The sequence below is a fragment of the Cibotium barometz genome, chromosome 65 (genome assembly GCF_041138505.1).
Source record: "Cibotium barometz isolate CiBa-2024 chromosome 65, ASM4113850v1, whole genome shotgun sequence".
NCBI lineage: Eukaryota > Viridiplantae > Streptophyta > Polypodiopsida > Cyatheales > Cibotiaceae > Cibotium > Cibotium barometz.
This window is the reverse complement of record NC_141110.1, coordinates 10895082-10967170: the sequence shown is the minus strand read 5'-3', so window position 1 is coordinate 10967170 and position 72089 is coordinate 10895082. Positions and strand designations below refer to the sequence as shown.

The 72089-nt window shown below is 41.7% G+C and overlaps 1 protein-coding gene and 1 long non-coding RNA gene across 5 annotated transcripts; one reads left to right on the top strand and one right to left on the bottom strand.

Annotated features, from left to right (window-relative positions):
- Positions 1-39332: 39332 nt before the first annotated feature.
- Positions 39333-41589, top strand: LOC147602914 (uncharacterized). Of its 4 annotated transcripts, none has more exons than XR_015265705.1 (2): positions 39333-39473; positions 40936-41589. It is a non-coding gene; the product is annotated as an uncharacterized LOC147602914 (long non-coding RNA). The 4 variants fall into 4 exon arrangements; XR_015265704.1 differs by lacking the exon at positions 40936-41589 and adding an exon at positions 40618-40756; XR_015265703.1 differs by lacking the exon at positions 40936-41589 and adding an exon at positions 40600-40756.
- Positions 41590-42448: 859 nt separating this feature from the next.
- On the bottom strand, positions 42449-44957 carry LOC147602913 (uncharacterized). Its single transcript, XM_086797410.1, has 4 exons — positions 43498-44957; positions 43295-43367; positions 43060-43176; positions 42449-42952 (listed from the first exon to the last, which is right to left on the bottom strand). Exons 1-4 carry the CDS (start codon positions 44955-44957, stop codon positions 42494-42496), a joined length of 2109 nt encoding a protein of 702 aa, XP_086653536.1. The 3' UTR covers positions 42449-42493.
- Positions 44958-72089: the final 27132 nt, after the last annotated feature.

The following is a 72089-nucleotide window of genomic DNA, read 5'->3' as shown; positions in this document are numbered from 1 at the left end:
GTAATTGGCACCACAATCATGTGGTTCCTCTAGCATAGTTAATGAGCATCCTCTCTAGAAAAACAAATTAGTGCAGATTCTCCACGATTGAAGGAGAATCATTTCTCCTCCATTTTCTCACCTTTCCTCCTTATTTCTAGGAGGGATAGTTCAAAATTTTAAATTATCTTTGGTGATTAAGGTTTTATAAAACCTAAGGTGTAAAAAGGGATTTTACACAGGCTCTTTGTGAGCATCTTTCACACATTTCATTAAGCCTAACTACACTATCCTAAGTGGCATTGCACATCTTTGTGATAAACATTTTGTACCATGCTCTCACATTATAAAGAGCATATTCCATATTTCTGAGTGAAAGCACATCATGTCTAGGTATCTCCATAATCCAACAAAGGCACAACTAAAAGCATCCAAAATTTCTCATAAAATTAAAAAGGAAAGAACTCTACCACACTTCTATTACTTCGCCCAATCCCTCAACCTCTTAGAATTTATGTGTGTTTGACACATGCATCTATTTGGGGGGGAAGGACAATTTTGATTTTGTAGTGTGTAATTGTATCCAGATTGAGTCTATCTTGTTGCACCTCTCTGTGTGAGAAAACATACTCTTGTAAAAGGATCCTGTTACCAATAAAGGATTCCTCTTATCAGTCATTGTGAGTTGTGATAGTTATCTCACTAAGTGTGAGTTGTGATAGTGTGCACCATGTCCAGTTCATCCAGTCATCACTATGGGCACTTCTTAGAAAAGTCTAAGAAGTTTGATGGTTCAAAGTGCAAATGGGACCTTCCAGATATCTTGACGATATCAATAAGTGGGTAAGAAATGATTCAAAAGCTTTATCCTTCATTATTTGTGGGTTAGCAGATCCATCAAGTGATCTCCTCCAAGATCTCTCATGAGGCATGGTCTTGTATCGAATCTATATTTGGCGGCCAGGTTAATGCAATGGCACGAATGTTTCTCCGTAAGAAACTTTACCATCTTGAGATGGATGACAAAGAAATTGTAGCTAACCATATGACTAATGTTAGGATCTTGATTGATCAGCGGAGCTAATGTGTGACAATCGATGAAGAGGAAGTAGTTTTTATTTTACTTGCCAGCATGCCCGATGTATATGAGCAGTGTGTATCTACTTTAGCCATCAAACCAACATTACCCTGGCATAAGTAGCTTCATCCTCGATCCTTGAGAGGAACCAAAGTGGAACCAAAGTGGAACCAAAAAGACTTCTAAGGAGTCCACATCATCAATTCAGGTGGAATCGGCTCTCATCATGGATGAGAAGAAGAAGAAGAAGCTCCTCTGAACTTGCTATTATTGCAAGAAAAAGGGACATGAAGCCAAAGTGTGTTTCAAAAAGAAGCGGGACGAGGAGAACAAGAAGAAACAAGACAAGCAATCCATAAGTAGTCATCATGAGGCCAATGCGGCCACCAATGATAATGTTTTCTAAAGCTTTGTGCTCCTTACATTGTTAAAAGTTTGTGTGACATTCATTTTCTCTTAGTGATATCTTAGTGAATTGTTTTTTTCCTTAGTGGTAGATCTGACCCAAGCACGCCTTGCATGGTATGGATGCTTGATCAAGAGAGGGTGGTTAAGATTTGTGTGATCTAGCATCCATTAGCTTTAGTTATTAGTGGATAATTATTGTGTGTGCAACTTAGGGATAGACATCCCAAGGTCATTTGGTCTCTAATTACGATGGTTTACAGGTGTAGGCATGGTAGGTGGTCCCTTGATGTAGGAGTCACTTTATGGTGAGACTAGTGAGATAATTTGGGGATGGTGGAGCCAATCTAGGAAGCCCACACATTTTACTCTTAGTTATCTATATAAACAAGGTCCTACACTCTTTGGTTGTGAAGAGAGGAGCCTTTGTAAGTGCTTTGTGGTGCTAGCTACCATATATTGGTAATATACTTGGTGGATCCTTTGTGGGCATAAGCTTATCTCTACATTGCATTAAGGTAATCTTTGTGGTGTTCATGTTTATCATTTGATTCATGGTATTTATTGGTTAATCCATCACATGCTATGTGCATCTACATTGCTTATGTGCATTGATGAGTTTGGTTATGCTTCATTATCTTTGTGATTAGCCATTCTAGCATTCCACTCTCATGTCTTATTTCTTAACACGGAGCATGATTGGATTTCTTAATGATTGGTTTTAGAGTAATATAGATGACGGTGATACTCATGAAAAATATCTCTGAGAAGAAGCACTAATAAAGGTCTATGAGTGTTCTTCTATGATGAGATTATCTTATGACCTTCCTGATCTTGAACCTCCAAGCTTGCTACTCTTGGAGCAATGTACTAGTTTCAACATTACTGATGTAAGTGGATCATATACATAGATGGTAAGTGATAATGTATGTTTATTTTCCTACTAAATTGTTGTTGTCAGATTACTTTCTAGTAAGATTCTACTGCCTGATAACATCATCCCAAAAAGAAGTCCTGAACCAAGCATGAAAGATTCTACCGCCTGATAACACCATCCCGCCTGATAACACCATCCTAAAAAGAAGTCCTGAACGAAGCATGAAAGATGATGATGAGTCTTGGGACTTGACTACAAAACGATGCATGCATACAACAATGATTGCATTTTGTATTGTGGAGAGCATCAAAACTCCATTCTCTATCCCAAATGCGGTGCTTCATGTTTTAAGGAGGAAGGAACACTTGTTCCTCATAAGATTCAAAGACATTTTCCAGTATCTCCCAAAATAGAGTACCAATTTCAGAGCTTGGAGTTATCAAAGCTTATGGATTGTGCGGCAAAGAATGTGAGCACAGTCGGTATCCTTCGTATTCCATCTGACTGTGAAGCTTTCAAGCACATTGATAGAACATGGCCAGAGTTTAGTCAAGAACCCCATCACTTAAAAGTTAGTGTTGGTCTCGATGAAATCAATCTATTTTCACATAGATCAAGCAAGTGATCAACCTGGCCCCAGTAGTGTTGACCAATTACAACCTACCACCATTCATGTCTATAAAGAAGCAGCATCAGTTTACTGATTCCAATTACATGTACAAGCAACATGACATGAAATTGTATCCACCCAATATGTTTATACTTCTTGAAAACTCTGATTTGAGAGAACACTTTGATGTAGGAAAAGGACAAGTCAAAAACATTAGTGCTTGGTACCACTCATCAAAGATCTACACAAAAACTATGGAAAGGGATAAAGTGCTTGACATGTAGTACAAGCCTACATGCAAATGAAGCTTTAGGGTTCGCCGGGCATTCTAAAATGGACTATTCATGGCTATCCTGCCTACAACGGTTATTCTTCAGGTACATGATTAGAGTTACTTTGTTTAGATTTGAAAGTGACATGGAATAACAATTGCACTAAGACTTCGATTGTCCGTAGACAAAGGGTTACAAGGCATGTCCACCATGTGGAGATTGGCTATAATCAAAATATAGCAAGAATCTCCATAAGAATATATATCTCCAACATAGAAGATTTTTGCCTGAAGGATACATATTGCAATCAAAAGAACAAGCAAGACATTTCAATAGAAGAATTGAGAGTGGAGTGTTTCCTATATATGAATAACTCCTATGGAGGACCGGTACAAAAAATGGAGTACATATCTCATAAGCGACGAGGATGACAAGGATTGTCGCACAGAGATAGAAGTGAAAAAATAGTGACACCCAAGATTTCAATATGGTATAGTTTGGAATATTCGAAAGAATTGATGATGTTGTCAGAATCAAGGACATCCCCGGAGGTGTGGAAGCTTTTAAAGCTCTGTGCCAAGTTCTGTTATGGCATCCATATTATTTGACCCCATGCATATTTTTAAGAATGTTGGACACTCGCTTTGGAAACATCTTGTGGTGGGTATCAAAGATATGGAGGTTGTGAGGGCATATTTAAAGGAACAAAACTATAAACCATTTTTATGGCCTATATTTGTAAGTCATAAAATAGGAAAGATGATTTATTGTTGCACACCATGGGTACTGACAAAGGACGAGACGAACACAATCAATGATAGGATGAGATCGATACATACACCTACAGGCTATGGTGCATCATTATGAAACATGTTTGATGTATGGATGATAATAGTATTTCTGGGGATTAAAGACGCATGGCTAGCATAACTTCCTAAAGGTAGGCCATGGCTCTAAATATTATTCTTGACATTTGTTAATTTGTGTGGATACTAACATCAAAGGTAGACTATTTGTAGCATATCTTGCCACTTGTAATAATTGATGGGGCTGCTTAACTGCGAGGGCATTTGAGATATCGCATTCTATTTGGGGTTGCTTGTTGTGCTCCTTCAAAAAAGTGTCTAGGGTTCTTCTTTGCAATTGAATGTAGTTATGGATTGGTGTTTTGTCATTTGCTAGGTGGATCACATCAAAGAAAATAGACACTTAGGAGATTCCACCAAAAAAGTTGGACTACATAGAGCTAGTATGCTTGATGGAAAAAGAGTTTCATATGTTCTTTTTTGACATCCAAGTCCATGTGTTTGTGTGATGACACCCAATTTTGGTACCAAAATAGCATGACAGAGTGGTTCTACACTGTGGAAAAAATAATATTTTATCAATCTTTTATGGAAATTTTGCCATTGTAGAAATTTATTGCAATATTATATTTTATGAACACTTTGGAAGTGTCGGCATACATAGCGGGTCCGCAAGAACTTCGCTTCTTGGATCTCTCTCCCGCACATCACTGATTCCTTCTCTCCTCACTTCTTGCACAGGCAATAATCGTGTGTCTATCTTCCATGGCTTAGCATTCTTATGCCCTTCCACCAGGTCTCTCTCTCTTGGGTGTGGTTACCATTGTTTGTAAGTGTCCCCAACTAGGCTACATTCAGGTTCCGTTGTGCCCGGACAAGCTATAGAGGGTAATATTGCTGCTCAGACGGAGAGGGTGGAGATCTTGATGAACCTCCTGAGCATGTGGAGAGAGGGTTTCCAAGAGAATAAGATGGTTGGTGATGGCAGAAACCGACAGCGCAAATAGGGGCCAAGATGATGCGGATCAAGAAGAAACAAGGAGGTGGAGGCCCAGCGTGCAACATCCTGTACAACGTTGTTGCACCCTTCCGTGTCATAGCCTCTGTGCACCCTTCTGTTGTCCCTCCCTTGATGCCTTCACTGCTTGGAATCAAAACGTCAAGTTTAGGCTTTACATGATACCTCTATTGCTTCCTTGTTGTGAAGCCTTTCAAACCACACACACATGATTATGAAAATCATTAAGGTGGAGATGCCATAATAACCTTGAAGGCCATTAGAAGTAGTTTGTTTTTCTTTTCTTCTCAAAGTAAAATGTCAAAGAATGGGAGCCAAGTGGAGCTTTATCATAAAATCTTTTGATTGAGAGTTCCTTAATGATGGGCTTTCATTGGTGCTAAAAGGTGGGGTTTTCATCCAAGATGCAACAAGTTGGGTATTTGCAAGGGTGAAGTTTTGGAGTTTGTTTCTTCCTCATTTTTCTTGAGATTTTGAAAAACTAGAGTTTGTGGAGTGTGTAGGGATGGGTATCGATTGAGGTAGTCCCTTGAGAGTGTGTGGAGTTGAAGGAGTTGTGACGATGAAGATATGTGGTTTGTGTGGGTCATAATGGAAGTTTTACTTTGATCCTTTTGCTCATAGTAGGGGACACTTCACAAGCTAAGTGTGGGAGTAATGATAACACCCAATTTTGGTACCAAAATAGCATCAATATTTTTGCAGCAATCGTGTGTCTATCTTACATGGCATAGCATCCTTATGCCCTTCTATACCAGGTCTCTTGGGTGTGGTTGCCATTGTTTGTGAGTGTCCTCAACTAGGCTACATTTAGCAAAATGTACAGCTCTCACCCATCTCTCACAAATGACACACAACCATGGTTCAAAGCAGCAAAGTCTATGCTTAGGGCTTAGCCCCTCACCATAAAACCTACAAATTAAGCTCTCTTACCAAGAAAAACAGCCCACACACTCACAAAAAAACAAAGGCACACTAAAAATATCATCTACCCCACCATCCTCACTATCTCCTCCTTCTTCCATAATTCAAGAACAAGAAACACACACACACACACACAAAAAAAAGGAGATCAAGAGTTGCGCCAACCGAGAGAGAGAGAGAGAGAGAGAGAGAGAGAGAGAGAGAGAGAAAGAAAGAAGAAGCATGCACATAAAGGAGTCGTGCATAACTTCCACAACCAACTCCCCTCTTTTCCTTTTTTTGATATCATTAAAAATTGAGTACATCTTTTTACAACTAAAGAACTTTAAAAAGTATCCTCCAACCTTCCAAAAGTTGAGAAAACTCACGCATAAATATGATTTGACCATGGCTTTTCAATGTTATGTGAACCTTGATTTTGCCATGCCTTTTACAAATGGATTTGCAAAGCACATAAAGTAAGATTATTTAATAGCCCAAATCCTAAAAATTTAATAGCCCAAATGCTATAAATTTATCGTAAGATGATTTAATAGCCCAAATGCTAAAAATTTATCGTAAGATGATTTAATAGCCCAAATGCTAAAAATTTATCAATGTAGACCAATAAAATGTGCCAAATAATGCATAAAAATAGGGTTTGCCAGCTTATCCACAATGTTGAGGAGGTAGAGTTTGTTAGAGTTGTAAGCACACAATAAATGTTTTGGATTGAAATATTCATGGGAGACTTGAAGGGTTTTGTGCATGAGAGGGCAAGGCCCGAAGCAGCTATGACAGAGGGATGGTTGCATCATGAGTGCATGTACTATCTCTCTGAGTACTTGTAACTTATTGATGAATAGTCTCCCCCTGTTTGGATGACATAAGAATCAAGTCAATTATCCTAAACGTTTGATGTGGAAAGGGATCCCAGTACGTCTTGATCATGACGAGAAAGAGAATTTAAGTATTTTCACGATCTATAATTCAAAATGTAAGCAAAAATGGATCAAAGAGCATGACAAAGAACGGCAACAAAATATGCAAAGAACATCCAAGAGGCAACGGGTGATCCCCATGATAGGAGTTCGATCTTAGTCTCGGGCGTGACACAAGGAGGTAACGCATGGCATGGCCCACACTTCTAGTATTCTATGTACATGGTGTTAACATTCTCTATGCTTGTGATTTTAGGTTCGGGCATATAGAAACATGTGGGCCTTTGGACAACATCTTTGAGTCAAAAGGATTGATGATATGCATATTACTCAAGACTTGTGTATTGTTGCTACATTTTAACAATAATCTCATGCAAGTGCCCGTGACACAAACCTTGTTGATGAGATGAGCTAGGTTACATTGGGGATCTAGAGACAATATGTGAAGTTAGTTATTATTTTATAAAGCAAATACATGTCAATTTGAAGGTTCATTGTTCCATACACAATACAGAGGTAGAGATGCAACCATGAAAAGAGAGCACATGGGTTTTTGGTTTATCGACTCCTCCAGGTTGATATGAGCAAGCAAAGGACCTTGCCTTCTTCCAATGCATTGTGAACAAGCATTCTTTTATAAGAATCCAAATGACAGTCCATGGTGGCAAATTGTGCAAGCCAATCCTTGAGGTCGACGAATTTTTGGTAGTGTACTTGCCTCCTTGCTCGAAGATAGGAACAATATTGGTATCCAAGAAGATACATCAATGGCCGAGGAGGAGTGTACACATCCCGACTTCACCGTGATGGTGATTGCTCAAGGAGATATACCAAGACCATCTAATGTGAATGAGGAATGGGAGGAGGAAGACGAGGATGAGGGGGGTGAAGACCTCCCCCTAAGTTTTTCATTGAGCAGGTAACTAAGCCTGTAACATCAAATTTATGTATACCACATGGGATGGACCTAATAGAAGAGGAACCACAATGATGAACCGCTCTTTTACATTGATAATTTTCCTGACACTAGTCTCTTGAAACGTAGGTATAATCCTACTTCTACAATAATTCCCCTAGTTTTAATGTGTCACGTGATTTTGGAGCTTTCAAGTGCCTGTGACACAAACCTTGTCGATGAGACAAGCTAGGTTACGTTGGGTATCTAGAGAGAATATATGAAGTTAATTATTGTTTTATGAAACAATTACATGTCATTTTGAAGGTTCATTGTTCTGTACACAATACAGAGGCAGAGATGCTACCATGGAATGAGAGCACATGGGTTTTTGGTCTATCTACTCCTCCAAGTTGCTACAAGAAGCAAGAAACCTTACCTTCTTCCAATGCAATGTGAACAAGAATTATTTTACAAGAATCCAGATGGCAGTCTATGGTGGCAAATTGTGCAAGTCAATCCTTGAGGCCGAACCTTTTTTGATAGTGCACTTGCCTCCACTCGAGGATAGCAACCATATTGATATCTAGGAAGATACATCAATGGCTGAGGAGAAGTTTACACATCCTGACCTCACCATGATGGTGATTGCTCAAGGAGATAAACCAATACCATCTAATGTGAATAAGGAATGGGAGGAGGAAGACAAGGATGAGGGAGATGAAGAACTCCCTGAGTTTGGCATTGAGCAGGTAACTAAGCTTGTAAGGTCAACTTTACCTCTACCACATGGGTTGGACCTAAGAGAAGAGGAACCACAAGAAGCTAGCAAGGACAACGATGAGCCACTCTTTTACATTGACAATTTTCCTAAGACTAGTCCTTGAAATGTAGGTATAATCCTACTTCTACAATAATTCCCCTAGTTTTAATGTGTCACGTGATTTTGGGGCTTTCAAGTGCCCATGACACAAACCTTGTCTCGATGACGAGCTAGGTTACATCGGGGGTCTAGAGAGAATATATGATGTTAATTATTGTTTTATGAAACAATTATAGGTCATTTTGAAGGTTCGTTGTTCTGTACACAATAGAGAGGCAGAGATGCTACCACGGAATGAGAGCACATGGGTTTTTGGTCTATCTACTCCTCCAAGTTCCTACAAGCAAGAAACCTTACCTTCTTCCAATGCAATGTGAACAAGAATTATTTTACAAGAATCCAGATGGTAGTCTATAGTGGCAAATTGTGCAAGTCAATCCTTGAGGTCGAAATTTTTTTGATAGTACACTTGCCTCCACTCAAGGATAGCAACCATATTGATATCTAGGGAAATACATCAATGGTCGAGGAGAAGTGTACACATCATGACCTCACCATGATGGTGATTTCTCAAGGAGATAAACCAATACCATCTAATGTGAACAAGGAATGGGAGGAGGAAGACAAGGATGAGGGAGATGAAGAACTCCCTGAGTTTGGCATTGAGTAGGTAACTAATCTTGTAAGGTCAACTTTACCTATACCACATGGGTTGGACCAAACAGAAGAGGAACCACAAGAAGCTAGCAAGGACAACGATGAACCACTCTTTTACATTGACAATTTTCCTGAGACTAGTCCGTGAAATGTAGGTATAATCCTACTTCTACAATAATTCCCCTAGTTTTAATGTGTCACGTGATTTTGGAGCTTTCAAGTGCCCATGACAAAAAACTTATCTAGATGATGAGCTAGGTTACATTGGGGGTCTAGAGAGAATATATGATGTTAATTATTGTTTTATGAAACAATTATAGGTCATTTTGAAGGTTCGTTGTTCTGTACACAATAGAGAGGTGGAGATGCTACCATGGAAAGAGAGCACATGGGTTTTTGGTCTATCTACTCCTCTAAGTTCCTACAAGCAAGCAACCTTACCTTCTTCCAATGCACTGTGAACAAGAATTATTTTACAAGAATCCAGATGGCAGTCCATGGTGGCAAATTATGAAAGTCAATCCTTGAGGTCAACAAATTTTTGATAGTGCACTTGCCTCCCCTCGAGGATAGCAACCACATTGATATCCAGGAAGGTACATCAATGGCCGAGGAGGAGTGTACACATCCTAACCTCACCATGATGGTGATTTCTCAAGGAGATAGACCAAGACCATCTAATGTGAATAAGGAATGTGAGAAAGGCTTCAAAAGATACTTAGAGCATGAGAAAGGCTTCAAAAGATACTTAGAGCACTCAGTTAACATGATTTTTAAACCACTATACAAATGATTAGCCTTATTAATGACTCCTTAGTCACCTTTATGCCAAAATGTGGGTCTGTGTAGTGCACATGGATAGGGCGGCTTGTACATGCAACCATTCTTCAAACCGACACCACCACTGGCATGCTCAAAAATCCTCGGGGCTTGAAGGAATACCTCTAATTAGAAACACTTCGCATGCTAGATCATTTCTCCCAAAAATGAGAATGCACAGAGACTTGTGCTTGTGTGTTTATGGTGTAAATATTCATAAGATGCCATCTTATCTATATTTGTACCAATCCTATTTATAGTCTTGGTATAAAAGTAATTAAAAGGTGATTAGAGATAATCCCATTTACCTAAGCCAAAAGTGCATCAAAAAGATCACCCATTAACTAGAATGGAGTGTAATCTAAGACTCTTTCTACACATGCTATGGCTATCCTAGAGGTGTAGTCATGCCCAAAAACCTTGTACCAAATGAAGCCTTTAGACCATAGAACCATATTCCCATATCCCCAATGTCACTCATGTTTTGGTGTATTATTTCAACAGCCCAAGTAGTGCACCAGGCATAGGTGGACTAGGCTTGGGGCTAGGTGGGAGATAGCCCTAACCTTATCTTTTTGTATAAAAATAAACTTTGCAATGGAACGGTAATCACTTAGCTGGCCTTCACGTTTGTCTCTTCATGTTTAGCATTTGATTAATATTTTGTCTCTTGTTCAATCTTGATTAGCATTCTTTGTTAGTTATGAGTTAGGTTTTTTCATAGCTTGTATATCACGAATTAGCCATGGATTAGGGATATCATTAATTAGTAATGGATTAGGGAGATAATCATGTAATGAGATTTTATTTAAGCCTTGCTATACTTAATTAGTTGGGGATTAAGAGGAATATTAAGAAAGGCATATGTAAAGTTATTTGCAATCATGGTAGTTGGGGGGAATTCCATCTCCACCCCCTCACACCCACTTCTTCCCTTCATCTTCCTCATGAGGTCCCACTTCCTTCCTTCTCCTATTTTTAGTATTTTTAAAGAGTACCACACCTCTCCATAAGGTGTTTTTCAATTCCCCTTTTTTCTGGCCATGCACTCTAAGTTGGGTGTCACACTGCCCTACCACATAGCGATCACGCTATGCCCAATAGAGACTCTCTATCTCTTGTCACTAACTCTCAACTAATGCCCAAAAACCTTGTGCTAAATGAAGCCTCTAGACCATAGAACCGTATTCCCATATCCCCAATGTCACTCATGTTTTGGTGTATTATTTCAATAGCCCAACTAGTGTACCGGGAATAGGTGCACTAGGGTTGGGTCTAGGTGTGAGAGATAGCCCTAACCCTATCTTTTTATATAAAAGATACGGTTTGCAATAGAATGAGAATCACTTACCTGGCCTTCACATTTGGCTCTTCATGTTTAGCATTTGATTAATATTTTGTCTCTTATTCAATCTTGATTAGCATTATTAGTTTATGAATGAGCTTTTTTCATCGCTTGTTTATAATTGATTAGCCACCATGGACTAGGGAGATCATTGATTAGAGAGATCATCATGTAATTAGATGTTATTTAAGACTTGCTATCCTTAATTAGTTGAGGTTTAAGAGGAAGATTAAGGAAGTCATATGTAAAGTTTAGAATTTAGGGTTAGAAATATCATCATGTAATTAGATGTTATTTAAGCCTTTATATGCTTCATTAGTTGAGGAGTAAGAGGAAGATTAAGGAAGGCATATGTAAAGTTATCTCTAATCATGGTAGTTGGGGAAATTCCATCTCCCCCCCCACACCCACTTATTACCTTCGTCTTCCTCATGAAGACCCCACTTCCCTCCTCCTGTTTTTAGCATTTTACACAACAAATTGATGCACTCTGCTCAAGATAGAAACAAAAGTGTATTTCACAAAAAGTGCAGCACATTCATAAAAAGGAAAAACAAAGGGGACAATACAACAGTATGCTCATTTTGAGCCAGATCTGGTTTTGGGCAAGTGTACAGGGTCACAACCCTTACGAGTAGGAAGGCTACAAGCTTTCCTCTTCTTAAACCCCGTAGGGACTAAGCTTCTTAGTTTCAAATTGTCACCACTATCAATGTCAGACATATCCTCCTCATGCTCCTAGAGGCAATGACCTTGGTGGATGTACCACCCTCCTCATGGTCCTGGGCAGTGGCCTCCTCATGCTCCTGGTTGGGCAATGGCCTTGGTGGATGTAGCAACCTCCTCATGCTCATGGGCTTTGGCCTTAGTGGATGTAGCAGCCTCCTCATGCTCCTAGACAATGGCCTTGCTAGAGGTGCCACCCTCAAGGTCTTTGGCACCACTGTCCTTCTTTGGCCTTGGTGGATGTAGCAACCTCCTCATGCTCATGGGCTTTGGCCTTAGTGGATGTAGCAGCCTCCTCATGCTCCTACGCAATAGCCTTGCTCGAGGTGCCACCCTCAAGGTCTTTGGCACCACTGTCCTTCTTTGGCATGCTCTCATCTCACTAGCTTTACTTTCTTGTTCTCCCCCAACCATTGCCTTTTCTCGACTTCACTGTTGGCTTTCTCTTCCAGGTTCAGCTGACTTCTCGGCATCTTCAGAATCCAATATGTTCACCTTAGCTTTTTTCTCATCATTTGGATCACCCACAACATAGCCCCATCACAATTAGATCAGAGCTAATAATGTGACATATCAAAAATCAACACATAGAGACTAGCAGGTAATAATTATGACTACAAAGGAGACCAAACTTCAAGATTGTAACAACAATATAATATGTAAACAAATTGTGCCATACCTTGCTTACAGATGTTCTTTTTGCCTTTGTATAACACCTCAGCTTTTTACAACATAGCCCCATCACAATTAGATCAGAGCGAAAAATGTGAAATATCAAAAATCAACACATAGAGACTAGCAGGTAATAATTATGACTACAAAGGAGACCAAACTTCAAGATTGTAACAACAATATAATATGTAAACCAATTGTGCCATACCTTGCTTACAGATGTTCTTTCTGCCTTTATATAACACCCGTTGTGCATTTCTTTTTTTATAAATGGAAGTCACGCCCTCCACAATGTCAATGTTAGTTGGTGGACCTGAGTCACAATTAAAATGTATTATGTAAACCAGCATGCCAATTAAAATGCATTATGTAAACTAGCATGCCAATCTAAACCACATGCAATGTATTATGTAAACTAGCATGCCAATTAAAATGTATTATCTAAAATGCCTACCTTCACAATCTGCTATCCCCTTTAGAAGAGGAGCTCCATCACTTGAGTCCTCGTTTGGGAAGCCTTGATTATTTTGCTCAGAGCTTAGCTCTTTTCGGTGGAGGGCTTTCCTTTTGCATTCATCTTCATTGTATGAGTCTCTTGCATCCTCTGTGAATTCCAAGTGTAGGCTACTTTGACCTTCTTTCTCCTCCTCCCCACCATCTAGGTGGGGAGAAGGAGAAATAATTCCAAATGTAGGCTACTTTGACCTTCTTTCTCCTCCTCCCCACCATCTAGGTGTGGAGGGCTTTCCTTTTGCATTCATCTTCATTGTATGAGTCTCCTGCATCCTCTATGAATTCCAAGTGTAGGCTACTTTGACCTTCTTTCTCCTCCTCCCCACCATCTAGGTGGCTGGCGTCAAAGGGAGGTGGCACCATATGAATTGGCTTCTCCCTCATGATGGCTTCAATATGCCAGATGGGCTTTGTGTAGCTTGCCACATTAAGTAGCTTGTCAAATGAGCCTTGTGCAGACCCATGCACACCTATACTGGCATCTCCCTCATGCTACTTTGTGCGAATGCTTCCGAGCATTTTATATTTAGCACGTTTAGAAGTGGATGTTGCACCTGCAAGCAGTACAAACACAACAATGTGTTAGTACTAAACTAGCTCTTCAGGACAAGCTAAAAAACATAGTGCTAACACATTACAGTGCTAAGTAAGCACTATGATAGTACTGAATAGTATTAACATAGTGCTGACTTTGTGAGTACTTTTATTAGTACACTAACAACTACCAATTAACATTGTGTACACTAACAACTACCAATTAACATTGTGTACATTAACAACTACCAATTAACATTGTGTACAACCCTTTACCAGATACTACACAAAATAGTACTAAATATTGCTAACACAGTGGCAGCATAGTACTAAAGAGTAAAGATTTGTATAGTACTAACTTCTATTACTGTGCTAATTCAAAAGCAAATACTACTAGCATACTAGTATTAAAGAGTCCTAAGACAGTGGTAGTATAGTACTAAAGTATTGACATGTATAGTACTATTCTAGTACTATAGAACAATGACATATAGCACAATTGGAAACAAGGTCCAACCTAGTACTAAAAATTGGTAAAAGAGAGTGGCTAATAGTACCTCAAGAGTAGTCATGCAAACTAAAAAGCTTTAAAAATAGTACTAAAAGAGTAGTTGAATGCAGAGTGTATGAAACTCTACTAAAAAAGTTACAATATTAAGTACTAAATTAGTATTTTAAATGTAAAGAGTAATAAAAGTGTATGCAAAAAGTAATAAAAGTGTATGCAAAGAGTAATAAAAGTGTATGCAAAGAGTACTAAAAGTATATGAAACTCTACTAAAAGAGTTACAATATTAGTAAATTAGTATTTTAAATAGTACTAAAGAGTACTAAAACTGTGATGAAATACTAGTATATTAAATTGGACCTCTGAGTTTTAACAGAGTACTAAAATATATCTAAAATGGTACCTAAGGAGTACTAAATAGTTCTAGAAAGCAGTTCGTAGTACTAATAGGAACAACAAAGTACTAAATAGTAAACAATACTAATCACTTATGAAATTGTACCAAAAGAGTTACTACACAGTACTAAATTATACTAAGATAGTAGTATATTAAATTGAACCTCTGAGTTTAAAGAAAACACGTACCTGTAGGGGGTCTAAAACCCATTGCAGCCATCCAGTCACTGGATATGCTTTCATTGCATAACTGAGCCTTGCACTGTGTGGAGTTGGAGAAGTGATGTGATGCAGACAACATATGGTATGTGTGCATGTAAGGGGTAAACACAACATCCAATGCCTCCAAGTTGAAGCCCAGGCCACAAAACACACACTTGTATAGACAATGTACAAGAAGATCAATATAAGCTTTTTGGTACATAAGCACAAACAATATAAAACCCTAAACCTAATGCATATTACCATGAAATGTTAACAAGAAGGCTGGCAAGGGCTGAAGGATGCACAATTGGAGCAGGATGAACTGCATAAAACCCCTGAGCATAAAGAGCATCAGTCAGGCACATTATGTTTTGTACAAATTAATCGCTCCCCTTCATCTGCTCCTCCTCAATACCAATACGAGTGCGCTTTGCAGACTGTAACTCACTTCTAGCAGTATCTAGCTCTCCTTGCATCTTCTCTGCCTCTTTTTGCAACTCGGTTTTGAGTACCTTGCTCTGCGAATTTTGGATTTTGCTTAAAATCCAATCAGAAGTGGCTGTAAACGGAGTCGCACTTCTTCTCTGCTTCACTCTCCAAGATGGAGGCTTCTTGAAATTTGGCTTGCAAATGATTGGTTTCTAAGTTCTATATGAGACTTGCATATGAACAATGCACTCAGGTGTCGATAGGTCTATTCCTAAACCACCACCTAACTCGCTCTCAGCCTTGCATGGCGTTTCCTATTTGACCTTAACAAATTTCAAAGGGTCTGGGTCCTCTAATTTAATGCATGTGCTGCTAGAAGTACCTCCCCTTTGAAAAGCACACCTGTGTTCAGCAAAATCATCCCAATCAACCTCAATGCCTCCTTGCTGCTGTGAGGCAAAGGCTTGGGCAAGGACAGTGCCAACTTCATTATTGTGATGATGTTGTCAATTTGGTAAGTCCTCCTGTACAGCTTGTCAAACTCATCCTGTGAATCCTTGTTGAGGCCACTAATGTGGAAGCCTCTACGTGTGCCAGAATGCAAGGAGCCCCATGTACAACCACTTGTTCAACTCTGTGTAAGTTTCTAGCCTGTCTCGTTAGGAAGAAGTTCCACCCGACCTTCACTCCTCTAGGAATCTCGAGTGACCAACACTCAGTCTGACCACTCAAAATCCCGCACCTAAGCCATCGACTCTGGACAAAATGCTAGATAACGAAAAATCACAAAGTCGTGGCAAAACCATCTTTGATTGTTTGCCACCCCTCTAATGCTTCAATGCCAAGAGTGGAAACAGGCAGTGTGGTCTCCAAGGCTCCACGTACTATACCAAAGAGAGTACATACAAATGGGTCCCAAAAGCTTCGTTTAACAGCTACTTCCCCTGCTCAATCTCATTCAAACAAGAAGCCTCGTAGAAGGAAAGCAGCTACCCACCCGAGAAAGGGCAATGTAACATCATGATGGATTCCTAAAAAATTATTAGTAGCCCAAGGGTACTACGAAGGGAATGACCAGATTTGGGTCCCTAAGCATAAGCTGAATCCCTCTACATCACCTGTAAAACCTTACAAACCAAATGTTGCCACCCCAATGATAATTCAAGACTGTGGTAAGGGAAAGGTAACAGAGTGCTCCGCACTTCTTCCAGAGCTAGTTTGGATTCCCAAATGATATCGATCAATAACACCTAGCTCAGGAAGGGGGGAGCCACATGAAGCTTCTAGCTCCTGATGCCAGGCACACGTTGATATAGAAGTTTCTTCATGCTCTACACCTACTCTTGTCGACACCCAACAAGAGACCAATGAGTCTATGTCTCCCTTTGTAAAAGTATCATTGGAAACCATTTCCTCCATTCGTCAATGGGAGCGTACACTACCATCTCTGCAATTTGATGTGGCCACAAGGGTCATAAAAAGCTATCTGCCCACATCACCACCTATGACCCGCTGGACAAATTGGTTCCAAGAGGCTGCAACATCATTGCAAAAAATATGATCTACCCAAGGAAAGGGAGAGCATGTACTCACGCTCGACATTCTAATGCTCCCTCCCTAACCTTCTCCCCTGACCATGTAATTGCCAAATTCAAGGGGATGTATATATATATAGCTTCATACATAAAAAAGAAAAGAAAAGAAAAATAAAAAATAGTAAAAAGAGCAAGAGCACATTAAGAGCAGAAATATCCGTATACAATCAGGAACTAGATTGACCTGTCATAAACCTACTGATGCTATATCTGTGTTTGCAGATATGGCAAACACAAGAGCATCACACACTTCATCCACCTTTGGTGAGAGGTATCATCTGTACCTTTCTCAAATATTTCACATCTGCTATCCTGTAATTAAAACTGAATTGGATCATATAGATGTACTAGCCAGAGAGGAAAATGTTGAGGAATTAGAATGGATAATACGCCTATTGACCATGACTGACCCCTACTCCATAGAGGACATATCCCTGATAACCCAAAACTTTCATTTTCCACAAGATGACTATCCTCACATGGTTACATTCTTGATGGATGGGAAAACGAAAAAAAATATATCTGACGACGACGATGAATGGATGGATGAAACTCATGTGAAGTTAGTTATTATTTTATAAAGCAAATACATGTCAATTTGAAGGTTCATTGTTCCATACACAATACAGAGGTAGAGATGCAACCATGAAAAGAGAGCACATGGGTTTTTGGTTTATCGACTCCTCCAGATTGATATGAGCAAGCAAAGGACCTTACCTTCTTCCAATGCACTGTGAACAAGCATTCTTTTATAAGAATCCAAATGACAGTCCATGGTGGCAAATTGTGCAAGCCAATCCTTGAGGTCGACGAATTTTTGGTAGTGTACTTGCCTCCTTGCTCGAAGATAGGAACAATATTGGTATCCAAGAAGATACATCAATGGCCGAGGAGGAGTGTACACATCTCGACTTCACCGTGATGGTGATTGCTCAAGGAGATATACCAAGACCATCTAATGTGAATGAGGAATGGGAGGAGGAAGACAAGGATGAGGGGGGTGAAGATCTCCCCCTAAGTTTTTCATTGAGCAGGTAACTAAGCCTGTAACATCAAATTTATGTATACCACATGGGATGGACCTAATAGAAGAGGAACCACAATGATGAACCGCTCTTTTACATTGATAATTTTCCTGACACTAGTCTCCTTGAAACGTAGGTATAATCCTACTTCTACAATAATTCCCCTAGTTTTAATGTGTCACGTGATTTTGGAGCTTTCAAGTGCCCGTGACACAAACCTTGTCGATGAGACAAGCTAGGTTACGTTAGGTATCTAGAGAGAATATATGAAGTTAATTATTGTTTTATGAAACAATTACATGTCATTTTGAAGGTTCATTGTTCTGTACACAATACAGAGGCAGAGATGCTACCATGGAATGAGAGCACATGGGTTTTTGGTCTATCTACTCCTCCAAGTTGCTACAAGAAGCAAGAAACCATACCTTCTTCCAATGCAATGTGAACAAGAATTATTTTACAAGAATCCAGATGGCAGTCTATGGTGGCAAATTGTGCAAGTCAATCCTTGAGGCCGAACCTTTTTTGATAGTGCACTTGCCTCCACTCGAGGATAGCAACCATATTGATATCTAGGAAGATACATCAATGGCTGAGGAGAAGTTTACACATCCTGACCTCACCATGATGGTGATTGCTCAAGGAGATAAACCAATACCATCTAATGTGAATAAGGAATGGGAGGAGGAAGACAAGGATGAGGGAGATGAAGAACTCCCTGAGTTTGGCATTGAGCAGGTAACTAAGCTTGTAAGGTCAACTTTACCTATACCACATGGGTTGGACCTAAGAGAAGAGGAACCACAAGAAGCTAGCAAGGACAACGATGAGCCACTCTTTTACATTGACAATTTTCCTGAGACTAGTCCTTGAAATGTAGGTATAATCCTACTTCTACAATAATTCCCCTAGTTTTAATGTGTCACGTGATTTTGGGGCTTTCAAGTGCCCATGACACAAACCTTGTCTCGATGACGAGCTAGGTTACATCGGGGGTCTAAAGAGAATATATGATGTTAATTATTGTTTTATGAAACAATTATAGGTCATTTTGAAGGTTCGTTGTTCTGTACACAATAGAGAGGTGGAGATGCTACCATGGAAAGAGAGCACATGGGTTTTTGGTCTATCTACTCCTCTAAGTTCCTACAAGCAAGCAACCTTACCTTCTTCCAATGCACTGTGAACAAGAATTATTTTACAAGAATCCAGATGGCAGTCCATGGTGGCAAATTATGAAAATCAATCCTTGAGGTCAACAAATTTTTGATAGTGCACTTGCCTCCCCTTGAGGATAGCAACCACATTGATATCCAGGAAGGTACATCAATGGCCGAGGAGGAGTGTACACATCCTAACCTCACCATGATGGTGATTTCTCAAGGAGATAGACCAAGACCATCTAATGTGAATAAGGAATGTGAGAAAGGCTTCAAAAGATACTTAGAGCATGAGAAAGGCTTCAAAAGATACTTAGAGCACTCAGTTAACATGATTTTTAAACCACTATACAAATGATTAGCCTTATTAATGACTCCTTAGTCACCTTTATGCCAAAGTGTGGGTCTGTGTAGTGCACATGGATAGGGCGGCTTGTACATGCAACCATTCTTCAAACTGACACCACCACTGGCATGCTCAAAAATCCTCGGGGCTTGAAGGAATACCTCTAATTAGAAACACTTCGCATGCTAGATCATTTCTCCCAAAAATTTAGCTTCTTGTAAATTGTTTTTCTTTCAACAACTCCCATCATAATTTAAAGTGATTGATGCTAACTCTGCAAGGTGTGTCTTTGAGCTGTTGTGAAGCCCCAAGATGTGTTGGGATTTTGATGTCGTGGATAGAGATACAAACAAGCCTTCCACATGGACTGTGGGTAAAGAAGCCTAAAAAACTTTAAAAGGGATGAACAATTAATCTCCTATAATTATGATTAGTGTAGATGAAAAACTAGGATAATGTAAGTAGAAAAGCTCTAGATCTTAGCTTTGAAACCGTGCTGGATTTTATGGTGAATCAAGTATGATGATTAAAATCATGGTGAAGGTACCATTAGGTTAAGCAAGAGGAATTAAGATTAATCACATGATATTAGGATTAGTGATAACATTATGATAGCATAATGATAACGTGTGATAACATTATGATAGCATAACGATAACGTGTGAGAGAGAATGAGAATGCACAGAGACTTGTGCTTGTGTGTTTATGGTGTAAATATTCATAAGATGCCATCTTATCTATATTTGTACCAATCCTATTTATAGTCTTGGTATAAAAGTAATTAAAAGGTGATTAGAGATAATCCCATTTACCTAAGCCAAAAGTGCATCAAAAAGATCACCCATTAACTAGAATGGAGTGTAATCTAAGACTCTTTCTACACATGCTATGGCTATCCTAGAGGTGTAGTCATGCCCAAAAACCTTGTACCAAATGAAGCCTTTAGACCATAGAACCATATTCCCATATCCCCAATGTCACTCATGTTTTGGTGTATTATTTCAACAGCCCAAGTAGTGTACTAGGCATAGGTGGACTAGGGTTGGGGCTAGGTGGGAGATAGCCCTAACCTTATCTTTTTGTATAAAAATAAACTTTGCAATGGAACGACAATCACTTAGCTGGCCTTCACGTTTGTCTCTTCATGTTTAGCATTCGATTAATATTTTGTCTCTTGTTCAATCTTGATTAGCATTCTTTGTTAGTTATGAGTTAGGTTTTTTCATAGCTTGTATATCACAAATTAGCCATGGATTAGTGATATCATTAATTAGTAATGGATTAGGGAGATAATCATGTAGTGAGATTTTATTTAAGCCTTGCTATACTTAATTAGTTGGGGATTAAGAGAAATATTAAGGAAGGCATATGTAAAGTTATTTGTAAACAAATTGTGCCATACGTTGCTTACAGATGTTCTTTTTGCCTTTGTATAACACCTCAGCTTTTTACAACATAGCCCCATCACAATTAGATCAGAGCTAAAAATGTGACATATCAAAAATCAACACATAGAGACTAGCAGGTAATAATTATGACTACAAAGGAGACCAAACTTCAAGATTGTAACAACAATATAATATGTAAACCAATTGTGCCATACCTTGCTTACAGATGTTCTTTCTGCCTTTATATAACACCCGTTGTGCATTTCTTTTTTTATAAATGGAAGTCACGCCCTCCACAATGTCAATGTTAGTTGGTGGACCTAAGTCACAATTAAAATGTATTATGTAAACCAGCATGCCAATTAAAATGCATTATGTAAACTAGCATGCCAATATAAACCACATGCAATGTATTATGTAAACCAGCATGCCAATTAAAATGTATTATCTAAAGTGCCTACCTTCACAATCTGCTATCCCTTTTGGAAGAGGAGCTCCATCACTTGAGTCCTCGTTTGGGAAGCCTTGATTATTTTGCTCAGAGCTTAGCTCTTTTCGGTGGAGGGCTTTCCTTTTGCATTCATCTTCATTGTATGAGTCTCTTCCATCCTCTGTGAATTCCAAGTGTAGGCTACTTTGACCTTCTTTCTCCTCCTCCCCACCATCTAGGTGTGGAGGGCTTTCCTTTTGCATTCATCTTCATTGTATGAGTCTCCTGCATCCTCTGTGAATTCCAAGTGTAGGCTACTTTGACCTTCTTTCTCCTCCTCCCCACCATCTAGGTGGCTGGCATCAAAGGGAGGTGGCACCATATGAATTGGCTTCTCCCTCATGATGGCTTCAATATGCCAGATGGGCTTTGTGTAGCTTGCCACATTAAGTAGCTTGTCAAATGAGCCTTGTGCAGACCCATGCACACCTATACTGGCATCTCCCTCATGCTGCTTTGTGCGAATGCTTCCGAGCATTTTATATTTAGCACGTTTAGAAGTGGATGTTGCACCTGCAAGCAGTACAAACACAACAATGTGTTAGTACTAAACTAGCTCTTCAGGACAAGCTAAAAAACATAGTGCTAACACATTACAGTGCTAAGTAAGCACTATGATAGTACTGAATAGTACTAACATAGTGCTAACTTTGTGAGTACTTTTATTAGTACACTAACAACTACCAATTAACATTGTGTACACTAACAACTACCAATTAACATTGTGTACATTAACAACTACCAATTAACATTGTGTACAACCCTTTACCAGATACTACACAAAATAGTACTAAATATTGCTAACACAGTGGCAGCATAGTACTAAAGAGTAAAGATTTGTATAGTACTAACCTCTATTACTGTGCTAATTCAAAAGCAAATACTACTAGCATACTAGTATTAAAGAGTCCTAAGACAGTGGTAGTATAGTACTAAAGTATTGACATGTATAGTACTATTCTAGTACTATAGAACAATGACATATAGCACAATCGGAAACAAGGTCCAACCTAGTACTAAAAATTGGTAAAAGAGAGTGGCTAATAGTACCTCAAGAGTAGTCATGCAAACTAAAAAGCTTTAAAAATAGTACTAAAAGAGTAGTTGAATGCAGAGTGTATGAAACTCTACTAAAAGAGTTACAATATTAAGTACTAAATTAGTATTTTAAATGTAAAGAGTAATAAAAGTGTATGCAAAGAGTAATAAAAGTGTATGTAAAGAGTACTAACAGTGTATGCAAAGAGTAATAAAAGTGTATGCAAAGAGTACTAAAAGTATATGAAACTCTACTAAAAGAGTTACAATATTAGTAAATTAGTATTTTAAATAGTACTAAAGAGTACTAAAACTGTGATGAAATACTAGTATATTAAATTGGACCTCTGAGTTTTAACAGAGTACTAAAATATATCTAAAATGGTACCTAAGGAGTACTAAATAGTTCTAGAAAGCAGTTCGTAGTACTAATAGGAACAACAAAGTACTAAATAGTAAACAATACTAATCACTTATGATATTGTACCAAAAGAGTTACTACACAGTACTAAATTATACTAAGATAGTAGTATATTAAATTGAACCTCTGAGTTTTAAGAAAACACATACCTGTAGGGGGTCTAAAACCCATTGCAGCCATCCAGTCACTGGATATGCTTTCATTGCAGCCATCCAGTCACTGGATATGCTTTCATTGCATAACTGAGCCATGCACTGTGTGGAGTTGGAGAAGTGATGTGATGCAGACAACATATGGTATGTGTGCACGTAAGGGGTAAACACAACATCCAATGCCTCCAAGTTGAAGCCCAGGCCACAAAACACACACTTGTATAGACAATGTACAAGAAGATCAATATAAGCTTTTTGGTACATAAGCATAAACAATATAAAACCCTAAACCTAATGCATATTACCATGAAATGTTAACAAGAAGGCTGGCAAGGGCTGAAGGATGCACAATTGGAGCAGGATGAACTACATAAAACCCCTGAGCATAAAGAGCATCAGTCACGCACATTATGTTTTGTACAAATTAATCGCTCCCCTTCATCTGCTCTTCAATACCAATACGAGTGCGCTTTGCAGACTGTAACTCACTTCTAGCAGTATCTAGCTCTCCTTGCATCTTCTCTGCCTCTTTTTGCAACTCGGTTTTGAGTACCTTGCTCTGCGAATTTTGGATTTTGCTTAAAATCCAATCAGAAGTGGCTATAAACGGAGTCGCACTTCTACTCTGCTTCACTCTCCAAGATGGAGGCTTCTTGAAATTTGGCTTGCAAATGATTGGTTTCTAAGTTCTATATGAGACTTGCATATGAACAATGCACTCAGGTGTCAATAGGTCTATTCCTAAACCACCACCTAACTCGCTCTCAGCCTTGCATGGCGTTTCCTATTTGACCTTAACAAATTTCAAAGGGTCTGGGTCCTCTAATTTAATGCATGTGCTGCTAGAAGTACCTCCCCTTTGAAAAGCACACCTGTGTTCAGCAAAATCATCCCAATCAACCTCAATGCCTCCTTGCTGCTGTGAGGCAAAGGCATGGGCAAGGACAGTGCCAACTTCATTATTGTGATGATGTTGTCAATTTGGTAAATCCTCCTATACAGCTGGTCAAACTCATCCTGTGAATCCTTGTTGAGGCCACTAATGTGGTAGCCTCTACGTGTGCCAGAATGCAAGGAGCCCCATGTACAACCACTTGTTCAACTCTGTGTAAGTTTCTAGCCTGTCTCGTTAGGAAGAAGTTCCACCCGACCTTCACTCCTCTAGGAATCTCGAGTGACCAACACTCAGTCTGACCACTCAAAATCCCGCACCTAAGCCATCGACTCTGGACAAAATGCTAGATAACGAAAAATCACAAAGTCGTGGCAAAACCATCTTTGATTGTTTGCCACCCCTCTAATGCTTCAATGCCAAGAGTGGAAACAGGCAGTGTGGTCTCCAAGGCTCCACGTACTATACCAAAGAGAGTACATACAAATGGGTCCCAAAAGCTTCGTTTAACAGCTACTTCCCCTGCTCAATCTCATTCAAACAAGAAGCCTCGTAGAAGGAAAGCAGCTACCCACCCGAGAAAGGGCAATGTAACATCATGATGGATTCCTAAAAAATTATTAGTAGCCCAAGGGTACTACGAAGGGAATGACCAGATTTGGGTCCCTAAGCATAAGCTGAATCCCTCTACATCACCTGTAAAACCTTACAAACCAAATGTTGCCACCCCAATGATAATTCAAGACTGTGGTAAGGGAAAGGTAACAGAGTGCTCCGCACTTCTTCCAGAGCTAGTTTGGATTCCCAAATGATATCGATCAATAACACCTAGCTCAGGAAGGGGGGAGCCACATGAAGCTTCTAGCTCCTTATGCCAGGCACACGTTGATATAGAAGTTTCTTCATGCTCTACACCTACTCTTGTCGACACCCAACAAGAGACCAATGAGTCTATGTCTCCCTTTGTAAAAGTATCATTGGAAACCATTTCCTCCATTCGTCAATGGGAGCGTACACTACCATCTCTGCAATTTGATGTGGCCACAAGGGTCATAAAAAGCTATCTGCCCACATCACCACCTATGACCCGCTGGACAAATTGGTTCCAAGAGGCTGCAACATCATTGCAAAAAATATGATCTACCCAAGGAAAGGGAGAGCATGTACTCACGCTCGACATTCTAATGCTCCCTCCCTAACCTTCTCCCCTGACCATGTAATTGCCAAATTCAAGGGGATGTATATATATATAGCTTCATACATAAAAAAGAAAAGAAAAGAAAAATAAAAAATAGTAAAAAGAGCAAGAGCACATTAAGAGCAGAAATATCCGTATACAATCAGGAACTAGATTGACCTGTCATAAACCTACTGATGCTATATCTGTGTTTGCAGATATGGCAAACACAAGAGCATCACACACTTCATCCACCTTTGGTGAGAGGTATCATCTGTACCTTTCTCAAATATTTCACATCTGCTATCCTGTAATTAAAACTGAATTGGATCATATAGATGTACTAGCCAGAGAGGAAAATGTTGAGGAATTAGAATGGATAATACGCCTATTGACCATGACTGACCCCTACTCCGTAGAGGACATATCCCCGATAGCCCAAAACTTTCATTTTCCACAAGATGACTATCCTCACATGGTTACATTCTTGATGGATGGGAAAACGAAAAAAATATATCTGACGACGACGATGAATGGACGGAAGAAACTCATGGCACTACCGAGGCTGACTTTATTTATTTGGATGATGCGGATAGAGGCTTAGCCTTAGGGCTAGAGCCAGGACTCTACAACATCCTCTTACCATATCCTCAGTAGTAGTGTGGTGACTGGTAGGTAGGTTAGTGTTTTCAAGTTTTTTCTAGTTTGGAGTCCTTAAACGAGTCTTTAATTTTTCACACTGATGTGCCTCTCGAGGTATAGTGCTTGTTAGTTGGTTGTACAGGTTAAAAAGTTTGAGGTGGGTTCGCTTTCAAGTCTTGACATAGCCACTCATACATAAATATCTCATTCAATTGCGACATTTCTCTCATCGAATCAAGGAGATCTCCAAAATACAGGTGTAATTCTTCCATGCCCACTCTCTTTCGTTTTTACTATTCAATTAATTGCATAAACTGAAGGCATGACCACATGGAACTTGTCAAAGTACTACTTAGTTTTTGAAGTTGCCTGACATGCTAGTGTAAATCATTAATGAGCTTAACCTTATTGGATATATTCTTGAGAATGCATGAAGTCTTTAGTTAACCTGAGAATATGGTTGTCTTAAGTCTAGGGTTATAACCATCTTAATGTTTGAACAACCTGGCTGTGTGTGTGTTAACCTCTAGGACATAGCTTTTACCCCTTTGTCGAAAGGATATAAGAACACATTATAGTTCAGGAGCGAAGATCAAAATAAATAACTTTTTTTTTAAAAGCCTACAATGAATGGCAATGCAAGTCTATTATGTGCTCTAATGCTGGCCTATTGCCTTATTGCCACTTGGTAGGCGAGGAGTATTCTACTCCAGACTGATGCCCTGGGTTGGTAGGGGGTAAGGTGAACTAATAGATTCCTGGAGAATGCCTTGTGTTAAACATGGTACCAGGATCGATGTTAGTTTTGCCTTAGGGAGGTCGCCATTGTGTGTAAAAATGTCACGTACATAAAGAAATAAAGGCAAAAGGCTCCTGTAACTCTAATGTTTCTTATGTCCCTAGGCTCGTGGTATTAACTTGTTCCTAGAGTAGACACATTATGATCATCTGTTTATTTATTAAGCTGGGTAATTTTCCTTGACTTAGGCCAGTTATAGACCTTGATTAACCTTCGACACCTTACTAACTCTTGATTTACTTTCAATATTTTTAAACTCCTGTTAATTTGCTACGCTAGCTCATTCATGTGACCCCTTAAACTAAGTTCTCATGGCAACATCCATTGTGGTCTAGCATACATGAATTTATTACACTTTATATCTTTTGAATTCCAGCATACTTTCACTCTACTTCCCTGTTTTGCAGACGGTCTACCACAACAAACCCTATCGAGCTTACCATACTATAGATTCCGAGGATGGAATCTACATCAGGAAAGGGGGCATGTTAACCTATGAGACGGACATTGAGACGTACTATGTTTTACGTCATGTAATTAATTTAAGTATTCTGAGTCATGGGCCGGGCTTGTCGGCACCATATGTAAAGGATAAATGGATTGGGTGATCGCCGATGAGAGGCGCACCTTGAATATCAGTAGGATAAGGGTTAGGATCGGTCGGCCATGTATGGGCGCCCATGTGTGAACGGTTAAGTCACCTATAAGAGTGTAACCCTAAAACTCTCATTCTCATTGTGTTGAATACAGTGTGCTCTTGCCTTATCTTCTCGTTCCCCTTCTCCTGCGTATGTGAGAGAGAGAGAGAGAGAGAGAGAGAGAGAGAGAGAGAGAGTGATCGCGCACTGTGTGGCGGCGAGGCGGTAGAGCGGCGACGGCGGCTCCTTCTTCACTTGCGACGCGAGAATCCTTCACGGTGGCGGTTTGAGCGGTGAGTGACACGCCTTTGCTTTCTGTTTGAGCTTACTAGGTTTCTGGTTGTATGCTTGCAGCCATTCGTGGCTTGCATACGGTGTTCGACAAGTCCAGCTCCGACTCATGCGGTAAAAGCGCACACTCATAGTGTTTACACATCTGTTCAATGCACCATGATGGGCATGGATGCAAGGATTAAGGAGCTCACAAAATCACAAAGTGACAGGAGAGAGAGTGTTAAAATCTACAGGATGTGATGCATGTTATGGAAAATGCAGTGCAGGTTGTCAAGGTAGACAATACAAAACTGCATGGTAAAACACAGGCTTTGGAGAAGGAGAACAAAAAGATGATAGCAATTCTTGCAAAATTCTTTGTTGCTGGACCCTCAACGAAAACCAAAGAAGCACGTGAGCATTTCTCAAACCACTTCATAAGTTGACCAAGTGGAGTGGGCAATATAATCGGTAGGTCTATGCACAACGTGCAAACATGAAGAATATATTTTCCAACCCGAGTGAAGAGGTAAGTGAAGGTATGGTGAAGTTTGCATTGGAAAAGCCCAAGTTCAAAACCATTGGTGATGATGCTACAAGAGTATGCTTGAAGGAGGTAAACAATACCTTCACAGCTACAAATTCTCAAGGCATATGTGACGAGTATGTGACAAGGTAGGGATTAGCTCTGAATTTGCTATGATTTATAAGCAATTGGATGTAGGATTCAACGTTGTTCTTAACAAAAGATGGGTGGTGACCATCCCTAAACCATTCCATGTGAAGCAAGTATAGAAAGATCTTATGCAAAATTCTTGGGCACAATTTGGTGAGCCAATGCATTTGGGACATAGTTTTGCAAAGTGGCCACCCAACTTCTTTGCTTTGGAGATAGATTTGGTTGTGATAAAAAATATTTGAGTACTCTATGAGATAATGGTGCCACTTCTTGATTGCATGCAAGATGGCAATCATCTCTTGATCATACACATGCAACTCCATATCCTTGTCATCCAATTTGCGCATGTAATTTGCGGCTCCCAAATGCAATAACCCCATGATCTTGATACAATACCACACCAATGCCTCTTTCACATACATCTTCCCTTATGGTGGTGGATGGATCTAAAAAATCGAGACAAACCAAATTAGGGGCTGATGTAAGAATTCTCTTAAGCTCTTATTTGAAATTCATCCCAAAATAATGCTTCCTTCTTGAGCTTATCTATCAAAGGTACGGCTATGTGCACATACCTCTCAATGAACCTCCTATAAAATGAATCATGTCTCAAGAAACTTCTCAATTGAGTTATATTGGTTAAAATATGCCACTTTTGCACACACTCCACCTTAGGATCCACTTTTATGCCATCTTTTTCAACAATATGACCAATATACTCCGCTTCACTAGCCACCATGAATGTATATTTGCTTTCCTTGGCATACAATTGGTTGGCACACAAAGCATCCAAAACCACGTGCACATGCTCCAAGTGCTCTTCCTCACCCTTATTATACAACTAAAATGTCATCAAAAGAAGACCAACACATACTTGTAGAAAGAGGGTTGAAGCACTTTGTTCATCAAGGCTTGAAAAGTGGAGGGCACATTGCATATGAATGGCATAACCATATAGTGATAAAGACCCCTCTCGGTCCTAAATTCCATATCATACTCATCACCACTCTTCATCATTATTTGGTTGTATTCGGACCTCAAGTTAATCTTTATGAAGAAACACGCATCCTTCAACTCATCCAAAAGATCATCTATGCAAGGTATGGGGATATCTATTCTTAATACAATTCTTATTCACATCACGGTAATCCACACACATCCGAAAGATACCATCCTTACGTCTTTTCAAGGAGAACTGGAGATGCAAAAGGATAAACATAAATTCTTATACTTGTTTCACTGCCTCATCTATCTCCACTTTGGATAATCTATATGGTAGCTTATTGACGCGCCTAGAATTAGGCTCAATATCTATCCCATGATCAATTTCCCTTTTTGGTGGCAAACATTAGGGCATGCTAAATACATCCTTACACTCATCCAACAAATTTTGCATGCCCTAGTGCATTTCCCTCTTATCAAAATCATTTCTTCCATCCTTGCAAAGCTATAACACATATCATAAACCATGTTCTTGAGCTCTGTCTTAAGTTAAGTGGCCAAAGTAAGCTTTGATGCATTCACTCCAACCAATGTGATACCTTGTTCATAATGCATGAACCACAAAAAAATTTGCTTTGAATTCATAGTGAAGGATCCAAGACTCGAAAGCCAAATCACATCTAAGAACCGTGTTCATGGTCCCCATAGCAAGAACTCATCAAGAATAAGCAAATCAGCTTTGCATGTGTGTTCTTTTGAAAGCTCTAAACACACCTCTTGACACATCATTAGTTCATCACTCGAACTTCATGAAAAGTTATCAAAGGTATGGGCTATAATTTAAGATTTCCCAATGACTGCATTCACAAAGCTATGCGTACTTCTGATATCCCCACCAAAGCATGATCCACTCTACCATTGAGTGGATCAAGGTGTTTGCACCCTTACATCTTGCATAAGAGTCATGAGATACCATTGAGTGCAAACACCATTGAGTCTCAAGGTGTTTACATCTTGCATAAGAGTCATGAGATAAAGTGCATATAGTTGGCTTCATGCTTACTTTATCAAAAGTACACATAGGCATTCCATTATCATAATCTTGTATATTCTCTTGCAAAGTACCTCCGGGGTCAAAAGGAAACTTCCCGTCTAGTACATGATCATCATCCCTTTCCATGAACTCATTGTAATCACCAAAGGTCTCATTGTCTTCTTCATGTTCATCTTATGACTTTGTATATAAGCCCATATTGATAGTGATATTTCTAAACTTGCATGTCTAATAATGTTCCTCATGCCACTCCTCCCCACATAGAAAAAGACCCTTGCTTCTTAACTCATTGATTCGATCTTCCTTCATGAACTTGCTTTTGTCGACACCTCCATTGGTTGGCTTTCCATCCCCACTTAAAGCTTTAGAAGGATTTGACCCAAAATTGAAATTTTGTTTTGAACCACCACCATAGATGGTAGAATACCTAAGAATGGTGAGAGTTGATGGAGAATCCTTTACAAACTTTCCAAAAGTTGAGGCATTCAAATCAGCCCTATCTCCACTCTTTGTTTGCCATCTATATGCATATTTGTCTTCATAGATTTTGGTGTGCATAATTGTTTCTTGGGGAGAAGAAGGCCTTTTTGATCTTACATCCACACCAATGTTTGGTTTGATACCCTTGATGTATTCATCTTGAATTTCTTGCTAAATCCATCCACATGGAGAATGAGTAATCCCTGATCTTGCCGAAACCTTATTCCAAGTCATCCCAATCACCAATCAACTTGTCATTTCTCAACTTGGAAGTGAACTAATTTTATATTGCACCCTTAAAATCACCCCATGTGGTAATTTCATAAACATTTTCATGCAAATGTTTCCACCAAGTGTGTGCATATCCCTTGCCAACCCATTTTTTATACTCTTCATTGCTTAATCAAACGACTTTGTCTTTTATGCCCTTGAACTCATCTTAATTTTCCTTGGCATTACCCATGCGTAGCCTCATGGGTGGGTCATCATGATTCCATGAACTATCAACATATCTAAAAGTCAAAAGTTACATGCTTCCCTTTAGCATCACCTCGTGATGTAGACGGAATGTTTGGAGGAAAACTCCCAAAAGAAAATGAACTAGGTGGCAAGTTTTCCTTACATGCACATTGCCACTCGAATGTTTGTGTTGACTCATGAAGTCTTCGAGTTGTCAACAAGAGGGACTCAAGTATTTTCCATGGTCAACCACATTTTCATCTCCTTGCATAGGCCTTTCCTCCAATGAAACTTGTTTCTTGTGCTTTGAAAGCTTCTAGCAAAGATGTGTGGTTCCGATTCATGCTCTTGACCAAAATAGCTTGGTTCTTATTCATGCTTTCCACCAAATTAGCTTGACCTTTGTTGACAGTTTCAAGTAGTGAGTGCGATATTTCCACCAAATTTTGCATCTCATTGTGCACTGACATTCAAACCCGAATTTATAGATGGCTCCACATGAGTATGCATCAACCCTTCACCATCATCAGTAAATCTCCTCTGGCATAGGTACATTTTCATCATTTTCCACATCATCCATTCCCTCAAGCATTGCCTCTTTTCCTGTGTCAGGTATTCCTTTTGGAATTTTGGCAATCAATAATAGAATTAAGTGATCTTCATCTCTTTAGAAAGGTATTAGGGTGTACAAACCAGGCGTAAAGCCATCTTTGAATCGGACAAGTCTATACTATATTTTGTTTTGTCTTTTCTATCAAAAAATGAACTTTTGATGTTTGACTGCCAAGATGGAATCCAAATGTTGTTCTTTATCTTGTCGTGTCTGTAATGATGCAAGGAACACATGTGCCACCCTGGATCTAACTTTTCATAAGTGTTATATCACTCTATTTTGGGTTCTGTGTTACACATCCACTTTTTGTGACTCTATTCGAACGGGCTACGTTTTGTGCATTCTTTACACCATCTCGTAGGCCCCGACAATGAGTAGCTTAAGGATCTCCAAAAATAGATTGAGAAAAGTCAATGCGGTCTTGACTATAGTTGACTTTCAAAAAAGTCAACTATACCACTAAGGTTTGGCCAAGTTGTCGACCTCTAATTTGAATGCTTGAGGGGTTGACGGGTAGCCCTAACTGTGAGGAACAAGATTCTGAGCTTGGTTTCAAATCAAGAATTAGGATTTTTTTAACTAAATTAGGGTTCACTTTAAAAAATAGTCAAAGATTTACTTAGTAAAAATTTTCCATGACCACCCAAACCACAAAATCTCATCCCCAATGCATTTGAATTATCAGTGCACCACTTCTTGTCCAATACAACTGAAATTTGACCTCAATTTGTAAACATTTGCCATGACCTTAAGGAATTTGCAACACAATCTCAATCTAGAACTAGCTCAAGAACTGCATCCCTTTCGCAATCCATTACATCATTGACCATACCACAAGAAATAAGCAACAAAAAATTAACCCAAAAGTGTCACCACATTTCCATTTGCATGACCTTTGTTGTCTTGCCCCATTGGTTGTGTTTATGTCAAAGAAGACTGGTGTCGGAGAAGAGCTTTTCTTTTATCTCCTAGCCAAGACTTCCTACCCTCTTATTTGGTTTGTATCCAAGGCAAAAATTGGGGCCTATTCTTCAATTCGAGTACCTAATCCCCTTTCATACAAAAAACTCATGGCTTGAAAGGTTCAAGCCATGCTCCCCTTTGGCCTCTTCACCAATGCCATAAAGGTACCCTCTCCACAATCTAGATTCTATGAGCTTTAGATAACCAAATGTAGATTGCTTAGAGAAAGCAAAATAACTTATAATATGGGGTATTTATACAACATGCTATTATGAGTTATTTTGCTTAGAGAGAGCAAAATAACTTATAATATGGGGTATTTATACAGCATGCTATTACAAAATTTTCATACAATGCTTGCTAGTTCAAGCTTCTCCAGTGCCAATCAACCAACCCAATGCATCCAGCTCAAACTCCTATTAGTGTTAGGTATTCACAAGCATCAATTTGAATCCAATGCAATCAAACCTATTCACATTTCCACCAATTCATTATCAAGGCCTTCATTGACAATCTTGGCATTCCCCATGTCTTAAGTGAGTTTTCATTCCCAATAGCCCAAATTGCATACATGACGTTGCCAAGGTGGTCACTTCTCATGGAAAATTCATGGAATGGGAGGAATATGATCAAAACGAGAAAGGTTTATTATATTCATGATGCATGGTGATTCAACTTGGCCAAGATTAGTACATTGATCATGGACAAAATCTAAAGCATGCATGAATGATGAAAACTTGCAAGAAACCTTAGATTTTCATCAATGCAATCAAGAAAGCACATATGGCAATGATGAAGATTCTTGCAAAAATTTGGTCCAAATTTTTAAAATCTCTCCGATAGCCATCAAATCTTGGCAAAACCAAGCAAAAATTGACATAATCCAAGGTTTTTCCATAACTCTCTTGAGAAAGGAAAATTTTTATAGCAATATGTGAGAAAATTCAAGAAAACAAGAAAATGGATTAAGATCAATCTTTGATACCAATGAAAGGAAGGGAGGGAGAGGAGACTCGTTTACATGTAGTCTAGAGACATGTAGACATCGGTTACATAGAGTCTAAGACATGGGAGAATGTATCCATGAAAGCTTGCTAAGAAAGACATGATTAGAATTGATCAAAAGTTATTATGAGTTGTCTACAATTAGGTCTTATAATTGATCAAAAGTTATTATGAGTTGTCTACAATTAGGTCTTATAATTGTCTTACATACCTATGCCCCCTGTTTACACTCACTTATGCTTGGCCTCCACATAAGACCATGCCCATAACCTCTTTATTGGCCCATTTCACCTTACAGTCCTTTTTCCATGATCCCATTTGGCCAATTGATGGTTTAGCCTTAGCACTTTCTTATAATATTGTTATTCAATTTTGACTTCCCTCTTATCACATAATAGGACCAATTTCCTCTCCAATTTCTTGCAATTTTGCTTCACCATAATAAGATGCTGATGTTTCAATTTTAGCAATACCATAGTTTTTGAACTGTTTATCTTTTGGAAAGGTAGAAGGTGCCAATGCTTTCAAGCATCCTATGAGATCCTTATCTAGAAACTTTTCAAACAAAATATTTATCAGGAGATACTAAAAAAATAAATTTTTGACACCTCAGAGTGGGAATTCCCCCTCATGAAGGAAGCACCTATTTCATGTGTGGTGGAGTTTTAAACTCTCAAATAATGAGATATTTCATCTCTCCTCTCTCCTCATTCAAGTCTAGTTCCAAAAAGTAAGCTAAATTGACCCAAAAATGCTGAATAGTGTTTTATGCAGTGCTACTCTACTCCTCCCCATAGCCAAAAACATTGAATTCTTTGATAATTCACTTGTTTTTGACTATTTCCTCTACAAAGAATTGGTGGCCACTCTTGATCCAAGCAAGAGTAGAACCCTCAATCCCTCAAGCCAAAGGAAAGCTCACAAAACTCCGTGTAAGTTAGAAATTCTACTTTTTTATAATTCTTTTACAAACTCTTTCTGAAATTCAATAGCTTTATCCATGTCTCCCATCAAGCTTTCTTTCAATAAAAAGAGGCCTATACCTATTGCCATGAAGGGAGGACAAAGGGTAGTGAGCTGGCCCTCAGGAGGCCCATGGTTAGGAATAATGTGATAACCTATGTCATCACATGTAGAAGAATTTGCATCGACTTCTAGATTCTCAATGAATTTCACATGAATTAGGCATATTTCTGTTTCTATAAGCCCAACAATTGTTAGGCAACAAAATTGCTTTAAAATTTTTTGTTGAGTATAGCTAATCTCTCAAGGATATTGGCCCCACAAAATGAATGCAGTATATAAACTCAAAGTTGCTTACTCTTCCATACAAATGTGCATTCTTAAATTTCAAAAACACTAGCAGAGGGTCGTAAGATTCACATAGTTTATGAATAGTAGTAGATCTACTTAGCCATCTCACTTTGTGGATGGCAACTCATGTGTAAGTCCTCACAACCAAACTCCAACTCTAGGTTCTTTAATGAAGCGCTTTTCAAGGCACTTCACTATCTTATCAATTTGTTGTACACATGATGTTGATCTGTTTACTACATTAGCCAAGCAAAGACTTATCGTATGAGCAATGCAATGAATTGATATCACGTATGGACTAGCTCATTTCGTATGGCCAACTAGCCCATTCACTAGCACCATCATTACCCAAAAAAACTATGTTTCTAACAATAAGGTTAATTTTGTGACAAGAAAGAGTAGCTTAATCAACTGTCTCCTTTAATTTGTTCTTCTCATCCTCTATTGATACCCTTTTGACCCCAAACATGTATTGTGCATCTACATGTCCTCTTGTTTTTGCATGTTGTGTATGAGCATTATGTTGCATATCGATAAAGCTTGATTTTCCAAATTCGCTTTTCGAATGGATGTCATTTTTACAATATTTGCAAATATGACATCTGTAAGAGCATTAGGTTGATAGAGCATGATTTTCTAAATTCGCTTTTCAAATGGATGTAATATTTTCTAAATTTGCTTTTCAAATGGATGTAATATTTTCAAAAAATTGTTAGTGATAGAATTATCAAAATACACCCACTCAAATGTGGTTGTTCAAGCCTCATTTATTAGCTTACCTAGATTGCTCTATCTCTAGATCCTTATCTAATCAAGGTGCATCCACATCTATCTCAATCGATATTGTCTCTTCCTCAGCTTCATGTAAGAGTCTATCTCTAGACAACTACCTTTTATTGGAGTGCTTAGAGAGTGGATTTTGCTAGATAAAGCAAGGCAAGTTGAACAACGTCCTTTGTCGAGGAGCCATTTCTATAGCCAATTTAAAAAACTAATCGAGGTCTTGTCTCTTCTTCTCTCTGTCTCTGTCTCTGTCTCTGTCTCTCTCTCTGTGTCTCTGTCTCTTGTCTCTTCTTCTGTCTCTGTCTCTTGTCTCTTGTCTCTTCTTCTGTCTCTGTCTCTTGTCTCTTCTTCTGTCTCTTGTCTCTTCTTTTGTCTGTGTCTGTGTCTCTTGTCTCTTCTTCTGTCTCTGTCTCTGTCTCAAACTAATCGAGGTCTTGTCTCTTCTTCTCTCTCTGTCTCTCTCTCTCTCTGTCTCTCTCTGTCTCTCTCTCTCTAAAATCGAGGTATTCTGTCTCTCTCTTTCTCTGTATTTATAAAGTATAATTTACCTTTCTCAATGTTCTTAAAACATTAACTTTTCTTCCATTTTTCTAGAATTATTAAACACACAATAGACTTATATAACATGTTAGAAACTGAGTGAGATATCCATGCACATACATTGACAAAATGGTACATTATTTGCAATTTAAACATCATGAACACAACCAAAGTATTAAGAGCATACATTAAGCCTTAGAGAAGATGTCATACAAAAAGAGATAGTTGACAAGAGCTCCTTTCTTCTTGTAAAACCATTATGTGCATTGCATAGAAGGCAATCTATAACATGTGCATTAAGTCTTGACCCATTTCACTCATTAAACATGCTTTACCTTCTGAGCTAAAGACTTAAGGTTAGAATGAAAATTGAGCCTTAAGAAATAAAAATAACATTGAAATTTGTATTAGCATTGAATATGCTTCAACTTATCAACATAAGACAATAACTTTGGATATTAGACCCTAAGAAAATCAATATGAACCTGCTTAGCTTTTATTAGTTGAAGCCTTAAGGATCAAGCTAAATTTCTAGCCTTAAAAATCAAGATAGCATTAAAACTATCATATTTCATTGCCCACAATTCTTGAAACTAGGGCATGAAACTATTCGGCATGTGTACTTAGACCAGAAAAATAAAAATAACCTGCTATGTATGCATCCCTACTAACCATTCAATTGCATGTCATACTCATAAGTTACATGCATAGCCAAAGTAAGATATAGTAGAAAACCATATAAAGTGAGCTCGATGGTTTTTTAAGCCTTGGCCCATGTAGGGTTGATAGAAAAGCTGCAAAGGGATGCATTATGATTTAACCATACATGTTACAAATACCTAAAGCATGGTCTTACATTGTTGAGCCTAAAGTAGAGCTACAGAGGGCTATTAAAGCCTGTGAATTTAGAGACTCGAGAATCTACATACTAGGGGTAGCCAACCAACAAGGGAAGAGTCTAAATCCGTGGCTAAATGCACTAGTCATCAGAGCCAAGACATACAACTTTCAAGTCTCAGGACTCTACATACCAGGGTGGTCGAAGACTAGCGAGGGAAGAGTCTAAATCTGGGGCTGGTTACATTGTCCAGAGCTAAGGCATACAACTTTCAAGGCTCAAAATCCAGGCCGCCAATAAATGTGTAGAAGATGCTTCAAGGCTCATGGTACTGAGTCAACAGAGGACCCCAGGGAATGGCCAAGGGGAAAACGGGGTTGGCCACTAGCCTCTACATTGCAAAAGGGGCTAGTTGAGAAGCTTGCAGGGGCGATGGTCGTTGGGGGTGGTCCACTATAGGTGCTTAGGGTGATGGCTCAATGCGATGGTTCTAGATGCAAGGGAGACACGAAGAAGAGAGGTTCTAGGCCCTAGGAGTGATGGGTCAGTGTGATGGTGGGGCTAGCCCACTGTAGGTGCTTAAGGTGATGGCTCAGTGTGATGGTTCTAGAGATGTAAGAGAGACATGAAGAAGAGAGGGCCCAGGGCCCAGGGGTGAGGACTCAAGACTGGGGTGGGCGGGGGGAATGGGAAAGGGTCTCGAACTAGGGAAGGTTCAAGGGATGCCTAGGGCCCTAGCCTCTCCAGGCTCCACAGCTAGCCAACGGCCATAGCTTGAAGCTTGAGAAATGCAAGCGACACTGGGGAGTTCAAAAGTTAACTGTTACACAAGAAGAAGACACATCATAGGTTTAAGGAGGGAAAGAAAGGCACGTTTCAACTTCAAGCACTTAAGCGTGTGGAGATAGTGGAGTGCCAAAGGGTCTTTACTGATGTTAAATTCATAGCATATACCATCATGATTATCATTTAGAATCTAGATGACTATCATGAATTAACTGACATTAATTCATAGTATGCTATGAATTTAACTGATGTTAATTCATAGTATGCTATGAATTTAACTGACATTAAATTCATAGCATGCCATAATATTCATAGCATACCATCATGATAATTATATAGAATCTTGATGACTATCATGAATGATCTATGTAGTATGTACTATGCAATGTGCATAATGCATGTATGACTTGCTCATTGCCCCCACTGCCATGATCCACCATCCATATGGTCCTATGGGCTTGTCGCGTATGAGGTATGACATGTGCCATGGAGTCGTTGGAACTTGGACCATGATCCAATTATGCATTTATGGTTTGCAGACTGCCCACTGCCATCACTGATATGGTAGGGAGTAGTTAGACAATGATACATCATATAGATTCCAAATTCCAATAATCCATACATGATATGATGATAGTATCTAGCATATATATACTATATACTTGGAGCCTTGGACCTTGGTAACTTGTGTATACTACAAAGTACATAGTTTATATAATATATACTATATATTTATAATTTAATAGAGGCACATTAGAAAGTGAACCCTTAAATTAAAGACAATCTCTATACTCAACCTATAATCTAAGGTCTGATTTGATCTCTCTCTTTTCTTTTCTTCTCGATATATTATCTTAAGAAAGAGTTTCACAAAAGTGTCACGTGGTAAGAATTTGGAGGTTCGAGAAAAGGAAGAAGAGGTTTGGGTAGCATTTAGCCTCAAAAGGCTTGAGAAACACGGGTTGCCAACTAGTTTGTTTAATAAGATAGTAGACTCTTTAAAATAAACATATATCAAACATCCCATTGACCCCGTCTTTGATCATCTGCTACATTTTTCCTTTGAAACCGCTGCAACCATGGAGATGATGCTCGATCTTGATGTAGAAAGACCGCGGGACGATGAAATCGTGAACCCTTGAATTAAAGACAATCTTTATACTCAACCTATAATCTAAGGTCTGATTTGATCTCTCTCTTTTTTTTTCTTCCCGATATATTATTTTAAAAAAGAGTTTCATAAAAGTGTCACGTGGTAAGAATTTGGAGGTTCGAGAAAAGGAAGAAGAGGTTTGGGTAGCATTTGATTTTGAAAACCTCCAAAGGCTTGAGAAACACGGGTTGCCAACTAGTTTGTTTAATAGATAGTAGACTCTTTAAAATAAACATATATCAAACATCCCATTGACCCCGTCTTTGATCATCTGCTACATTTTTCCTCTGAAACCGCTGCAACCATGGAGATGATGCTCGATCTTGATGCAGAAAGACCGCGGGACGATGAAATCATGGCCCAACACTATGCCATTCGCGCTGAGGAGGCCGAAAAGATACCATTTGTTGGCAACAAGGTAGTCCTAATTCGCCTTCTTTGTCGATTTTTCTTCAGATGGTTAGGGCTAGGGCTACGGTTCGGGCTAAGTTCAGGGCTAGAGTTCGAGTTAGAGATAGGTTGACGGCTAGGGCTGATTTTGCTTTAGTTTCATTACTTTTCTTGGGACAGGGTTAAAGTTAGAATTGGATCAGGGCTAGGGTTGAAGCGTAGACAGATTTTGGTTGCTTTTGGCGATGTTTGTACTTCACTGCCAGATCCGTCTCATTTTCTGGGGGCTTCGTTAATAAAGGCTGAAAGAAGAGCAGAATTCAGATTTATGTATAAGAAAATGATGAACAAGAAGGTGTTAGCACAGGCCAGCGAATCTCAAGGGCCCATCTTAGCTATACACCTTCTGCTGAAACGAGGGAAAATGCGGCTGAAACCCATGCTTTGTGTGCTATGCTCCCCATGAGGCCTTTATTTTCTGAAAATGACCACAGCTGCCCCCGCATGAAGGTGATTGAAAAGTTTTTAGAAACTTTACAGAAAGGTCTTGATGTGATGTGTATCTAACACCACCACAATCAAATGGGAGAAGAAGATCCAGGCAAATGTGAAGGCATACTATGCAAGAGCCCCAACAGTTTGCGAAGGATAAGCAGTGAAAGTTGAAGCAAAGGGAGCAGTGGATAGTGTAAGCTACTGTAGGAAATGAGTTGGTCTAGAAATTGTGGGAAACATAAACTTGCACAAGAGGTAGGCTCGTGAAAGTGAGCTAAAGAGTGAAAGGGAAGACACAGATTTACCAGGTTAATGTTTTTACACGTGTGTAATGGGGGGAGAGTGCTTTATTGCTAATTGTTCAGAACGTAGGCCCACCTGTGTTTGTCTGCATTATTAGTTCGTGTTATTTGTTGTAATTTCCTCCACATTAGCATCTGTAGGTGGGCAACCTATTGTGGCGTGTTCTGGGCGGATTGTCTCACATGAAGAGCCTTTTTTTGTCCCTCTGTAGATGAGGGCTCACAACATGGGCTGATTCCTTTGCTAAACCCTAACATTAGTAGCCCTTGTATGACACATGTATCAGAGTGTGAAAGGTGATGCATGTGGGACTCCCTCTTGCTTATCTTGGACAAGTTTTTGAACTGTTCCTGTAGTCATTTATTTTTTTCCAGATGCCTTTTCGTATACTGCCTATCATGTTATTGGGCATCATCTGCATTGTGTGGAAAATGGTGGATGGGTCGGGTGGTGTTGTCGTTGAGAGCACTTCAATGAACTCAATACCGCATCTGGCTGTTTGAGCCTCTTCAAGACGAGTTTGGGTTTGTTCCTTGTTAAAATAAAAGTGAGCACTGGTAAGGATATCTCCACAATTGTGTAACCAAGCAATCATCAAACTTTCCTCTCGGTTGGTTACTTTTAAGCATAACCTTGAACCCCGTTACTTTTGATTGAGCATAACCTTCATTTTGATTGGTTGAAACTTGAAGCAAATGTTCTTTTGGAGAGCACTGAATCCCGATGATGAAACAAAGGGTTTGAACGTGACATGAGAAATCTCACTTCAAACTTCAAAGGACCTACCACACATACGGAGATAAGTCTGTAGGGAGCAGCCAATCAAGAGCCGACAACAGCTGGTCCCACATTTACACCAAAAGAAAGTGGCTTGTATGTTTCTTCCCCAACCAAGTTGAACCAGCACAAGAAATTCAATACAGCTTAAAGGAGAGGTTTTCCTTTTTCGTGTGATGAGAGTGAAATGAACGAGCAAGCAAGGGCAGAAGTTTCAGAATGCTGTAGGTCATACCTCTCGATTTGGCGAGTCGCTTCTTAGAGTTACATTGTGAGCTGATTGACGATCCTTCACCTTCCTCTCAGTGTCAAGGTTTCTCTCGCTCTCTCTCTCTCTGTCTCTGCTTTTTATCTTTCATCTTGCGAGCTAGTATTAGCAGCTTTGGCCGTCTTGTTTATCCCTCTCTCTATGTTAACACTGTCGATTGCACTTTGTTGATGGTATGGCTGAATGTATGGCCAAGTTCATCATTGTTTAATGACCGTGTGGCCATTTCTAATGTTTTGTGCACCTCAACGGGTCACGGGTTACTTGTTTGAGTTTTGTTGGCTCCTTGTCAGAAAGTTGTCTACACGTGTGCATGGAGCATGCATGACAGACTACATGTATGTATGGATTGTGCTACTGCTGCATCCATATATCTGAATTGATTGCATATGGCAATAAGGTCATGCAATCAAAGTTTTTCACATGATTGTTTGGTAGCCCGTAGCATGGCAAGATCCATTGACCTACAAGCATGCTATATGCAAGATTTTTGCTTCCAATTTTTTATTAAGTTTTGTGCTGCAATTATGTTCTATGAGTGTCAAGTATTAACACTATTCAGTTTCCATGTGTGAGTTTTCAAATCCGTCTGACGGTAGTGAATAAATGTAGTACCAAAAGTCTATTCCCTTGCAATTAGAGAATACGTGTGGATAGAGTTCTACACAAAAGGTTCTCTAGGATTCAGTAACACTGGACCAGTGGTTAGCTTTTCCTTAAGCTTGTTGAAAACTTCCACTTCCTTTACTGTCCATCGGAATTTTACATCCTTCTTGGTTAGGTGATGTAAAGGTGAAGCAATTTTTGCAAAGAATCGGATCATAGTTTCCACGAGTTTCGGAAACGGGGGTGCGGAGCACGGCGGGAAACGGAGTTTCGGAGTTTCGGCCTTCGGGAAGAAACGGGGAAACGGAGTTTCGGTTTTAGGGTTTAATACATACATATATAATTAATAAAAACATTACAAAAGCTTGAAAAATACATCTTTGCTCAAGTTCAATGTCAAAGACTCAAATGATAGATCAAAATTCAGAAACGACAACTGTAGGCTCAAGGCTCAAGCCTCAAGCCTCAAAAGAGTCAATACAAAACAAGATCCATCATCCATCATCCATAATCCATATGTATAGACTAATATCCATGTGGCTGGCAAGCTGGCAGCAGCTGTTGGCATGACAAAATCCTAGAGCTAAGTGCTCCAAAAATCACTCATCAAGATCATCCATGGAGGAGTCATCCTCCGACTCATGAGAGTTAGGCTCAGATGAAGAAATGGTAGGATCGTGGTCCTCTGCCTCTGCTGAAGTGGAAGCGATGGATCCCCCCCTCTGCCTCTGAGAATGGGTGGTGCAGCGGGTGTTGTGGCTCGGCACTGTTAGCTCCTCATAAAGCAAGGTGTACATATCACGCTCATTCCGTGGGATCTCTGGGATGAACCTCTCCCTCCTGATGTCGATCTTATCCACATTCACCTGCGAAGGCTCCGGATGTCGGGCATTCCTCTCAAGGAGCTGGAGGTTGCAATGACAAAACACCAACCGCTCTAGCTGAGCGGTACTCAGCCTATTCCTCTTCTTTGTATGGAAGAGGGCCCAAGTGCTCCAATTCCTCTCACATGGACCCGAACTGCAATCCTGTGAGAGCACTCGAATGGCGATGCATTTCTGTTATTGAAATGCACATACAATTAGAAATTAGAACTAAGTGGAAACAAGAAAGATGTAAATTGTACAGTGTACTATGTAAACTGTAGTTAAGGGTAGTGAATTACCAGCGTGGGAGCACAATTTCCATACTTCTCCCACCATGAGACAGGCTGTAGCTGAGTCTCTCGAAGCTTTGCAGTCTCTCGACCATGTCTGGTTGCGAAAGGCCAAGAGATCATCCTCTATACATTTCAGCATGTGCACATTACCAGATGTCAAGTTCCTGATGTATGTCATGAAGCCTTCTTCTAGCTCCTCGTTCTCGTATTGCTCCTCATCTCGCCACAAAGGATGCAATACATGTGCTACTGCATGAATCGGCCTGTGAAACCAATCCCATCGCCGATTCCACACAGCCTTGATTTCATCAACCCTTTAGAGATCAAACCATAAGATAAAAAAGGACAAAAAACAAGAGTCAAGAGTCGAGACCAATGTAAAGACTCAAGAGTAAAATAAAGATAAGAAGTAAAGCAAGGGTAGCCATGACTGAGGAGACTTACTGCTCTGCTCTCAAGTAGTCTTGCTTGTTGAGAGCCTCCCCAATCTTGTCCATGTACTCGTATAAAAGGCCTAGAGTACTGCCCTCCATGTGTGTAATGCGTAACACTGTGTAGATGGGGTTGAGAGTTTTGATCAACCCCTCAACCTCTACCCACCACTCCTCTCTCATGACATCACGCACAAAAGCTCTTGCCTTGGGGCTCTCTCTCTCATCCCACTCTAGCCATTCATTTGAGTAGACAGTGCGTACCAACTCTCTGCGGACTCGCAGGAGTCTCTCAAGCACAATGAACATGTGTGCAAATCTGGTGGTTGCAGGCTGCAATAGCTCAAGAGTGCTGTAGGCCCGATACATGCTCAAGACTTTTGGCCTCTTCTTCACAAACTTCACCATGCTTCGTGCGGTGCGAAAGATGGCTTCAACCCATTGTATTTGACCTATGTCCTCAATCAATAAGTCGAGGCTATGTGATGCACAAGGGGTCCACACAATGGCTGGAAATTCATCCTCTAGCATAGAGCCCATAGACTTACAATTACTTCCATTATCTGTCACCACCTGCACAACATTCTCAGGTCCAACTTGCACTATAGCCTCCCTTATATGTGTCCAAATAAATGCACCTGTAACTGTGAGACCTGGGAGGGAGGCATCAATGGCTTTCAAAAACATAGTGCCTTTGCAGCATGACACCAAAACATTGTATATATTTCTCCTGCGTACATCTGACCACCCATCACACGATATAGTGCAGCCGTACTTTTTCCATGTTTCCTTCAAGGGCTGTAGCTGCACTTCTATGCATGATTTTTCCCGCTTTAGCTCTCGTGTCCGCAGAGCCTCAGATGTAGGGCCATCCCACTCGCATCCAATGCGGCTGATGGCCCTCATGGTCTTCCTCCATTGATTTGTCTTGGCCACATGAAAGGGAATGGCACACCGTATGAACATCCGGGTGAGCTCCCTAGTTGCCTCTGCAATTGCTTGCTTTTGAAATCCTGCTTGGATGCTAGCCCTTTGTACAGTATTTATTGGAGGGGTGTCTTGTGAATGTGATACATCACCTGGCAAAGGAGTCCTCCTTGCATGCACACCCGACACTGAGGTAGAGGAGAAATCTGATCCTGTGTCTCTGCCTCTGGCCCTCTTTGCTGCTGCTGCTTGACTTGAACCGGCTTCATGCTCTTGACCACCCATTGCTGTAGATACTTCCTCTTCGGGAATGGCCAAACGCTTTCGCCTCCACATTTCAAGGCTTTTCCGAACATCTAGAGGAACAGAGGGGCATGGCCCTACATCTTTGTTTGGAACATGAGCAAGATGGTTCTTCACACGGGTGACACTCCCCGTTTTGACCAACCCACAATATTTACATCTCCATTTCCTGGAGCCACCAGATCCTGCATAACCCCCCACTTGCTCCACATGCTGCCAAAAAGGATCCGGAGTCTGAGCCATGTTACTTAACTTACTTGTGCGGTTCGAGGTCGGGAGACTCGGAGAGATTCGAGAAGTGGAGGCTGTTTTTCTGGTCCTGCAGGCTGCAAGCAAGGTGCGACTCCTTCTTGCTTGGTAGAGCTTAGATGGCAAAGGTGGAGGCCCCAAGTAGAGAGGTAGAGGGCGTGGTAGAGGGCTGATGTGGAGGTAGAGGGGTAGAGGGCAAGGTAGATGGGTAGAGCAGTTCCAAACAGGCGGCGGAAACAAGCGCGCAAAATGCCGGCGAAAGAGAGCACGCGGGTTTCTAAACCCTGGAAAAATAACGCCTTGGAAACGCCGTTTTTGGAAACGGAAATGTTTCCGAAACGTGAAAGAAACGTTTCCACGTTTCGGTGGGCTAGAAACGGCGTTTCTGGAAACTATGAATCGAATAAACCTCCTGTAATATAAACAAAGTCCTAAGAAACTTCTCACATCATGAATAGTATGTAAATCCGGCCAATTCTTATCGCTTCAACTTTTGCTGGATCCATCCTGACGCCATCCTTAGACACTATGTGCCCAAGAAAGTGAATCTCTTGCATGAAGAATTCACTCTTCTTTCCATTGACAACCAACCTATGCTTTTTAAGTTCCTCAAAGACTTTGGTCAAATGCTCCCGATGCTCCTTCTCTGAGTGAGAAAACACAATCATATCATCAAAGAAAGTGCCCACAAAAGCACGGTGGGGTCGAAAAATCCGATCCATCATCTTGCTAAAAGTCGCTGGAGCATTCGTAAGACCAAAAGGCATGACCAAAAACTCATTAAGTCCAAAAGTTGTCTTGAAAGCTGTCTTGTGCACATCTTCTGGCCTGATGTGAATTTGACGATATCCACTCTTTAGATTAATGCGTCTGATGCAAGCTGCTCCCTGTAATCGATCCAAAATATCATCGATTCGAGGTATAGGGAATCTGCTCCTGATGGTAATCTTATTCGGTGCCTTGTAATCAATGCACATCCGCTAAGAACCATCTTTCTTTTGTACCAAAAGCACTGGTGAACAATAGGGTGAAGAGCTCGGCTGAATCAACCTTTTGCCAACAGATCATGCACTTGGCTCATAATCTCTTCTTGTTGGGCTGCACTCACCCTATAGGGTGGCTTATTCGGTGGTGAACTTCCAGGAATCAAATCAATCCCATGATCCTCAGGCCTAGCAGGCGGCAATTCCCCTGGCAAAGCCTTTGAAAAACAATCTTGAAAACTTTTGAGAAAATCCAATCTTTCCTTATCCAGCTCAGATAGGTTAGTATCCTGATTCTCTTTAACAAACAGTAAGTAAACAGAAAGATGTTTCTTTATTAGACGAGAAATGGCCGAGGCCGATACAACAGGAATAGATTCCCCTTTAAGCTTTACATCAAGAGTGTGTTCTTTATTCTTATTAGTGAGAGAGATTTTCCTGTTGAAAGTATCTACCAGTGCTTTAACCTTATGGCACCAAGGCATACCCAACAAAACATCACAACCCTCCAAAGGCATAATGAAGAAGTTATCCTCTCTGTCCGTGTAAGTCTGCACATTGAGACGCAGTTTCCCAATGATGGGTGTAACCTCAACCGAATGTCCAGGATAAGCCAAAGTAGCCTCATGTAACACACCCATCTCTTCTAATTTGATGCCCAACTTTGCTGCAAGCTCGGGGGTGATGAAGTTTGCACGAGCCCTAGCCCCAGGGATCGAAGAAGATCAAAACCTCTTGATCTCGAAGTCTTTCCCATGCTCTGCATAACTCTGAAGATGCATCCCCTTGCTTCATCCCTATCAAGTCAGGTACTAGTCTAGCAGACGGTTTCTGTTTCTTTGCTTTAGGCTCTTCTTGTGAATCATCTGCGTTTTTAGGTTCTCTCTTCAGACACCTATAGTACCGATGCCTTGCTTCTCCACAGAAGAAACATTTGTTGCCAGCTATAAGCTCTTTCCTTTCTTCATCTGTCCTATGAGGTAAAGGCTGCAATTTTCTCTTCTTGGATTGCCCTTTCTCTCGTGGTTCAATGTTTTTGGTCTCTTTCGATTCCTTTGATGCTTTCTTGGAGAAGAGACGTTGATCCTTGAATCCTGACATCTGACCAGTAAGCATGGCATATCCAGTCTGAGCATTTTCTATCATCTGAGTCATATTAATGACCTTTGTTTTGATGCAATAATCTCGAAGCTCCTTGGGTAACCCACAACAATAAGTCTCTATCTGGCATCTGCTCAACCAATGACATGGGCCTAAAGGATGTGACGGGTAGCAGAGCATCCCAAAATTTCTTGTTATATTCTTCCAGATTGTTACAATCTCTGGAATCTAATCGATGCCAAGCTGTCATAAAATCCACCTCAAAAGTCGGTGTCAACCATAAGGAAGAGAAGATTTGCTTGAACTCCACCCAAGTGCTAGGTGCCATTCCTTGATGAAGAAGTGTCGACCACCATTGAAGAGCATTACCCTTTAGGAAAGAAGCTGCCTTTCGTACCTTAGATGCCTCTGTGAAGTTACCACCAGAAAATGCCGTATCAAACTGTTGAATGAAGGTGAGAGCCTTCAAACGGTCCTTTGCACCACTAAAAGTATCAAACTTTACTGTTACACCACCCTCTTTATAATCTTTTGGCTTCTCGCCTTGAACAAGATTATTATAGGGATGTGGTTTGAGAAGAGAATTGCCCACAGCATTAGATCCTATTCCCATCATACCACCTCCCATACCAGGCATACCAAAAGCACTTCCACCACCGCCACCATAAGTTCCATACATACTTCCTGGCATACCTCCATACATACCTCCATGCATACCTGGTTGCATGCCATAGCTCCCAGTCATGCCCATGTTGGGTACACCCGTCATGGAATGAAAGACAGAGCCTCCGCCAAAGTAACCAGGATGAGAAGTATTGAAAGGGTTTTCATGGATAGGTGGGGGAAAAGAAGAAGAAGAATCAGGGTATGGTTGAAAATTTAGGAGTCGAATGTTGAGGCTTAGCTTTCTTCTCAGACCCCTGCCTCCGTGGTTTGGAATCAGTTTTGAAGTTTCATGGGAAACGTGAGTCCTTTGCGAGTTCCATTAATTCCTCCATCAAACTCTGCAATCTTGCTTCATAGGTGGCATCATCATCTTCAAGCTCTGGCATATCAGAAGGTATTTCTTGCTCGCTTTCCTTGTCTTCATCGAAATAGTAGTCGTCCTCTTCCGAAGATAGATCCCTCATCTTCGCACTAGTTCCAGCCATAGAATTAAATGTGTCGACCACAGGCTCGCCTTCTTGAAAAAGTTGACGATGAATCCCGGCAATGGAACCTTGAAACCGGCCTTCAGAAACTTGATGGGCGGTGAACACACTTAATCACACTTTAATCACTTTATGAACCGGAATAATAAATTTGGAAGAAAAAGAAAATATTTAGAGCTAGAGTGCTCCTGCACAAAAGACCAATTGGCCCCAAAGCGTGGTGCCCCCGCAAGTATTTATTTATCACTCGAGGTGGGCGTAGCCCTTGTACAATTCCTGAGAAGATTCCTCCTTGATCCACGGGGAGGAGATCTCCTTCAAGCTTTCACCCAAGATGTGTTGTGTGATACAAGAGCCTTGGCCCCCTATTTATACAAGTCTAGGGGTGAAAAGCTATGCTTTTCCCCCTTAGAGAGAGAAAAAACTATACAAGTGCTTTTATCTCATTCAAGAACTCTTTGAATATTTTCTATTAAAAAAAAAAATAGCACGGCGCTAGTGTTTTCGAAAATCCCACGCTAGCGTTTTTTTTTTCCCGATTTGCTGCCCGACGCTTTTTTTCTCCATCGCGTTTTGCTGCCCGGTGCCCCACGCTTCGCTGCCGCCCATGCTTTGTTGCTGCCCACGCGTATGCGCATGTCCGCCTGCGTGGCAGCCAGCCGCCAACGCTTTTGCTGCTTGCCTTGTGCTTCGCTTGCTTGCTGCCTGCGCTTGGCTCCAGGCGCTGCAGTGCAGCCAATCACCCGTACATGTGCCATCGCCTGCAGCCAACCACACGATAGCGCTTGCATCATCCACACGATAGTGCCATGTGTCAGCTGCATGTGCCACGTTAGCTGCACCTGTACCTGATGGTACTTGCAGAGCTAACCCACAAGATGCCTTAGCTGATGCTCTTGCAACAAGATAAGAGAAACACACATATACATGCATATGCACAAACATATGAGCATGCACACATGTACACACACCAAACATGTATCTGAATCCACACACGTACATATGCATTTATTGGATTAAACATGATTAGTGAATTCTTAAACATGCTTAAAACATAATTAACAATGCTTAAGACAAAGAGGTAAAATATGTTGGGGTAAAGGCATAATGCCCACCCTTATAGTGTGTACAAGCCCATAAGTTATAGTACATAGTACACTTAGTACTTTTAATGTACTAAGTGCACTATGTGTACTAGTGCAATATACATGTGTGATAGGGGAGTCACACACTCATCTTGGTGAGTTGACTTATCCCCACAACTCTCTCTCTCTCTCTCCCTTGTTCTCTCTGTGTATGTCTCCCACATGAATCTCTAACCCTAATCTTCTCCCATTCAACTGGTATCAGAGCCATGCATTGGGGACGGCGACAAATCGGAGATGGACAACGGCCTCGGTAGATTTGCCATCATTTTAGGCACTGCCTCCATTAGTTCACTGCTGGACGGCTCTATCAGATTTCTGTGAGGCGTGCAGTGAGTGAGTGAGGCCGGAGGAGGTCCAGTCGGCGGCATCAAGAAGCTGGGGTAGCGAGGAGGCCAGCGCTACTGTATCTGCCAACCAGGCGCCTACAGCAGCAGCGCCAGGTGTTCAATTCAGGCGGACACGTAGGCTTTAGTCGTTGGCTGGCTACTAGGCGAAGTTGGAGGCGGCGAAGGCAATCTCGAGCGACTGGTGGCGTTGGTCGACTACGTGTCAGCGCTGAGCAGCCAGGCGCCTACAGCAGCAGCAGCAACCATCGCAGCGCACAGCAGGTTGGCGGAAAGAGAAGGTGGCGAAGGCACACAACGCGTGTAGCGCAAGCCACTGAAGGAGGCGGCGAAGGCTGCAACGCCTACGTGGTGGTGGTCCGCGTAAGTAGGCGAAGGCTGCAACGTCGGGCGGCGCTCAGCTCCACGTCAGGCGACACGCCTATGTGGTGGTGGTCAGGCTCAGTCACAAGGCGTCAACAGGCAGGCGCATAAGCATCAACTCCACGTCACCTGCTGAGGAGAGCTACGCAGCCCACACGCTGCCTGCTGAGGAGAGCTACGCTGCCCAGCCATCCGTACATCAGCTACAGCTGCAGGAGCAACTGCATAAGCATCAGCACCAAATTCATCAACCCTTCTGCAACAAAAAAAAAAAATCAGAAATTACAAGGTATTTTGCTTCAATTTTTCTTGGGATTTGCAATTGAGCAGGTACAATCAATCAATTGAGCAGGTACAGGTGCCAATTGCTCAATTTTCGAGCAAAATTGGCAAAATTGGGTGACATTGGTCACAATCAGGATCAATTTGCAGGAAATTGGATGTCAAAATTTGGGGCTTTTGATGTAATTGTGCAATTAAGCACTCATACATGCTGTATGATGTGAGAAATCGCACATTCGAGCAAAATTGCAGCAAATTGCATTGCAAATCAAGGGGCTTTCGTGCCGATTTGGTTGATTTGCATGCAGGCAATCGCATTTGATGGTGTGGATAATGTGTTGATGCCTGACAAGCACTCAATGTGCCTGTAAATCAAGGGGCTTTCATGTATTGGATGTATATGTGGCCAGGGGGAAGCACCGTGAAGACTCTGGATGCCTTCATGTGCGTCAATGTACCATGTATGATCAGCAATTGATCTTAAATCAAGGGGCTTTTCAAGATTTTATGCTTGTTGAGCTTGGTAAAGCAGCAGGCAAGACTTTTATGCCTTGAATCCTCAAAAATCAGCTTGCAGTCAAGGGGCTTTTGCCCAATTTCTGTTCGGGACTGTAAAAGTCTGATTTTCACTCATTTGGACAGCCAGGAGAGCATTTATTGCTACTGTACGTGCTGGTACAGATTTGGTACAGCTTTGTACAAGTTTTGGCATGGCTGCACATTGATTTGAGTGAGGAAAAGGTTCAATTTCAGTTGCTGTACTTGCCGGTACAGGTTTGGTACATCATTGGTGAGCACTTAGTACTGCTGTACAGTACTTTGGAAGGGGAACAGAGCACATTTAAGGTGCTGTCCTAAATCTGCAGCAACCAGATTTTGGTGATTTCATCACATACAGTGGGAGTAGAGTTGCATTCGTGCTTCCGCAGTGGGAGATAAAGCTTGGGAGAACAACTGTGAGCACTTTGTGTGCTTTTGGTGCAGTGTTTGCACATTTTGCAGGGAGTCAGGCATTGACAGGTTGCACATTGCTATGGCAACCACAGGTGAGAGCTCTTCATTGCTTCACATCAAGAAGCTTGAAGGCTCACATAACTATGATATTTGGCAAACCCAGTGCTATAATGTGTTGCTCTAGAAGAAGCAGCACAAGCCTATCAAAGAAAGGGGTGTAAAGCCCGCTTCTCTTACTGCTGAAGAGTGGGAAGATATGGATGAGCTGGCAAGATCTACTATCATGTTGTCTGTGTCAGACTCTTTACTTTTCAGCATTCGTGAAAAGAAGACAGCTTGGGGAATGTGGCAGAGATTGAAATAGTGACGGTGTAAAATTCCTCCTTAGCCTGAATAATGAATAAGATTTTACCTCAATCCCCTGTAATCATCCCCTATTTTAGAATGCAAGAAAATATTACTTTCCCTTGTTTTGTCCTAGCGGAAGCCTCCGGAAGCCTCCCACACAGATAGTGGATGGTCAGATTGCGTTCCGGAAAGGAACTGCATTTTCCCGCTATGGCGAACTTCGGCGACGAGAGAGAACCAGAACCATGGGACCAGAGTGCACCAGGCAGCCCAGCTAGGGCACCCGGCTTGAGTGTACAAGACATGTTCCAGCAGATGATGCGAGCAATCGCAGACCAGACAACCAAGTTGGATGAGCAGAAGGCGCGGATTTTGGCTCTGGAGGAGCGTTCTCGCTCTCCAGCGTCGCGTTTTCCATCTCCTCCTCCCTCTCCTTCCGTATCCCAGATACCAGATCCTCGTCACAGGGACCCTCTCGCAGGGTCACAGCCGCAGCCAAGCTCCTTGCTTGAGATGCAGATGCGTGCATTGGAGATTCGACAACGAGAAGACGAAGCCATGCGACGAGTGGAACACGAGCGTTACCTCCGAGCTTTGGACGCCAGATTGACACCGGCGGCGCCCTCGAATCATTTTTCCGAGAAAATGAATTTCAGTAAGTATAATGGTAAACTCGATCCCACTACTCTGTATTCATGGTTACATCAATTTGAAGCTTACTTTGCCGCAGTTAGGAAATCAGATATTGACAAAGTGATCTTAGCCAGTTGGTATTTGGAAGGTGAGGCCATTCCTTGGTGGACTCAGTGGGCTCATGCCCACACCAGATCAGGTATGGCAGCTTATGGGTGGGACGAGTTCGTCCGTGACCTTAAGCAGCGGTTTTTACCGCCCCACTACCTTGAGCGACTCGAAGACGAGTTCAGGGGTGCGCGTCAGAATGCGCAACCAGTCCTTCAGTTTGCCAATAGAATTTCGACCTTGTGTCTACAATTAGGCTTATCTGATGCGGACAAGAAAGGGCAGTTTTTGTATGGCCTGGACACGCACATCCAATGGGAGGTGCGTATGTTTAGACCAGCCACTTTTGAGGACGCACTCTCGCTTGCGCAGAGTGCAGAAATGAAACACAATGGTGGCAAGCCCAAGACTTCCCAGCCGGCTTCTCCTAAGACTAACGCCTCGGGGGGCAAAAGCCAGAACCAGACGGGGTCTTCCCCAGGACAGAGCCCGGGAGCCTCTGGCTCCAAGAACTCGAACAATGCGTCTAAGCTTACTCCAGACCAAAAAGCGGAGGCAGGCAAGACAGGTGGCAAGTTGAGTGCTGAGGAGCTTTCTCAGTACAGGAAGGAGGGTAGATGTTACTTTTGTCACACAAAAGGACATACTTCTCGGGATTGTCCGAAGAAGCCTCCAAAGGCCGCCGCCGCCTCCACAGCTTCCGTGGTGAGCACAGCTCCCACAGACCCCAGTGGCTACCCCTAGTTCTTCAATCCCCGGTGCTTCAGTTGGAGCAATTATTAGCCGGGAGCTCGAAGATAAGCAGAAGGGCGCTCATGACCAAGATTGCTTATGACATTAGATCATTTGTGGGTATATGCCAGGCATATTCCACCCACATTGACAAGTTTTCTGATCTCGGCAGACCTCACCGATCTGCTAAAGGGAGTGAAAACAAGGAGGCAAAAGATACGAATGACTCCACGAGCGTTGGAGGCATTCCAGAACCTCAAGGTGGCTTTGTCAGAAGCGCCTTGCTTAGCCCTTGCCTCGTGGGACGAACCATTTCAGGTGATCACCGATGCGAGTAACATCGCAATTGGAGGTGTATTGCAACAGAATGGTCATCCAGTAGCTTACATGTCTCGTAAGTTACTGCCCGCCGAAAAGAATTACTCAGTCTATGATCGTGAACTCCTAGCAGTCATTTAGGCCTTGAAACATTGGAAACATTTCCTGTATAGTCGTGACTTCAAGGTTCGCACTGACCATCAGGCATTGCGCTGGATTCAGACGATGCCAAGTGCACAGTGGAGTGATCGACAACACCACTGGAGTCAGATATTCCAGCAGTTTGGTGGCATGATTGAGTACCTTCCAGGAAAGGCCAATCCAGTGGCCGATGCTTTGAGCAGGAAGGGACAAGTGTCTGCGATTCAGACCACTAGAATGGACCTCGTTGGTACTGGACTAGAAGACATGAAGCACACGTACGCGGATTCCGAGGAATTCGGTACTCAGTGGGAACAGGCATTGGATGCCACAGGACCATGCCATTTTCTGATACGCGATGGTTGGCTTTTCTACAAAGGCCGACTGTGTGTCATGAAATCATTCCGGGCAGCTCTTCTCCATGATGCCCATGACGCCATTACAGGTGGTCATGGGGGCATGAATTCGACTCTGGAGAAATTAGAATGGCAATACTATTGGCCAAAGATGAGGCGTGATGTGTTTACATATGTACAACGATGTGACATTTGTCAAAAGGTGAAAGCTCCTCGTGGAAAGAAGATAGGGTTGTTACAGCCTTTGCCAATTCCTGAGGGTCCTTTCCAAGACATTTCGATGGACTTTGTCACAAATCTGCCTCCCAGTCCGAGTAAGCGTAATACACAGTGTTTGACTATTGTTGACAGGTTCAGCAAATTTGTTATGCTTATTCCTTGCAGGGTCAATGTGACCGCCGAGGATGTTGCCCTGCTAGAAATAAAGCCTCCCAAGTTTTTTTAAAAAAATTACGACCTGGTTTAAAATGTTTGAAACGTTTGGAAGTTTGAAACCTCCATAATCATAAAAAACGCGTTGGGAATGCAACCTTGCCACGGCTAAATATAAAACCATAAGGTGTGTTCTTGCATTGTGTGCACAAAAGGGATGGCCAATATATGAAATGGATGTTAAATCGGCCTTCTTGAATGGAGATCTCAATGCAGAGTCTAGATTGATCAACCTCCAAGTTTTGTGGAAGCGGTTCTTGAAAACAAAGTGTGCTTACTATAGAAAGGTTTTTATGGTCTTAAACAAGCTCCAAGGGCTTGGTATCATAAAATTCACACATTTTTGATCAATTATGGATTTATTTATTCTCATGCCGTCTCAAATCATTTTTATGCTTGATGAAAACACAGTGACGTTATTGATCATCCTATGTGTTGATGATCTCATTATTATTGGAGCTTATGCTTTGAGCAGAGCTGCCACGAAGCAGCATTTATCTTTCCAATTTGAAATGGCGGATCTTGGCCTTTTACATTTCTATCTTGGCATGGAGGTATGGCAATTCAAGGATCATACTTTCATTTTTCTCAATTCAAATATGTGAAGCAGCTTCTCCACACTTACAAAATGGAAGATTGCAAAACTATTTCATGTCCTCTTGTGCCACACTCAAAGTTCAGCGGGTTTGAGGATCCAACCAAGTATCGTCAAAATTCTTCTAGTTCTTACAAATTTGTGCCAGTCATTAGTACATTAAGTCAATTCTCTACTAATCCACGTGTTTCACATTGGCATGATGGCTTGAGAGTATTGAAGTACATTTCAGGTACTTCGAAATCTAGGATTACTTATGGTGGTTGTGATGGCCATATCGTTGGTTATTCAGATGCGGATTGGGTAGAAAGCATTGATGATAGGAGGTCTATTTCGAATTATTTGCTTCATATTCAATAGTGGACCCATTTCTTGGCTTAGCAAGAAGCAACCATCAATGTCTGGTTCTGCTACGTAATCAAAATATAAAGCATACTACTTTGCATCATCAAAAGCATTGCAATTGATGAAGGATCTCCAAATTTTTCAAGGATTGCCCTTGACTATTTATTCAAGACACTCAATGTGCCATAGCTCTTGCGAAGAATCTTGTGTATCATTCTAAAGCTAAACATATTGATGTTTCTTATGATTTTACTAGAGAGTAAGTACAAGCTGGAATAATGGGCTTACAATTTTGTCCTTCCAAAGACAACCTTGCTGATATGTTTACCAAAGCCTTGAATAGTAAACAACTCAAGAGCGGTGCGGTATTGGTCCTTGAAGAGGAGGTGTCTGAGTATTAGTCCCAATTTGAGGGTCCTACACTTGGATTCTCATAAAATGGACTTCGTACGTTCAAAACAGTCAAATTAGCCTAATATGTAAATTTCAAAAATTAGGGGTTTTTTAATGATGTGGCGGTCAAATTCCAAGTGAAAGGCTGAGAATTTAAAGGATCTACATTCATGTTAGAAGTCATCTCCTGTCTTTATTGAGACACCAAGGCCTCTGTTGTGGGTGTGCCTGCCCTTGTAGGTGTTGTTCTCATTTTTCCTCACTCCTCGTATTTTTCCCCATATTTTTCCCATTTTTTTTGTGGCTTGGGGGGCAGTCCTGTGGTGGCAGGTGGACCTCTGATGCTGGCCGACTGCATCTGTTTATGCTGGAGGTGGCCGACTGTCTTGGACCTTTTCAGATGCTGGCCGACTTGGGATATTTGGCCGACTGGTGATTTCTGCTGGTCGTGGGATATATGGTCCAGTCGGTTGCCTTTGGAGCTGGCCGACTGCCACTTGGGGACCATATAAAATGGCCCCATAGCCCCTTGCCATTCTTGTCTTGTGTTCGAGATCTTCTTTGTGTATATAGAGCAGAGTTACACGCCTTTATCTCTCTCTCTCTCTCTCTCGCGCGCGCGCGCTGTTTATCTGCATTGCGTTTGCTCGTGTTCCCAGATTTGGTCATCATCTCCGCTGCGTATTCTGACATGGTGTCAGAGCCCTAGGCTCTTGATAGTTCTTGGGATTTGTGTGAGCAAGAAGGGGATTGTTGTGTTGCTGATTAGTGGACTTTATGGGACTGTTCGGGAAGAGGAGAAGCAAGAGAACAGTGGGCTGATTTGCGAGACAGCCACTTGCAGGTGTAAGTTCTTCTTTGTTCCCACCCACCCACCCTTTTTCAGAGTACATCCCCGCAATGGCAGATTTGTTAGAGATGGCCGAGAGGCATGTGAAGATCCCTACACTTCCCACGTTCCCGGTGGACCGTCAGTGGGACGGGAACAACTACGGCATATAGAAGGTTATGATGGAATTTGTTCTGGAGTCTTACGACCTTGCTGATTTCATCGTTGTTGGGGTTCTACGGCCGGAAGTAGAGGAAGGGGAGTTACCGTCAACCCGAAAGGATTGGGAGGCACAGGCACAGTTGTGGGATTGTGTCAACGCCAGGGTCCGTTCATTTATCTTCCTCAACTGCACACCGCAGGTAATCAATCATGTAAAGTATATGACGTTGGCTAGAGGTATATGGCAGCATTTGGCTTCTCTTTACAATAGGGTATTAGCTCCTAGCTTTATAAAGTGTGATTGTTTACTTTGAATGAGAAATTTTATAATTGTAAATGCTCATGCAAGTTATTGAACAATGATTGGTTGTTTAATGTCTCATATCATGTTAGCCTAGTTATAAGATTTTTTACTTCATGTTATGTTTTTATGTGAGTTGTTATTTTTTTGAGTTCTCTTTTGAATATTAACAAGCCATAGGTACATTTAGTCAATGATTAATTTATGATTATCACCCTATCTAGCCATAGAGTGGTTTTTCATATTGTAATTTGACATCTACGTGATGATCAACTTACATTTCACCTTACAAAAGTTATAATTTCTTACATGTTATCAAAGCTTGGGCTATATAAGCCATCTCCATCCAGCCACCTTTGGCCAAGGATTTCCTTGGAAGTATAGATGCGGGTTATGAGCCCTGCAAAGTCGTCGACGATGCGGGAGCATATTAACAAGCTGCAGGTTCTTCAGCAGGAAGTTCTCTAGACTGGGAAGGAGATATCGTCAGAGGACATGGCCATAACGTTGCTATCGCATTTGCCCTCTCAGTACTCAGCATTTTACTCGTCTTTGATTACCAGCGGTGGCAGGCCTAGCACCATCACGTGGGAGGAGCTTGTGCCCATGGTCTTGGACCAGGAGGAACGATTCACAAACCCTCCTAAGGGTGGAGGTTCGGAGGCCTTAACTGGCCAACGGTCGAAAGGCCGTAACACGAGCAAAGGGAAGGCTTCATGGGAGAAGTCTTTTGAGAAGAAGTCCGACGCTGACCGCGAGAAACTAAAGGCAGTGAGGACCTGTAATGGTTGTGGCCAAAAAGGCCACTATTGGAGGCAGTGTCCCAAGCGGAAGACCGAGAAGGGTGAAGATTCCTCAGCAGCAATCATGAAGACTCCGGCTTTTGTGCACTTGGAGGTGATGGACATCGATGTTTTATTTTCTTCAAGCAAGGAGGAGGTTGGAGGACTCTCCGCAACGGATACTCAGGAGTGGATTCTAGACAGCGGTGCTTCCAGGCACATGACTCCTTGTTCGGCTTTTTAGGATCTCTGCAGGTATTCTGGTCACATTCTTACTGGGGATACATCCACTATCCCAGTTCACTGTGAGGGCAGGTTGGAGATAGTTCCCGATGGCAGAGGGGGGAAGCATTCCTCCTAGGTGTTGGTTTTCATTTGTTGTCAGTGCATCAAGTTTGCAAGATTGGCGTACGGGAGGAGTTTGATGAGCATTTTGTTGCTCTCCAGGACAAGGCAACAGGCCAGTTAGTTTGGGAAGGCAGAGTGGAGAATGGAGTTCACAAACTTTCAACACTCTCTCTCCCAGGTCATCAGTTTTGTGATGAGTGGCAGTCTGGTAATGGCCACTTAAGTGTGGATACGCTGCAGGTGCAGGCTTTCCGGGACAAGATGGTGGATAGCTTGCCAGTTGATGGCAGCAATTGGCAGGAACTTTCCAGTACTGATGCTGGTGGTTCTTGTGTTCGTCAATCATAGGAAACCGAACAGGTAACTTGTGCTTTGATGTCTCGTAGTATTCGGGACAAAGAAACTCATGTAGATGAGGATGTTCTTTCCACGGGGACCTCTCGGAAAGCCAGGTGGGTGGCAATTGATTACTTGCAGAAGGAGGTGGATTCTCCAGGCTTTGTGGTTCCGGATTCAAAGGGGGTGGTTGACAGGTTTCAGAAGGCCTTTCGTGGTCTTCAGCAGGTTTCCAGGACTTGGCTTTCCACCTTAACAGGTGTTGATCCTTGTGAGAGCAGTGTGATGCCTCTTTGACTCGGAAGCAGAATGGTTCATTGCTTTGCTTGATGGATACCAGATTGGACGGGAGCTTCCTGATGAGGCAGTTGAGCTCATGGTTGCAGATGACTCTTTGGGAGGCAGGATTTGCGTATCTTGTGGTTTTTGCAGCATGCGAAGGATCATGTACTCTTTTACACAGGAGGGGGATTGATGGATGGAGTCTGACTCCACGGTTGGAGTGACTCGAGACACGAGGAGATCGAGACACGAGGAGATCTACTTCAGGCCCAGGAGCAGTTTTATGTAGCAGTAAGAGGCAGTCATCTTTTGCCTTGTCGTTGATAGAGGCAGAGTACCGGGCTGCTTGTGATGCTACTTGTGAGGTGGTAAGATTGCAGAGGTTGCATGGCAGGATTGGGCTTCCACTGGAAAAAACCACGGTCACCCAGAGGCACTTTTTTCGTGAACAGTTCGTTGCTGATGACATCTTGCTAGAGTTCTGTTCGACGGAGGACAGTATGGTGGACCTCTTCACGAAGTCGTTATCTTAGGATTTGCTCAGGTGGCACCCCAACTCCCTGTGGTTGGTTTCACAGCCAGGAGCTGAGAGGGGGTGTTAGAAGTCATCTCCTGTCTTTACTGAGACACCAGGGCCTCTGTTGTGGGTGTGCCCACCCTTGTAGGTGTTGTTCTCATTTTTCCTCACTCCCCGTATTTGTCCCCATAATTTTCCCATTTTTTCTGTGGCTTGGGGGGCAATCCTGTGGTGGCGGTGGACTGTCTTGGACAGGTAGTGGACCTTTTTCAGATGCTGGCTGACTTGGGATATCTGGCTGACTGGTGATTTCTGCTGGTCGTGGGATATATGGTCCAGTCGGCTGCCTTTGGAGCTAGCCGACTGCCACTTGGGGGCCATATAAAATGGCCCCACAGCCCCTTGCCATTCTTGTCCTGTATTCGGGATCTTCTTTGTGTATATAGAGCAAAGCTACTCGCCTCTCTCTCTCTCTCTCTCTCTCGTGCTGTTTCTCTGCATTGCGTTTGCTCGTGTTCCCAGATTTGGTCATCATCTCCGTTGCGTATTCTGACAATTCATTCATGCAAGTAGACACTTGGCATTGCATGCATGACTTGCCATACATGTAGCTCAAGCTAGCTGCTCCTCAACTTCTAGCACCGCCACAAGTGCATGCACCCTCATTTTTCACCTATAATAGAACACATGCACGCCCTCTAAACATGGGATATGATCAAGACTACACATGTAGGTTATTCTGTCTATAGAATTGATTATTCTGCATGTATTAGCTGCTGTTTTCTCTGGTTTTCAGCAGTGTATTAGTCTCTAATCACTTGTCTTAAGCACTTCAGTTGGTACTAAAGCAGCCCTTGCTGTGTGCACCACTTATATCTTCATTTTTAGCTTGTAACTCAGCCTATAATCAATCAAATTTATTGCTGATTTCAGCTCTTTATTGTGTCATAAATGGTGCATGTAATCAACATATAATTAATGCTTAATATCAGCCCAAATTTCTCATTAATTTTTTGACATAAATTCAGTTTATTTTCAGCCTATTACATGTGATTAGAAGCTCTATTTTTCGTGGTGTGTGTAGCTTGGTGCTTTGCCTATTACTTGTACCAAGTTCTAGCACGTACCCTTGAGAAGTTGGTGCTGCAGTGTTTTCAGCCTCTGCCCACCAGCATTTTGCTGCTGCGTGCCCTTGAGAAGTTGGTGCTGCAGTGTTTTCAGCCTCTGCCCATCAGCGTTTTGTGGCTGCTCGCCTTCAACATCAGCGTTTTGTGGCTGCTCACCTTCAACAATCAGCATTCTTCCCTCTACCCCAGAGTGGGAGTCTTCTCAGCCTGCAGCATCAACACTACTGTGCTTTTGGCGAGATCGGATGCGGATTTCTGCAGCAAACACAAAGCTTTTTGCCTCTCCTAATCAGCATTTTACGGATCTACACCCTCTCTGCTTGGCACCTCCCTCTAGGACCTTTATGACCCACGCTTGTTCCCCGCTTATGGAGCAAGCTTCCTACTGCTGAGTTTACCCGGACAGCGTTTACGAGCCCTGTTCCTTAGCCTCTGGCAATGCCTTACACTAACGCAAAGGGGGTATACATCATCGGCATTCACCGTAACGGTCTTCCGGCTTCGAGTGCATCTTCTGGCTGCGGCCTCCTCTTTGAGACATCCGAGATGAAGGTTATCACTGTGGAATTTTCCAAAATCTCGACTATCCTGGCCACCTTCAGGTCTTCTGCCAAGCTAGATGGTATGAACTATGCTATTTGAAAGATAAAGGATCGATCTGTTCTTGCAGCCCCTAATCTTTACGTGTTTCTACTGGACAGCAACTCTGCTGAGTGTCTGGTTGTCTAGGAGACAAACAACATCACGACTGCCCATCTCGAGAAGTGGAGGAACTTCAACAAACGCATCTACTCCTCCTTTGTATCAACATCAAGGATGATGTTCTCTCCCTTGTGTGGTCTTCGACTACTGCTTTCAAGATCTCACACGCCCTCGCCAACATGTATGAGGTCGAGACCCGGGACCAGATCCTCGTGCTTGACACACAGCTCATGCCGATGAATTTTGCCAGCTATCTTCCTTTGGGAACTTTCCTCACCAAGACGAAGGATCTTTATGATGAGCTATTGGCTTGCAGGAGGGACCTTAAGGGAGTTGACATGGGAGTGTGGTTGCTTTCCAACTGTCCCACATTCGATGCCTAGTACCAGAGTGTAATGTCTTTTTCATGCAATGCTCACATCACCTGGGATGAAGTTGTTTCATCCATTCATCAATTCAAAGCCTACTTTGTTTGATGAAGCCCACTTTATGCTCAGAACCTTGCGAAGGGTACTGACGGTACAGTGATGGTGAGAAAGGGGACTCTTCCGACAAAAGTTCCAAACAGTGCCATTATTTATTGTGGCAAGAAGGGCCATGTCTAAAGTAATGCTACAAGAAGAAGAAGGATGAGACATTGTGGTCCAAACACCAAAGAACAATGGGGTTATCCTTGTGACCAGGGAAAACTGAAACTCGCCCTCAAAAGAGTGAGGGCAGTAGATCTTGCAACACAAACAGCAAAACTTGCACAAAGCTGAAAATAACTTGGATACCAAGGAGAGAGAGAAGGGAGCTAGAGTGCTCCTACACGAGACGATATTGGACCCATATGTTGGCGCCCCCATAGGTATTTATTTACTCTTCACAGGAATAGGTACAAGGCCTTTCACTGGTATGACGACTCCAAGCAACCATAAGAAGTTCACAAGGCAGCCCCAAGCTGTTTTTTAATAAGCACTGTGCCACATGGCACTACAACACATGGAAAAAGACAATCGTCATTGGACCCCGACTGCGATGGGGAGAAGAAGAGACTTCGATGGTCACAACCATTCTCTCAACTTGTATCCTAGAAGCACATGTACCTACTTGTTCCTGCAAAATCAAAATCAATAGCGCAAGTTCTATTATGTATCATCTCATGTTTGAGTTCTAGCCATGTGCAATGATACACAGCAAGCGTGATCTCCTTACGCATTAATTTTTTATGCATCACTTCACGTTTGGGTTCTAATCATACGGTTCTCATGCATGTATTCAAATCAGTGATACACATTAAACAGATAAGCATCACATAATGTTAGGGTTCTAGCCATATACTTCCCATATATGTATTTTTACAAGAGATATGTTACACATGTATTCATCTCGCATATCACTTCATGTTTGCGTTCTAGCCATGCACTTCCCACACATGTATGTCAAACAATGATACCAGCTATGAAAACGTTTCATAAAGTCGTGCCAAAAAAATTGCATCTAATCAGAACGTACATATATAGGTTGTACTATCACTCTTGCATTATCGGGGCGCGATCAAATACAACCTCTGTAGTACTTCCAAAATCCAAGGCCAGCCTCCCAGTTTTAGTTCTAGAGCTCAAGTCATCATAGAGGCTTAACGAGCAAAATACTAGCAACACCCACTACTTAGAAAGATCTATTTGTATCCATCCTGTGACACATGGGTAGAGTGATACCGATCTTAAGCATGAGGAAAAGCTCTAGATGAATGTGCTACGCCACGAGCCTCATGAGCCGTTTCGCTCATCCGCTCTAACCAAAACGCTTCAAGGTAAAGGTCCAACACATGAGGGCTATCCGCTAAGTCACCCTCTACCATCAACGAGTAAATAAAACTCGAACTTCACTAACTTGTTACCTTTCCTTCCACTATTCTCTCTTTATATGCCAATATCTCTTTAGGAACAAGTATTTCCTCCAACTCAGCCACTTCCAGTTGTAGTTCATCAATAGGCCTTGTAGGCACATCTCCTCAAAAGAGTCTTGGAAGACTAACATGAGAAGCTGATGGGGAGAAAACAGCAATTAGGGTTTAGAGTCATTCATGGGAGACATACACAGAGAAGCAAGGGAGAGAGAGAGAGAGAGTTGTGGGGATAAGTCAACTCATGAAAAGCATGAGTGTGTGACTCCCCTATCACACATGTATATTGCACTAGTACACATAGTGCACTTAGTACATTAAAAGTACTAAGTGTACTATGTACTATAACTTATGGGCTTGTACACACTATAAGGGTGGGCATGACGCCTTTACCCCAACAACCTCCCACTTAAAGGCAAAGGCCCTTAAGTAAAGGAAAAGAAAAAATCAGCATGTACATGATAATATACAAGGCCATATCAAGGCTGAAAATGGCCTCATCCAATGCCCATCAAGTGTCTGCAATGAGCAAACCGCTCCGGAGGCAAACTCTTTGTCAACAGATCAGCCGGGTTGTCATCCGTATGAATCTTAACAAGCTGAATTTGCTTGTTCTCTATCACCTCTCTGATGAAGTGATACTTCACATCCACATGCTTCGTCTTTGCATGAAAGACAGGGTTCTTTGCCAACTGGATGGCACTCTGACTGTCACAATGCAACAATGGAATATCCCCTGTATAGCCCAAATCAACTACTAACCGAGATAGCCATAATGCCTCCTTGCAAGCCTCTGTGGCTGCAATATACTCGGCCTCTGTAGTAGATAAGGCAGTGCACTTCTGCATCCTGGATATCCATGACACAGCACCTCCTGTGAATGTAAACACATAACCGGTAGTAGACTTCCGGTTATCTGGATGACCGGCATAATCCGAATCCGTGTAACCATGCACTAATGCATCCTGTTTGCCAAAGCAAATGCACAAATCCTGTGTGCCCTTCAGGTATCTCATGACACCTTTCACTGCTTCCCAATGCTTCTTGCCAGGGTTGGCCATGTATCTAGAAACCACTCCCACTGCAAATGCAATGTCCGGCCTAGTAGCAACCATGGCATACATGAGACTGCCACAAGCTGAAGCATACGGAATCTTGGCCATATCAGCCCTGTCACTATCCGACTGTGGGCTGTCCATAGCACTGAGTTTCACATATGGAGGCAAAGGAGTACTAGCTTTCTTCCCCCCGTCCATATTGAACCTCTGCAAAACTTTGCCAATGTATTCCTTCTGAGACAAATACAACACATGCTGATTTCTGTCCCGAAGTATCCGCATACCCAAGATGTGATTTGCATCACCCAAATCCTTCATATCAAAGGTTTGATGCAGCCTCTGCTTCAAAGCATCCATCTCTTTACGAGATTTCCCGGCAATCAACATATCATCAACATACAAAATGAGAATCAATAGACTGCCATCCAAAGCTTTCTTGGTGTACAAGCAGTGATCTATGTCACTTCTCCTGAATTTCTGAGATTTCATGAATGTATCAAATTTATGATACCATTCTCTTGGTGCCTGTTTGAGCCCATAAAGACTCTTTTTCAGCTTGCATACAAGCTTCTCTTTTCCACTCACTGCATAACCCTCTGGCTGCTGCATATATATCTCCTCATGGAGATCACCGTGAAGAAAGCAGTCTTCACATCCATCTGAATCAAGTCCAGATCATCATGCGCAACCAAAGCTAACACAGCTCTAAGTGTGGTCATTTTGACCACTGGAGAGAAGATCTCCTCAAAGTCCACACCATATTCCTGCTTGAAGCCCTTAGCCACTAACCTGGCTTTGTATCTTGGCTTTGCATCTGATGCAACTTTGAGCCTGTATACCCACTTGCATGGCAAAACCTTCTTGCCTGCAGGCAAAGGCACCAACATCCAAGTTCCATTTTTATGCAGAGAATCCATCTCTGACTTCATGGCACGCTCCCATAGAGCCTTGTCTGCCCTCTGTAAAGCCTCCTTATAACATGAGGGCTCCCCACAGTCAGTGAGCATCAAGTAGTCAACCCCTGGAACAAACCTGTCAGGGACTCTGGAGGGTCTAGTGGACCTCCGTACCCAATGACCATCATTTGCAGGTTGCTGTCCAGCCTGCATATCACCCATTGGTGGCTCCTGTTCCATGCCATAAGGCTGAAAAATCATGCCCGGTATATCCTCCAACTGTGGTATATCCATAGGGATATCTTCTGCCATATCTGGCTGTCCATTTGGACCATTTTCAGCACCATTTAAGGGTTGGTTTTCCTGCTGTAATGGCTGATTTACAGCCCTTTGTTGTTGTCCATGATGTCCATCATCATCAAAGATGACTCTGCTAGGCTCCTGTTGCCTTGCAGGCTCCTTATACATGCATGTTTCATCAAAAATGACATCATTGCTGCGTATGATCTTTCTATTCATGGGATCCCAAAGTCTATACCCCATTTCACCTCTGTCACCATATCCTAGGAATATGCATTTGTGAGACTTAGGATCAAGTTTGGTGCGCATTTCCCTGCGTATGTGCACGTATGCAACGCAACCAAACACTCTCAAGTGCTTGTATGACGGAGGCTTCCCTGTCCATATTTCTTCTGGCACTTTCCCACCAAGCCTCGTGTTAGGTGACCTGTTTATAAGGTGAACGGCTGTCATAACAGCTTCAGCCCAAAAACCATGAGGTAATGCAGCATGTGACAACATAGAACGGACCTTCTCCTGTATGGTCCTGTTCATCCTCTCTGCTGTCCCGTTTTGTGGAGGATCATAAGGAGTAGAGAGCTCCCTCTTGATGCCTTTAGCATCACAAAAGTCCTGAAACTGTTTGGACGTATACTCTCCACCATTGTCGGAACGCAAAGCCTTCAGTGTTTTGCCAGTTTGATTCTCAACAAGAGCAACAAACTTCTCAAACACTGAGAATGTATCACTCTTCAAACGAAGAGGATAGACCCACACCTTGCGTGTGGCATCATCTATAAAAGACACAAAATATTTTGCCCCTCCCAAAGAAAGCTGAGGCATCTCACATACATCTGTATGCACAAGCTCTAACTGAGCATCTTTCTGTCCAAGAGCTTTCTTGTGGGGGCACTGTAGTTGCCTACCATATATACAATGCTCACAAAACTGAAAACTTGAAAACTTTAGAGAAGGCAAGTAACCCAAACGAGACAATTGCTCCATTCCTTTGACACTCATGTGTCCCAACCGGCTATGCCACATAGAAATTTCCGGCAGCTCGGTTGCATTTACATTAGCATGGTGACAAACACCTGCATGCATGAAATAAAGAGTGTCCACCTTAGAGCCTCTGGCAACAACCAGTGAGCCCTTACTAATTTTCCACTTTCCACTACCAAATGTGGTAACATAATCAGCATCATCAAGCTGTCCAGTAGAAAGCAGATTCTTCTTGATCTCAGGCACATGCCTGACATCATGGAGCATAAGCTGCGAGCCATCTGAAAATACAAGCCTTACATCACCTCTGCCAAGAATCTTGCATGCATGGTTATCACCCAAATAAACCACTCCTTCATTGCCAGCAGTGTACCTGACAAACAAGTCTCTGCAACCTGTGACATGAAAGGAGGCACCTGAATCAATGATCCATGAGTGCATACCATGACCACCTGTAAGAAGTGAATGGGCATCAAGTGAAGACGTAAAGAGGACCTCATTCTCACTGCCACCTGCATGTGACACATTGATTTCTTCGATCTTGACTCCACTTTTGCCCTTTGGCTTTACATCTTTGGCTTCATCCTTGTCTTTGTCTTTGCCTTTTCCCTTTTCTTTTTGATCATTTTTCCATTTGTAGCATTGCTTTTTAATGTGTCCCTTCTTGCCACAATAATGGCATTCCAAATCCTTTTTGGAGCGAGACTTGCTCCTTCCCCTTTCTTGGCTTTTCCCCCTTTGCTGGGATCTCCCACGTGCATTCATTGCATTGGACTTGCCAACAGAGTTGTTTTTCCTGTTCATCTCTTCTTGAAGAAGAGCACCCTCAACATCTGCATATGACAGCATAGCATTCGAATTGCTAGTGGCTGTCCTGAATGTGTCCCAACTCTCTGGCAAAGTGCATAACAAAAAAGTGGCTTTGAACTCATCGTCCATCGCCAACTTTTGATTAATGACCTGGCTGACAATACCATTAAACTCATTTAGATGGGCTGTCATAGACGCCCCTTCCTTCATCTGAAGACCTATGAGTTTCTTCAACCAATACACTTTGCTTGAGGCACTTTGTTGGGCATACAAGTCCTGCAATCTCTGCCACATTCCCCAAGCTGTCTTCTCTTCACGAATGCTGAAAAGTAATGAGTCTGACACAGACAACATGATAGTAGATCTTACCAGTTGATGGGGAGAAAACAGCAATTAGGGTTTAGAGTCATTCATGGGAGACATACACAGAGAAGCAAGGGAGAGAGAGAGAGAGAGTTGTGGGGATAAGTCAACTCATGAAAAGCATGAGTGTGTGACTCCCCTATCACACATGTATATTGCACTAGTACACATAGTGCACTTAGTACATTAAAAGTACTAAGTGTACTATGTACTATAACTTATGGGCTTGTACACACTATAAGGGTGGGCATGACGCCTTTACCCCAACAGAAGCAATGCGTATCTTCCAATAAAATGCATCATTTGTTTTTTCATTCAATGACACTGGCTTTGGATGAAGCCTTTCTTTGCCTTGCCTTCTCAAACTTCAAAAGCACCCAATCTCGTTTCTCAAAAAGAAGATCTCAATGCTTATACACTGCACTTTCTACTTCTATTAGGACTTCAAAAGAGCTTCTTTAATCTTTGCATATACAACGTCCATGCTTCAAAGATCTTATCTTTGATCTGCAAAATAGGTAAAACCTTCTTTCCTCCTACAATCTCAAATGATGCCTTGTTTGTAGAAGAATGCAAAATGAAAAACTCGCTTTAGAAAGGTATCTTTCCCATTGCTTCTTTGAATTCGCTATCTCATATTGTCCATATGTCTATGGATGATAAGGGGAAAAGAGAATTTCAAAGTAGTCCTTGAGTTGTCAAATCATGCCCTCCAAAAGAGACTTGTCATTCTAGGATCTTGATCACTTGATCGACCGATGATTCTTAAAGAGAAATTCATAAACAATGTTGCCCTGCAATCGAGCTTTATGTTCTTATGAATGGAAATAAAATGTGTCTACTTGCTAAAACTATCAATAATTGTCCAAATGCTGTTATTCCCACTGAGTCGCTTAAAGCTCAAATATAAAGTCCATCGTGATACTCTCCTGAGGTCTATCTGGAATAGGGAGAGAATGAATGTAAGCATGGAGCTTTTTGTTGACCTTCTAGCAAATAAAAAATGCCTTACAAATTTTTCTACATCCTTTCACATGGAAGGTCTCTTTCTATTGACTTTCTAGCAAATGAGAAATGCCTTACAAATTTTTCCACATCCTTTCACATGGAAGGTCAATAGAGAAAGACCTCCAATCCCTCAATGGTTACATTTATACCTCGATGTCGAACAAATGGCGAATTATGCGCTCTATTAGCATTTGGTGTCCATCATCAAAATTCCTATTTCAGTAAACCTAAATCTATCATTCAAACTCAGAAGACAAAGAAACCTTCGTTTGAGCGATGTGCTCTGAATGTCTGTTTGTGATGATCAAGTCAACCACATACAAAATGATCATAGTTACCGATCCTTTCTTCCCGAAAGGTATAAGTTTGAATCAGTTGCAGATCTCCATAACCCTTTACGCCTAAAGAAGGCATCGATCTTGTGCTTCCATCCTCGAGGAGCTTGCTTAAGGCCATACAAAGCCTTCTTCAACCTGTAAACCATGTCCTTGGATCCCATGACTTCAAAGCCCAGAGGTCGCTCAACATATACCTCCTCCTGAAGATCTCCATTGAGAAATGTTGACTTCACATCCATATGATAAATCGGTTAGCGCTAATGAGACATCACAGCAAGAACTGTTGTGATCGTGGTCATCTTGGCAGTTGGAGCAAAGGTATCTTCATAATGGATGCCTAGCTGCTAGGCACCCTTAGCTACAAGTCGACTGACCCATCACCTAATGTTTAGTCTTGAGAAGACCCATCTGACACCAACTAACTTCTGCTTCGAGGGTCGAGGAACCATCTCCCATAACCCATTCTTCTCAATAGAATTGATTTCTAACTGCGTGGCTTTCTTCTGATTCTCCTTGAGACTTGGATAGAGCCTCATTTGCACTGGTAGGCTCCTGATCTTGCTGAATGCGGGATATCAAGGAATAGTTGACCTGTAAGTAATCCTTTGACTAAAGTATATCTAGGTCCAATGAATCCCCAAGAAGGGGGGGATCCTCTTGACTAGAAGGTCCCCCTTTGCAATGCTAGACTCATCAAACACCACATCCCAGTTGACAACACTATCTCCTTTGACTAGATCATACAACCTATATCCTTTAGAAAGAGGATTATATCCCACAAACATGAGTGGTTGGGATTTGGAGTCCAACCTCCCCCTTAGCTTCTTCGGCACATGCACATGCGCATCTGTAACATGTAACGGAAGTATTCGTATTGGAGGATTCTTTCAGACAAATGCTCACACTGTGTTCTGTATCTTGAGTTTCGCGAGTTTAGCAATCCTTTTTAAGACTTCAAACTTTTAAGAGATTTGAGAGAGAGAGAGAGAGAGAGAGAGAGAGAGAGAGAGAGAGTACACCGTATGGGATCTCGAATTACCCACTGAAGGGCTCCCTATCCAGTTACCAAGATAGTATTTGCTTTATTATCTTTGAAGAGACTGACGATAAGCCAAACGCAAGACCTCTGAAGACTAAGAGTTGGGCTGAACTGTACATTGCTGTAGAAGCACCAATGATGTCCAATCTCGAGCCTATGCACTCTTCCCAATGGAATGAGAAGGGGATGCAAAGCTGAGGTTGAGAGAGGGGTTGTTTGGGACTATTCTAGACTGTGTATGAATGCTGTGTTTTACCTTCACCAAGTGGCTGGAGCAAAACGATGAGTAGATGAATGCTGAAAACTGTATGGATGCAAAAAATGCAAAGTGAACTGTTGGCTGAATGCTGAACTGATGCGTTTTGTTGATGCAGGGTGGCTGAATGCTCATGTGTTGAGGCGCTTAGTGTTGTAGGAGGAAAATGTTGAGGGATGATGGTTGAAACTGCAATCGCTTATGCTCCTTGTGTTGAAGTTGCCAAGCGCTTGAATGCTCTTATGCTGAATATGATGAATGAATGGTTGAATATGCTGCTGTATGGACCAAGTGAGGCAGTCGGCTGGCTAAAGGCCGATTGCTCATGTCCACAATAAATGCCTAAAAGATGTATAAAATGCTGAAAATGATGGAAAAATTACCAAAAACTTCTTAGTAAATATCATGATAATATTAGATTATTTTTGGGGTTTTACAATGGTCTAGATGTAATGCATGAATGATGTGCAATATACAAAATGCTTTCTGATGCAAACCCTAAGGTTTCTATTGACTTTACATGCATGAATGCGTCTCTTCAAGTGGGTTAAGGGACTTGGACTAACTGATTGACTTGTTATGGCTGAGAATGACCTACGTAGCTCGTGCTTGACTTATCTTGGACTGAGGATTACAACGGGTCACGACGTACGACAAATGTCATCTTGAAAGGAACTAATACTGTACAATCTCATGGTTAGCTTGGCGGCAGGTTCATGGCTTCCAAGTAGTCCGCCAACAACTGTGGGTACTCTTGAAAGAACTCTTCATCCAGCCACACTGCTTCATGGGTACCTCGATCTCACGAAACTTCGTATAGAACTGATGAAGTCATTGATCGGAACCATGCTTCCAACGATGAAGAAGGATCTGCTCAGGCTCAATGACTTCTGGTTCGTCTACCACGTTTGGTTGTTGTTCCTCTGTAACATCAAACACTTTTGGTTCAACATACGGTTTTAACAAGAGGCATGGAAAACATCATGCATTGTCCAACTTTCAGGCAACTTTAACTTCACAAAGATATCACTTAACTTCTTCACAATGCGAAAAGGTGCAAAACTACAGAAAGAAAGCTTGGGACAATGTTTGCCCACTTGTTTCAGTCTCTGTTTCATTATGCGTAAATAGACTCAATCCCCTTCTTTGAAGTTGACAGCTCATCGAGACTTATTTGCCTGTCTGCTGTGAGCTTCCTAAGCTTTGGTCAAGTGGTCTTTAACGGACTCAATGATTTTGGAAAATGCTTTCGACGTTTTGTTAGCCTCATGAGATGGTGACACTATTCTCGTCAAAAGAGAAGAGAAACGAGACGACCAAAAGCTGCTTCATATGGAGTCCGTCCAACACTGGAGGAATGAGTGTCATTCAAGATAGCTTGGACTAATGGAAGATAATGTTTCCATTTGGTCTGCTGGTCATGACAATATGACTTGAGAACATCAAAGGCCAACTGGTTATAGATTTCTGTCTGGTTGTCTGTCTGTGGATGGAATGTACTAGACAACTGTAACTTGGTTCCAAAGTTTTTAAATAATGCCCTCCAAAAATGCAAGGTGAACTTGGAATCCCTATTCGATGTAATGGTTCTAGGCAATCCACAAATGGGGTACCAATGCTTGAGAAAAAGACGAGCTACGTCCTTAGCTGTGACCGTATGCTTACATGGGATGAGCATGCAAAACTTACTGAAGCGATCCACAATGGTAAAACACTGAGTGCTACGAGATCCTGTGGATGCGAGTAGAGGCCCTACGAAGTCCATAGAAATGTTGATAAAAGGTCCGTCGGGTAAATGCAAAGGTTGAAGTTAACCCAGTCTTCTTCATCTGTGGAATCTTAACTTTTTGACAACTCTTACAGGCTTGTACATGTGCATAAACATCACGCCTCATCTTTGGCCAATAAAAGGACCATTCTAATTTCTTGAGGGTATTGTTGATACCTCTATCGCCTCCAACCAAGGAGTCATGGGCATCATGGAGAACAGCTGCTTGCTTTTCTCGAATGACACAGAGATGATACTGAGTAGTGTCCAAGCTTAGAATTGGGGGCCAAACTATACTGAGTACC

Coding starts and splice junctions, on each gene's coding strand:
- LOC147602913 (XM_086797410.1), bottom strand. CDS start 44,957: ATGGCTCAGACTCCGGATCCTTTTTGGCAGCATGTGGAGCAAGTGGGG. Junction 43,368..43,497: donor GACTACTTGAGAGCAGAGCA/GTAAGTCTCCTC, acceptor TGATCTCTAAAG/GGTTGATGAAATCAAGGCTG. Junction 42,953..43,059: donor GAAATTGTGCTCCCACGCTG/GTAATTCACTAC, acceptor TTTCAATAACAG/AAATGCATCGCCATTCGAGT.